Raw genomic sequence first — 70,884 nt, 5'->3', positions numbered from 1 at the left:
CTTTGGTCTGTGCAGCCCAATTACACACATGCCATAGTGTGGTGCATCGATATAGCAGGCAAAGACTATATCCTATCCAAACCTAGTGCGTCTAAGTACATCAAATATTTTTATTATTTTTAGTTAGGGAAATAAGATTACACATTGGTTAACTTCATACTGGCACATGCACGCGTGCATGCACACACACATTGCACTTGTGTGTACAAGTATCGATTTGAGTTGCTGCAGTTTAATTACTTGGTTCACAAGTTGTTGAGCATCCATCCATGCACAACTCAAGTCATGGAAAATTTCTTAAGCCATAGCAATCATATATTCATACCTGAATAAGCTGAATGGGGAGTGTATGTGAGAACCAATGATCTTTCATCGACTTATCCTTGAAATGGATCCATTAGGATAGATCGAAACCGAATCCTCTTTTGGGTGAAGATAGGACTTGAACCTAGATCACTTGTATCCAATCTTTGATAACTTTATTGAATCAGTTGGCACCCTTTTTTTCCTATACAATTGCTATAATAGTGCATGTATCTAGGACAAATGATAAGTAATATAAAACAAAAGCAAATGATGGATCCCTAATGTTGTCACAAGGCTCCGATGAGATGTTGATGTGATTGGAGCCGGATATCGGTTAAGACCTATGACACCGAAGTGTACCTACAAAAAAAATCTATACTCATCGGAGGTGTTCCAATGAGAAGATCCTTCAATGCTTAAGTTAGCTGAAGCTTTGAAAATAGTAGAGAGAAAATATTACAAGAGCAGAGCAAGCACCACTGAATATTTTTGCTTGCTTTGTTGGTTGCTTGTTTCTTATCTAAGGTTCTCCCTCATACCTCTTTTTGTATGGAGGTTAAGACTATAGGCCACAGCCAGAACCTATGAGTTTGTTATGCCTAGTTTTGTAGGCCCGCTAAGCTATGTTCTGATCTTCATCGTAGGAAGAATCTCTCTTACTTTCGAAGTTTGTTAATCATGGATATCAAGCACATGCTTTACCCACACAGCTAGCCAAATTTAGGGCTGGTAAAATATGACCCGATCCGCCAATCCGACCTGTGTTCAATCCACCATAAATAGGTTTGGATTTAGGCTAAACGGATTTGGGTCATAAACGGATCAACCGTTTAACCCGTTTAATAAATGGGTCGGATTTGGATTTTAGATATCTGATCCGTTTAATATTCAGGTCGGGTTGAGTCAGATAATCTATTTAATCTTTTTAACCTGTTTAATCTTTTTCTGACCTATTTAATCTGACTTGTTTAATATGTTTAACCCATTTAGAATCTGTTTAACCTGTTTAAAATCTGTTTAACCTGTTTCTGATTATTTAATCTGATTCGTTTAACCTGTTTAATCCGTTTAATCTAATTTGACCTATTTAATAAACGGATTAAACGGATCAGATCGGATTACCTATTTAATAAACAGGTTTGAATTTTTGACCCATTTAATAAACAGATCGGATTTGAGTTGACGATTTTATGATCCGACCCGTTTATGACCCGATCCGATCCGATTGCCACCTCTAGCTAAATTGGTGGTCTTGGAGTTTACAGCTGGTGTGACCTTACCGCATCATCTTGGGTGCATCTCAAAGAAAAATTGATCTTGATCGGGTCTCTCTCGCAACACCTAATATATAAGAAACTAATATAGTGTAAAACATGGAATGATCAGTCTCCAACTCTTATAGTTCAACTCCGCAATGAATCTTACATGGTGCATGACTCTACTATCATCTATTTAATTATTTTTTTTTTATAGCATGATAATTTAAATATAATAATTTCTTCTAACTAAAAATAATTGCGCTAATTTAGCAAAAAATAAATAACTCAACAATGCGTTAATAAAATTCTTTAAAAATATTTTATGAAGAATTATGTATAGAAACATATAAAGTTTTTATCTTGCAATAATTGCATACACATATCTAATATTGAAGTCATTTACTCATTTAAAACAAATTGATCATTTGCATCTTGGATCTGCACTAAACTATGTATTACTAGAGGGGAGTACCAGAGTCCGCAAGCATGGAGCACCAAGCGGGAGTTTTTAGAATATCAAGGAATTACTGGGAGTTATCTGCAAAGATCTCAAAAACATGCCCCCCTGTATTCTAGAAAGATTCACCATTTGGAAATCCCCTCCATCATTTAAAAAAAAAAAGAAAAGAAAATTTCAATGACAATTAATACCCGCAATGTATTCTCTCACTGCACGCACGCACTCTCTCTCTCTTACACAAGTGCTGACTTTTTTCGTCTCTCTTAACCCGGCCTCTCTCCACTCCTATTTCCCTTTTCTCTTTCCTTTTTTTTAAATTGTAATTTTTATCTCTCTCCTCTCAATCCTCTCCTTTCGGTCGTAAAAAATTCGAACTTTTTCGGCTCTTTGATCTGATCGCCGCCAGAATTCCAGCAGGTCGGCTGCGATCGGTGAGAGCCGTGGAGGAGAGGAAGCAGGCGCCGCTGTTAGAGCTTCAATTCGTCAGATTTTTTTCCCCTTTATTTTAGATTTCGATTCGTGATTTGGGATGGGTTGTTTCCCGTGTTTTGGATCGCCCGAGAAGGAGGAGGAGAAAAAGGGTGAGGTGAAGGGAGGAGGCGATTTCATGAAGGAAACTCCGGCTGCTCATCATGCGGCGAGGGTTAGCTCTGGTAATTAAATTTTATTTTTTGGGGGGCTAAACTTGCCTTAGTTTGTTAGTTCAGTAGGCTATATTTCTTTGGTCTTGATTTTTCATAATTTCTTAACTCTGTTTTGGTTGGATTTAGGTCTGATCTGTGAAATTTTAGTTTCATATCACTATTTTAATGAAGTCAGAATCTTTTTCCCAAATAAGAGAGCATTGATGGCAAAAAAAATATGTTTTAACCATTTTTCAGTATTTTGCTAGATAACGTTGGGATATTTGGAGATCAGAAACATGTCGGTAGAACTGTAATTCTCTGGTTATCTGTATGCGTGGATCTTCTCGAAAAAGACAGATGAATTTTTTGCTAAAAATAATACTGTCAGTTGCTTTACAGCTCGATTACGAAGTGATGATATTGTCTTTTTATGTTTTGAAGATGTTTGGAATTGTAACTCCAAAGCCAATGTTAGAATTGTGAAAAGATGAGCAAATTATACCTACATTTGTGTAATTTTTCATGCTTATATGAGAAGAGTATAATCAATGTAAATGACTATGTTCATCTTGAAAAAGAATATAGTCGAGATATGTGAAACTTAAGAATGGGCTCCATCCTTTTCTTGGATTCTGTAACTAATGCTAGCATATGCATTCTTCAGATAGTTATGATTATGAATTTCTCAAAGCTTGGAGTCCAACATCTGAATGGTATTGCTAATATCTATAGGTTCATTTCTCATTCTGTTCAGTTTTCTTATTCATTAATTCTGAATTATTTGTTGGTGCTAGACAAGTCGAAGTCGAGGAGGGGCTCAGAGTCCAAAAAGGAAGCTTCCATGCTCAAAGAAGGAAATTCTGCGCATATTGCAGCACAAACTTTCACTTTTCGTGAGCTTGCTGCTGTAACTAAGAACTTTAGGCCAGATTGCCTTGTGGGTGAAGGGGGCTTTGGTCGTGTATATAAAGGACGCTTGGAGAATGGACAGGTTAATTTTTTATATATCTGGTTTGATGCATCAGTATTTCGTAAACATTTTTTACCTGCCCACAAAATGGCAATGTTGAGCATGCACACTGAAATCGATGTCTAATTAATGCATTTTTATCTTATTTCTATAGTTAATTTTGATATCATAAATAGACAACCAGAGATGTGTACATCTTCATGGATATGCATGGTTTTGCATCCAGAATTTTTCTGATCAATCTTGGTTTCTAGCTGTTCTCTAAGTTGAGGGAATATTTTATTTTTGGCAGGTTGTTGCTGTGAAACAACTTGACAGGAATGGCCTTCAAGGAAACAGAGAGTTTCTGGTGGAGGTTCTCATGCTCAGTCTATTGCATCACCCTAATCTTGTTAATCTAATTGGTTACTGTGCTGATGGTGATCAACGCCTCCTTGTTTATGAGTTTATGCCATTGGGATCTCTAGAAGATCACTTGCATGGTTAGATTCCATACTTTGTTTATGCTGGTGATTAGTTTGTTTTATTTTAAATGCTTTTCTATTCGTCCTGTTGGCAGTTAATTTGAACTTCCAAATGTACAATAATTGCAGTTACCAAATATAGAAGGTCCACAATGCTTTCCTAGATTCTTAATTGTCCATGTTAAACCAATTTGATTGGCACACTAGTATCTATTATCTATGCAATTCTTTTCACAGGCATTTGCTTGAATATGGAAATGTACAATATGTATGTTTTGGTTCTACTGCTCTTTTTTTGGATTATATTTCAGAAATTGCATTTTTTGAGTAAACTAGGTTAGGTGGGGTCAGGTTTAAATGATATAGTTTCTTCATTTGGCTGTATTATGATGCTTACATTTGCCTGTCTGAAATTGGGGAATATTTTCAATAAGCATGATTCTCTTGTTTCAAAATTTGTAACAGATCCGTATGGTGAATTGATACTATCTCAGCCAATTAACTATTTGTCTTCTTATTGGCAAACTAGGTAACAGTGAGCTACCCACTTAAAAATTAGAAAGTCTTTTGGTCAACTAATTGTTACCTTAATGTCCAACCTTATTCTTAATCATCTTGGTTTTGGAAGTTTTCAAAGTTAACATCTATTCCTTCTACAAGTTAGAGTACGATTATTTACTCCAAAAATACATGATGAGCTCCTAAGCCCCTCATTTTTTGATGTGTGAGGCAAGAATTATTTTTACATTATTGGAATCATTTTTAGAGAATTTTATAGAGTTAAATTCCTTGTATTTGTTCTTATGGCCCATGTTATGAATTTAAAGCTGTATAATATTTAGGAAAGTGAATACTTGCCAAGCTGCAGAGGTTTAGATTTATCAGGAGTTTTTTTTTCTTAAGTCAAGATACATTGAATAAGAACTAAGGCTATCATGAGTAAGATGAGAGTACTTTTAGGAATAAGAAACATTGCTGTTTGATTTCTTAGTTCTAAATAGGATCCATGTAGAGTGACAAGCTTGAAGGATTTATGAGTTGTGTAGCTTGCTTTTGTCACTGTGTGCACTTATTATTCCGCTTTTTTCCTTTTCTCTTGTAATACCTAGCCGCATATTACATGCTACAATGCTCAACAGTTTGTTTTACATTCCTGTGTCAAATTGATTGCAAAGCAAGCCTTTATGAGAAAATTTTCTTTTTTATGGTGGTCTAATACTAGCAACCTTTGCGATTTCTTTTCCTGAAAGTGTTTGCATATCAAGTATAAGTTGAAAACTAATCTTTGCCTAATGAAAGTTTTTATCAGGAAAGAAGCTACTTGATAACTATTTTGAAGTAGAATCCCAGTGAAGCATTATTGGGTATCAAACTTCTTCAAAAGCTTAAGAAAAGGGGAACTGATGTATTTCATCTGTGTTTGATTGATTTATTTAGAATGTCTAGCTTGCATTTCATTTGAGATTCTCCAATGCATCTTAATGACAACTCTTAGTTGTTTGAAATTTTGAATTATCAAATGATAGTGTAGTTCAATTTTGTGGAAAATAAGTCAAAAGAAGTCCTTTGCATTTATACCCATCCATCTTGATCCTACACGTTGTTTGTCATCTCTCTACATGATAGTCCCCACCTTTCAAACTCCAACCTCCTAATGTGGGAAGAGCTGAGTGGATGAGCATAACTTTTAGAGATAAGTTAATTCACTCTTAATTTAGCTGCTTTTTGATCACATAAGGCCAAAAATACACATCTAAGCACACTTATAAAATGGTCTGGCAGTTTTTTCGTCCATGTAAGAACAGATATTTGCAAATTATCTTCTCTCTGTAAAGTGGCTAATGGGACCTTTTGTTTGGTTAATATATGTTCATCTTGCTCGACTGCATCTACTGTAAGTGCAATCTTTATTTGCAAATGTACTCAATACCTTGTGAATTAATTGCTCCTCTTAGTATTCATTTTTATACAAGGGGGCCTGCGCACTAGTCATTCATCTCCAAAAGGTTAGATGCAATAGGTTAGTTAACAATAAGAGACCTAGGTTCAAGTCCAACTTGTGAAGTAGCTATTGAAAATAGATACAGATTTCTCAAATCCATATTTCATGATAACATGGAACCATTATAAAATTGCATCATCTGGGTAAGGACAAGAAAGACAATTTAATAGAAACTTTTTGCAGTCTTGGTAAGGTTTAGACTCCATAGAGTAGGCTAAGCCCTTGCAGTAGTAAACTAACATCTCCTTATTATTTTGAGTATGCAAACATAAGGTTATGGTACATTAATGGTGGGTTCCAAAACAGTTGCTAGATTCCAGCCAAAGCTTCCCATGTTTGCCTCTTGTAGGTGCAATCCAAGTAATTAATCTTTATTTGCCCTATTTAAGAGGGGGAGTTATATGATTATCATCAAGGCTTCAGTGATGTTCATATGCCCCAAGAACAGAGTAAATTCACTCCTATGTATCATTATGTTCCAAAGAGTATATGTGTTAGCATATATTCCTAAGCTAGAAAAGAAATCGGCCATCACTACCATCATCCACTGTTACCTAGACACCTGTTTGCATTTTGGATATGACGCATATGTATGATCTGGATATGCATCAGACAATAAAATATGTATCAAAGATATTTAAGTCCTGTGGAGAGTTAACTTCCAACCCTGATTTTGAGGTAGTGTTCACAAGAATCTCATGATAATTGGAAGTAGGCTTTAATTTTGCTTAAGGCTTGTTTAAAAATGATTGAAACATTTGAAATGGAAGTTTTATAAGATAACATAAAAGCTTACAACGTTTTGAGCTTTGGATACAAGATGGCTTTTGATATAGGATAGCTTTAGGTGGCTAGTGGCTTGATTTTTTTTTCTCCGAGGAGGTTGAAGCCTTGTAGGATATAAACTTGGAAAGAGTTTGAAGATTTTGGATTGAAGGAAGAGGGTTTTGCTACAAGAGTTTTGAGGATAGTTTTGAAGAGAATTTTGGGATACAAGGTTTTGAAGGAATTTTGGAATACAAGATAGAAGAGGTTTTTGGTGGAGCACTCCCTCTCTGTCTTGTATCGAAACCTCTCCAAGACTTTTCCACCTCTGAGGCTTGCCCTCAATGCTGGCTCATCAGGTCTTCTTATAGAAGGCTTGGCGGGCTTTAGCTGGTCTGGAGTTTGGAATGCTGCTTTGAGACTTCGTCCTTGATATTCTTCATATCGAAAAAAGAAGGCTTAGCGGACTTTAGCTGGTCTGGAGTCCGGAGTGCTACTTTTGAAGCTTCATCCTTGATATTCTTCATGTTGGAGAAACTAAAGGCGAAGTCTGTGGGCTTACTCATGGTTTTGCTTTTTCTTTAGGAAAAATAGCTAAGCTTATCTGTTTGCTTGGTTCTTTTGTCATTTTGTAATATCTGCCTACAAATGTAGCTTGAAGGTGGTGAGTAGCTTGAGTCAGTCCAGACATGTTGATGCTGAGATGTTGGTAATTTTGAGTTTATGGAATGGTTCGAGGTTGATGAGAAATTTGGATCGGATACTGGAGCTGGATTTGGTTGTTGTGGCGGTGTTGATCTTCTGCACCCTACTGGTCTTCGTTTGTATACTACTTCAAATCCTGGTGGTACTGAAGGTATTAATGATGAAGTTGCTGAAGTTTGGTCTTGTGGCAGCCTTTCTTCGCCAACTAAATTTCTTTGAGGAGGATCTCAGATACTTGGTAATTGCTAGTTGGTATGATCTTCTGCTTCTTATTGTTCTGTTGTTGGTGTCAAAGTATTGCTTGATGATGAGGAGATATAAACTATTTGTTCTGTATGTTGATTTTGCTGTGGACCTATCATTCGGATATTGAGAGTAACTTGGATCGATCTCGAATGATGACTGTGTTGGTGATGTTGTTGATGATGGTGCCGCCAGGGATGTCGTCGAGGGGCCAAGTGGTGATGTCGATACTGCTGGTGTCGATGATGTCGTCGATGTCTTAGGGAGGCATTTGGAAAGGAATTGCTTGATAGATGGTCTTTGTATTTGCTTTTTATAGACAATGGTGCTTATTTTTTGGGACAAGTGGTTTGCTTTTGGTTGATTGATATAGAGTCAGCTTTTACTTTTGAATGATTGATTAGGGGTCATTTCCTTGCTTCTACTTTGGCAACATTTGTCCTAATGGAATTGATTGCTGTCTGAAGATGCTTTTGATGATTGATGGGGGTCATTTCTTTGCTCCTGCTTTGGCTGAAAGAATGGATTTCTAGAAAGATTGGAGTGGGATCGAAAATTCCCACAACCGTTTTTAGAAAGATTTTAGATTGGCTTGGGATCAGAAATTCCCACAACCGGTTTTAAATTGATTTATTGAAGAAGTTTAGATTTCCTCAACTGGTTTTTGAAACAATTTTAAGATTCCTTAGGGCTAGGTTGCCCTTCCTAGATTGGCTAATTTTTTTGTGGATGGGTTTGGATAACACTCGAATGGAATCTTCCTCTTCTTTTGTAAGATACCAGATGATAAGATAAAGGTAGATAGGAACTGTTTAAAAGAGTTCAAATAGGAAGGGTTCAAGTAAATTCCATTATTTGGTAAATAGAAGAAAAAAGAGCAATTTTTGAAAAAGAACCTTTAGATAAAAATATTTGTGTTGGATAGTTTTTTGGGTTTAGGAGGATATCCCATTTTCCTTCCTTTTCTGGTAGATTTACAGGTAAATTGGTTACTATCCAAATTTTTCCGTCTATCCAATATTTGTCCTTTTGAAATTTTTTGGCTTCTCAAAAAACATCAATATAATTAATTAGTAAATAATCATCTTCATCAAAATTTTTAGTGATTCTAAACAGGTTATCTTCTCTTATGAAGTGATTATAGTTTCTTTTTGGAAACTTGGTCATATAAAAAATTTGAAAGGGATAATTAATTTTTACCATTTGTCTTTCTTCAATTCCACTATAGATTATTATATCTAGTATCTTATTGTCTTTTCTTAGTTGTTGCAACGCAGTTTATACGACTCCAAGAAAAATATTAATTGGATAGTTATAATCAATAGTGGCATATTTGATTGGTCCTTTATATAAGGCTCTAATTATGACTTCAGAAGGACAAACATTGATTCTTGGAATCATGAGTTTGGGCCAGCACCAATCCATTATAAGGTATTTATGAAGGGCATTCAGGATTTTCCTAATTTCGTTGGGTTGGAGAATTTTGTTAAGGATAATATCTTGGAGTTGAGGAGATAAGATATTCTGTGTTTCTTCCCAGCATTTAATCCTTTCTTGTTCAATTGAGTTCTTTTGAATGTCCTGATTTATGGTGTTTATTTGAGGGTTTTGATAAAAAGAAAAGGGATTAATAAATTGGAAAACTATATCTTGTTCTAGAAATTTTGCTTTAATTTCTTCTTTATCCACACAAAATGGTTGAATTATATTAAGGAAAGGAGCCCCTAGGATTACTAATTGGTTCAGATTTTTTACTAGAATGAAAGAGGTATTGATGCAAACTTCGTGATTATAAATCATTGCATCTGTTATTTTGTGTTTAATTTTGAGACTTGAACCACTAGCAGTGGTTAATTTTTCTTTTGTCTTTTCAAAGTATTTTGTAGGTATCAGTTCTTCTTGAATACAATTGAAGTCTGCTCCTGAGTCTAATAAGGCTATTGTGTCAAGTTTGAATTCTTTTCCTATAACTAGGGTAATTTTGACACACCATTTTTGAATTATATTTTGTGTGATTATTCCAATAAATTCTTGGTCTTCTATGTCTTTATTAGCTTTTGAAAGTAATTCGTTGAGTAACTCAATTTGGTCTTTTATTTGATTAATTTCCGTTTTTAGATGATTAATTTCTATTTGAAGTTCTTGGATTGATAAAGGTTTCTTTTCTTCGGGTTCAAATTTTTTTAAGATTTTATTCAAATTGTAGGTTGGTTTTATAGGTTTTGTGGGGTTTTCTTGGATAAGGTTGTTTTGAGTTTAGACAAATATTCTTTCCTTTGTTCGAGTCTATAATTTTATCGATAACTTCTAATAGTAAATGTTGTTCTTTTGTGAGTACACGATTTTTTTTGCTACATTCTTGATCAGATTGAAGATTTTTAGAGTCCGAGGATTCAGAATCTGATTCAAGCAGAAAAATCTTTAGTTGAATTTTTATGGATTTTAGAAGGTTTGATTCATCAATTTCTAGGTTGTTGATTTTTTCTCTTATCTTGCAGTTACTATTGAAATGTCCCATTCTGCCACACTTATAGTAGATAGGTGGTGGTTTGGTTTTAGCCCAGTTGGTCTTGGTTGGTTTGGGTTTAAAAAGAAGTGGTTTATTTCTTTTATTTTTCAAAGGTTTAGGCCATTCCTTAGGATTTTGGGTTGTTCTTTATAACAGGTTTTACAAATTTTTTGAATTTTTTAGATCTTTGGATTTTGAGCAGCTGGAGGTCAAATTGCTGACAAAATGTTCCTAATTCTTTTTTAGAAGTTAATTGTTTCTTTTTTAGTTGTTGTTTAAGTCTTAGGTCATTGCAAAGCAACAATCCTTTCTCATTTATGATGTTGATAAGATCTCCATATGTTAATTTATCATATGGGATTCTACCATTATTTGGGTTTCTAAGTTTAGTTCTAATTTTTTCAGAGAATACTGAAGGGAGGCCTGCAATGAACTTTTCTTTCCAGAAAGATGGATTGCAGTCTTCTGTAGTCATTACCTTGGTTAGGAAAATATCTTTATACCATCTAAAATCTTGTAGTTTTCTGCATCTTAAATTTGATAAAATCTCTGTAGTTCTATCTCTTAATTTTGAAGGGTCTCCTAAGAAATGTTTGGCTATTGCAAAGATAAGGGTTGGAACAGTATCTTGAAGATCTGATCCATCCTCATCTATAGTTTTCTTGACTGCAGTGAGAATTTGTTCACGGTCAATATCATCCAGGTAGTGATCCCACCAACCTTTTAGTTGGCCAATGAAACCAACTACTAATGCTTGGACAATAGCATGATCTGGGGTGTTTTTAGTTTTATAAGCATTTGATACCATTGTCATTTCTTAAAGTGTATTTGGAATACTATATTCAGTTAATCCATCTATATTCCATTCATATATGGTATTGACTGAATATTGATTTTATATTATATGGCCTCTTTCTTCTAGAACCATATCTGGCAAGGTTGGTGTTGGATAATAGGTTTTTTTGGGTTGCCCACCCCAATCTGTGATCTTATCTATGTTTAAACATTGATTTTCTTCTTCACTTAGGGTTTCAGTTTTGAAAGACTCCAAAATTTGCTGAGATAAAGTAGCACCTGATCTTGGCCTAGCAGATTGTTCAGGAGTATCTTCTACTCTCTGAGGGGTTTCTATTGCTTGTAATCTCTTATTTATTTCTTCCATAATATCAATATTTAATTCTTTTGATTGTTTTTTATCTATCTCAAAAGGTTTGAAAATAGGTAAGGAAACTTTGTCTTGGGTTCCAAATTTTTCTTCTTTTATCATTTCCTCTATCCTAATTAACTGATCACCTATAGTTTTAAGATTTTGATTTGTGAAATTATTTTGTTCTATGATATTTTTTATGTCCCTTTCATTTGATATTTCTGGAGAGTTAGTTTTCATTTTGCATGGAGAGACTATTATGTGAGTTCCTTTGATTGGTTTTTTAATTTCATGTAAAGGAGGATGAATTCTCTCTATGACTCGTCCTTTTCATCTTGTCAGGAAACTATGATTTTTGAGTTAAAAGACTCTATAATTTTGGTTCTCCTAACTTCTTTGCCATTTCTTAAGATCATATTGACATCTCTTGAGGTGTCTTTTAGTGACTCATACCAATTGAAGAAAGATGTTTGAGTCCGAGTCATTTCTAAGAATGTGTAGTATTCTGCTTGTAATTTATCTCTTTGTTCTTTAGAGTAAGTTTTAAAAAATTTGCTTCTTTTCTCAGAGTTTTCTTGTGAATAGAAATCCTTTTTCAAGGTTGGTTTGTCTATTTTGAATTCAGAACTAATTACATATAATTTTGGATCTTTCCTATCAGTTATTTGCGAATAGGTTGGAGAGAGTGGTGGAGATTGAGGTTCTCGTATCTAGATTGAGGGATTTTTGGCTCAAAGTTCACAGTGCTCAGTTTTGATGGTGAGGGGCTTGAGCAACTATGCCTTGATAAGTCTATTTGGACTTGAGCAAGCTCTAATCTATAACTTGAACTTCTTTGAATCCCTCTTTGAAATCTAATGGAAACGTCTCCTTCAGAATTGATAATTATTGTCTAATTTACTTTATTCTTTTCTGATGGTTGGTACTATCTTTTTTAGTAACCAGTCATCGGATAATTTGATTTGATCTCAAACTAGGATTTTTGGGACACACATTTCCTTTACTGAGGTCAACCTGAAAGTAGTCGGTTGATCCTAGGGTCCTCTTGTTGACAGCACCTATGTGTTTCAGGGTGTTTAAGGTTTTATAGTATACTCTAATCATGGCCGCTGCTAGGCATGATTCGGATAACATATTAAAATCATCTAGTTTAACTTCTAATTTCAAACTTCTAAGGATGTTTTTATCCTTAGTTTTGATAGTAAGGTCTGCATTACAGTTAAAGTAGATTGAGCCATCAAATAAACTAGATTTAACCATGCCAAGTAAAGCATCTTGGAAATCAATAAACCTACCATCCTTTAGACACAGAAGGATAGAGTTATTGATTCCTTTTCTGATTAAAGGTTTTAATGCAACTTGAACCATATCTATATGAATGAATTCGAATTTGGATTTTTGGGCAGTTTTGACTATTTCCTGAGTTAAGATTGGGATTAACTCATGTTCTTTTTCTATTGGGACAGTTTTTTCTATTATTTTGATTCTAGTATCTGGTAGGAACTAGCTTGTGGTTTTGTAGACAGAACTTCTAGGGACTTTAGGGATTATCCATTGATCCAACCATTTACCAAAAAACTCAATTAAAGCCTTATCCAAGCTTGTACCTTCATCATGGTATCAGAGTCTTGTACCCAAAAGGCTTCCCAAGTTGGTATTAGAGCCTGGGGAGGGAGAAGTAGAATAAGAGTATCTTGCTCAGAATCTTTATCTTGGTTAGAGTGGTGCAACAGAGTTGCCGTAAGTAATGTCTTGCCGTTTATAGCCATGAGGGAAAGGCCGCTTTTGAGGCAGTTGACTAAAGTCCTCGAGGCAACTAACACAAGTCTCTAGCCCAAGATAAGTTTCTTATCAAGGAATTTTGCTTTAATTCCTTCTTTATTCACATAAAATAGTTTAATTATATTAAGGAAAAGAGCCCATAGGATTACTAATTGGTTCAGATTTTTGACTAGAATGAAAGAGGTATTGATGCAAACTTTATGATTACAAATCATTGCATCCGTTATTTTGTGTTTAATTTTGAGACTTGAACCACTAGCCGTGGTTAATTTTTCTTTTGTCTTTTCAAAGTATTTTGTAGGTATCAGTTCTTCTTGAATACAATTGGAGTTTGCTCCTGAGTCTAATAAGGCTATTGTGTCAAGTTTGAATTCTTTTCCAATAACTAGGGTAATTTTGACACCCCATTTTTGAATTGAGAAACAATAATATCTTAGTAGCCGTTATTTAACTTTTGTGCTTTTGCTAGTTTTGGAGGTCCAATAATAATAAGCTTATTTATCATGTGTATCATGAAATAATTAGTTTATTTTACCATTTTATGCAAGTATCTTTAATGAAGAGTTTGTTCACCCATACAGGGTCTAGTTTAGGTGGATTTTTTTTTTGCCCATATATTCTAGGAAACAATTCTATAGCTTCGCCAAATCCTTGACAGAAGTAATTTGTTTGTTTAATGCTTTAAGTTGCAGCTATTTCGTGAAAGAATCATAATTGAGCACCGATGACCACACTCAATGAGACTTTTTAGCTGTACCTAGTTAGACACTTTATGATTACCAATCATTTAATCCTTACTTGGTGTCTTTCATGTTGAATTTTGTTTCACTACTTGGACTTAAAATAGTTCCATCCGCCTAAACTTATTTCTTTGCCATGAGTAATTACCATGCTGACTTTAAACAGAAAAGCAAGATTTTTCCCTTCCGATTTTTAGTACTTGATCCATGTGCTCTTCTAATGGCGATCTGGTGGGCTATGAGGCTACATTTATGAGTAGATCTCTTTGAAGTCTAACAGTCTTGCTAAAAAATAACCGCAATAGTCCATTTTCAATAAGGATGCCACCTTATTTAAGACATTTGGCTCTAAAGTATAAGAGATTAGGTAGCTAGGAGGCAAACATCAATTTGGAGAAGCATGTGATCTTCTCCGAAAATCTGGAGCCTGAAGTGCCTTTCAACCTTTTACCATATTCCACATCTAAGCAATTAGAATGCCACCTTTTTAATGTAATTTAAAATCAAACTTATCTGATTACTTAATTCACCCACTGCCTTATCATCTCTAGATAATGTCTAACTCTTGCTGAATTCTCAAACAAATTTCTATGAGGGCTCCAGCCACCAACCACCACACTGTCAGCATATAGATGGTGGGGAATAGGTGTGACTGGCCCACAATGAGGACATTTAAGAATGACTATAGTAGTCTCCAGTCTTCCTATATGATATAATAGAAAGGTACTCTTCACACATGCTGAAAAGATGCAGTGGCAAAGATCTCCTTGGAGAGTCTCTTGGAGAAGAAAATAGAAGAAAAGTTTCACCATTTATTTGAATGCCCACAGTTACAGTAGGTACATAAGATTAGATGCATGTTCTCCATTATGGGCAAAACCCAATGGCCAATCAGTTGAGCTGATCATAGACCCAAATCATGTCCTGCTGAATGTCTTTGATCATGTTTTCTATCATGAACAGTGATTGCTTTCTTATGATCATCTTATCTTATCATTTTTTTTAGGAAAAATCTGATTAGATCATCTTATTATGCAGAGAAACAATATTCATATTTTAGAAGCTACGAGAAAGTTGAACCATGCAAAAATGAAGATACAAAGTAAATATGGTTGCCATTTTTGGTGGCTCATTAAAGAAAACTGTCAAATAAAGACTGAAAAATCATTTTGAATGTCTTCCTGAGATTGAAGAATCTGTATCAAATTATAAGGCACTGAGTCGGTGTCATGTGTGGTTAGAGTTTCTTATTGTGATATGTAAGGTGGGCATTTACCTTTGAATCTAAAAGTAATTTTATACATTTATGATACATGTTGAGAATTCTGATCCTCCTTAATCTGCAATACCTTTTTTGTCCCTTCTTTTGTTTGGGGTCGAACCTGTACGTCTTGTTGTAGTGTGTATTATATATTCTAATAGAGGATGCTTAGGATGCGGACATTTGTGAATTCCATAGCAATATTAAGAAGGGAATTAGTCTGCATGATGAACAGTGCTTACCGCAAGTGGATGATGCGATCTGGTTTGTTGGTGAAGATTTAGATGTTCTGAATGGAACTTGGAAGAATTTCATAAACGGTTTTATTTGCAGATTCTTTGAAAAATGTCTCTATATTTGTTGAGTATCATCCATCATTTCACTCACTAAATGATTTTTTCTGTATCATGTTATTCCATTTTGGGCAGCGGTAGTTGTTGCATTAGAAAGATATACAGCCATATTGATGGAAACTTTAAGCTACGAAAACCCTTTTTTTAGTTCTTTCCAAACTAAATAATATGGCAACCTGATGTTGAATCAATATTTCAAATCACATATTTGATTTCTATGGGCACATTGTTTATATGAAATCTCTTATATACTCAGTTTTTTTTGTGATAACAAGATAATAACATTGTTAATGAGTGTCATAAATAATATACTACCAAAAATTGATTAGTTTGGTAAAGATTATCACATTTGCTGCAGTCATCGCATATTGATCGTGCTATGTCTAAATGATATCATTACAAATCTTTCTCTCTCTTGACAAATTCCTTATCCTCCATATATCGTGAGGATGAATGTTCGAAAGAGCACGCAATTATAAATCGACTAGTGCTAGCTCACTTCTAAAGATCATTTTCAGAAGGATGCTACCATTCTTTCTGTTTTCTTTTTCTTTTAAAATTAAATAAACTTCTCTAGAGCAGACTGACCATAATCTCTTGTTCTCATGGGTGAATGTTAACTGAAGTGCAGTATATTATCCCTCCATTTGTGTGGTTTGTAAATGCTTAAAGTATTGGCATCTTTATTTTCCTGTCTCCAAATATTAGCATCCCAACTATGAAGTTCCCCTTCAATACTCTGTCTCACCCATATAGGGGTAGTTTTGCTAGTCATCTGTTTAACAGTACTTTTGTTGCTTAACCTCAAATGGTTGAATTTGCCAGCTCTAAGGAATTCAAGGCTCTAAAAACACACTTTAATTAGATATAAAACATTTTGCTGCATTTTCTAAGGAATTGAGAGCATTGTCCAGCTTTATTCTGGAATAGATTGTTCTGGTCAATGAACATGCCACACCCCCCGCCCCCGCCCCCCCCCCCCCGCCCCAAACTTCCTCTATTTTGTGAAATTTGAATTTATCTGGATGACCTATTTCACAAGGAGGCCCAAAGCATTTACAGTTCTAGCTCATTTGGTCATATCATCTTGGAAATCAATGATCCCCAATTTTAAATCCTTAGAAATGTGCTTAATTAGGTTATCTTGTTTCTTTCTAATCTTGAATATCCTTAAGCATATTTCATCCTTGTTTTAAAATATTTCAGTTAACTGATTCTATGTGTGTGTCATTCAGTGATGTACTTTTTGTTGATTTTATTTTTCCAATCTTGAATAATATCTTGTATTGAATTTCTATGTCCCTTTAATTCTTTGACCTACACCTGAGAGACTTCCTACTGTGTCATGGCCACAAAGACCTGCATTTCTTGTGGCCATATAGTTCTTAACAGTTCTGTCGCACTTTGTACCTTATAATGCTACTCTTAGCATCCTCTAGTATGACTATTCATCCACATGAGCATGATGGGTGCTTACCAGCCTTCCTAGATCTCAGTGGAAAATGCAAAATCTGCCCTAGATGCAGTAGAGAGGATTTGAGTTTGAAGCATCTTTTTCTTGGTAACTGGACTTATCCAATGATTAGAAAGAAATATATAAAAATGTCGAACAAAGGTGCTAATTTAAAGATTTTAAGATGATTTGGGTGATATAATCAATAGCAAAACCAAAGTGGACACTTTAAAATGGATCAGCTTACTGACTTATTACTGTTAGGTTGCATATTTTATCATTTGCTATGCATTATGAGTTTGAAAGTTTGATATAAACAATGAAGTACCAGGATGTGAACAGATCAATTGATGTTGGGTTTGGCTCAACCCTAACCAACCATTTTAGATCTGAGCACATTTGTAACTTAATCTGACCCAATAAGGAATTAACCTTGCTAATCCTTCCTGACTAGATCCAAAGCAAGGTTGCATGGCAACCTAACTAAACCCAATCGGAAGGGGCAGGTGACTTTGGGTCTTTGTGATGGACAGACTTAGCAAGATATAGCCCTAGGAAACAAACTCAATGACATTGGAGACTTGAAACAGAGGACATCCTCTACAAGTCAAATAAGATCTTTCAATAACTTATTTCTTAAGCTATCACGACATGAGGTCTACTAGGTCACCATCATCACTTCATTTTTGAGAGGAAAAGTAAGCTAGCCAGAGGGACCAAAATGGTTGGAGTATGTATTAATGCTCCCACAAATGTAATCATTGGATGCAAGTTGCATCCAATTCAACCCATTTCTTGGCCAACTAGGTTGATTCAATTGCTATCTCAACTCATTGGCATCCATACTTGTACAAAATATTGATTATGAACATCATTCACCTTCTAGAACCTAGACCAAAGGCCGCATTATTTTAAATCTTGAAGCTAAGAGTACTTTGAGGTGCATATCTCTTTGATTATTCAATAAGATGACTCATTTTACATTCTTCTGGGTAGATATTCCACCTGACAAGGAGCCTCTGGACTGGAATACGCGGATGAAGATAGCAGCTGGTGCAGCTAAAGGCTTGGAATACCTGCATGATAAGGCAAACCCTCCAGTAATTTACCGAGATTTTAAATCATCAAACATCCTTCTTGGTGAAGGATATCACCCGAAACTTTCAGACTTTGGGCTTGCAAAACTTGGTCCTGTAGGTGACAAGACTCATGTCTCGACACGGGTGATGGGAACTTATGGTTACTGCGCTCCTGAGTATGCTATGACTGGACAGCTTACGGTGAAATCTGATGTCTACAGTTTTGGTGTTGTCTTCCTTGAACTAATTACAGGGCATAAAGCAATTGACAACACTCGGCCTGATGGGGAGCAAAATCTTGTGGCATGGGTAGGCTGCTCTTCCATTTTTATCAGTATATATATATTATTTTTTCTGTAGCATATCAAGTTACTTCTATCACTACATAGCTTGACCTAAATGACTATTAAAAATAACCTTAATATAAGGATTTGTGCAAAATCAAGTACATGGAGATGATTTTTTGAATTCTCTTCTTTAGATCCATAATGTTCAACAGTATTCTTTTTGTGATGTACTAAGAAAGAAAATTAATACATTTTCAAAAAAAGGAACAAAGAAAGACATTTTTCTTTTTGATCATTGTTCTTTGATAGAAATTGTCTTCTTATTTGTACTTATCTGCAGGCTCGCCCGTTATTCAGAGACAGGAGAAAATTCCCAAAAATGGCTGACCCATTGCTCCGAGGCCGTTTCCCAATGAGAGGTCTATACCAGGCTCTGGCTGTTGCGGCAATGTGTTTACAGGAGCAAGCAGCAACTAGACCTCTGATAGGGGATGTCGTGACTGCACTTTCATACCTTGCTTCACAAACTTACGATTCAAAAGCTCCTGTTGCTCAAAGTAATAAAGTTGGTCCATCTACTCCTAGGGCTAGGGATGACCGGAAAAGCCTTAATGGTGGGACCGCCAATCAACATGCTCTCCAATCACCACACAAAAATTCTTCTGAGTTTAGGCAAAGGGATCTTATTGGGGGAGCAGGCCATGGAGCAGATGTTGGCAGAGGCGGTGTTGGTGGTGGCTTTGGACGGAATTGGAGCTTGGAGGAGTTAGAGACACAGGAATCTCAGAGGGACAGCCCGGTTCATGGAGGAGAGGCAGGGGAAAGCCTGAAGAATGCCAATCGAGATCTTGATAGAGAGCGTGCTGTTGCGGAGGCTAAAGTATGGGGTGAGAATTGGAGAGAGAGGAAACAGTCATATGTGCATGGTTGCTTTGATAGCACAAATGAGTAGCTGAGAGGTGGTTTCGGACACAACCCTCTATAAGGAGCATTTGATCTGTATTATTCTTATAGCAGAAAAGGCACTTATAGGTCAACTCTGTGGCTCAGAAGACATCATCCATTAGGTCTTGGTTCCATATTCACTGTGAATAAGATTGATGTTTTCTGTCATCACTGCTGCTCCTTTTGTAATTCTTTGGTTGAGGATCAGATCAGATTCCCTCTCCAGGTATTTCCTGGACAATGTAAAGTGCTTCGTGGGTGGAAGCCTTATCATTTCACTGTGAAAGATGGTAGATCAAAGATTTAAAAACAGTGCATCAAAAATGTAGAATTGCGTTCCAGACCAAATATATGTAGCCTAGCACAGGTATGTTTTAAGTGCGACTTGTTGCACTTAGTATTTAGGCCTTTTGAAGCCTGCAGTACAAGAAACAAGTGTTGTAATTTGTCCATAGATCTGAATTGGAGTTTGCTTTAGTAATACCAATATTACATACAATTGTCATTTTTGTTTCATGATCCTGAGCATCGGTGAACACTGCTCTTGTTTGGTTTCTGTTCTCAGTTAATTTATAGGTTTTGAATATCTGGTTCTGTATTTATTTGGCCCAGGTATAATTTACATATTGAGATGAAATTCAGTTGTTGTGTGGCAGATACTTCTATTTGTTCGATATCCACAGACACAATCCCCATTCAGTGCTTTTCTCTTCTTGATTTGCCTTCTGAAATTACTATAGCCAAATTTGATGTCATGAATTTTGAATCGTGAACCAATTAAGCTGGGCATGCAGGAGCTTTCTGTGTTAAGCCTACTTACTGAGAGGCCAGTTTCAGTTCCCATTCATTTATTGATATGACTAGGTGCATTAATATAGTATATTATTTTAGTGTTTCAGTAGTTACTTGTCTTCAAGGACTTGTACCATAAAAATTTACCTACTTGCACAGTGGATTGATGAGAATCTCATGCCATTTTAATGTGACAGCAGGCTTAATGGTCTCTAATTTGCCGTCTGCTAGACTCACCCGTTACTCAAAATCATTACAGCTGATGAGCTGCGTGGAACATTCAGCATGAGGGATAAACTGACGAGTGCCTGAAAGCAATAGCTGTAGTCAGCTCAATATTCATGCCAATGGATCTCGGAATTAAGGTTAAAGTTCTGTTTTTTGCAAATAAATAATGAATATTCTTCCTGGCAGTATTTGTGTGAATCATTAGTAGGATTGCAAACAAGCTAAGTGGAACCATGTAGACTAATCAAGATTGTTTGCTTGAATTTTGAATGCAACTCCCCAGTATAATGCAAGCTTAATTCATGTTTAAGCTCAGTTTGTGTTTGGTGGGAGCTTTTTCACAACCGTAACCTTGCTTGTCAAATAGTCTAATTCAGCATCCATTTTTATGTTTAGTTTCGCATCATGATCGATTTTATGGTCAGCTAAATATTGCAGACTTTCTTGACTGGCTGGCTGAATTTAAAAGGTTCTTTGATTATATGGAGATTTTTGGGTCGAAGAAAGTTGAAGAGTGGTGCCTCATCTTCGTGTGGAGGCTAGAGTTAGAGCGGACTCTGATGAGGGTGAAATCCTATCTAGAGAATTTCTTTCATTTGTCTTCACAGAATGTGATCTAATTGAAACCAAGTCACGGCAGGTGACTAAATTTATGGGTGGATTGAAGCAAGTCATCTATGATGAGATTTCTATTGAATCTTTTTGGACCATGAATGAAGCAGTTGGACTCCAACCAAAGTAGAAACCAACTTGGAGCGACCACAACCCACAAAGTGCTGTTGGTGCAATCATCCTAGGCATCAATCTAATGAGTGCTATTTTGTTTTTCAAGTTGTTGATAAGCCTGCATAAGCTTTTGGATGAGCCAAGCCTTAGCTATTCTTTTGCAATCCTAGTGGTATGACCTACAAGAACCTTGAGAATGGTGCACATCATCGCTTGGCTTCCTGAGATGAGAAGACTGAGATTTAATTGGAAGTTCCTTCAGATGGATGATTGTTACTGCATTCATCAACCATTCTGAAAAGCAAAATGATGTAAAACTTAATGCAGGCCGATAAAACGATCTAATTATAAGTCATTTCTTCTTGACTTCATCAAGGTAACTGTAATATTTTTTTTTCGTCTCTTAAGAACTAGGATGAGAGGAACCCCACTCAAAAATCAGGTAAGGATACAATTTGAACACAGATAATTGGCACCAACCCCCAATGATTTTACTAACTACAGTTGCCGGCACCCTCAAGCAAAGGAGGCCATCCCGATGCCTGCTTTCCTGCACGATCTGATAACATCCAGTGTAATGTAATGCAACCATATTCTGTCACAGTAAGAATTTGTAAATATTACTCTGAAGCTGTGACCTATATTTGAAGAAGAACAAAGAAATTCATGCAATCAACACGCAGGATTTTGAAGCTTGCGAGTGTTCAAGATTTAATCATTCGTTCGAATGCGACATGCTGATTAACATTCTTCATCAATCAAATATTGTTTGGTACAATTGCATAGGTGAAAAATGTTATTTGGATTAACACATGATGAACACCGGAATGATTGCAGACTTTATGGATCCACATTTGAGTGAAAATATACATCTTTGGAAACAATGACTCCAACTAAAATACATTATACATTATATACAAACACTTCTCCTTGGATCCATTTGTTGGGTCTTTGTAGGCAAGAGAACTCCCCATTTCTACATGTTGATTCACCAGCATATTGAACACCATTAGAACACTAAAAAGAACTGCTACCTTTATCTATTTGAGAACTTGGCTTTAGAATTGATGGAGCAGCTGGATCCTTTGACAACACAATATTTCCAGCAAGGTCTGTTTCGAAGCGTACAATACTGTTGTCCTTCACAGTACCATTATTCATTATGATTCCACAAGAGCCCCACGTATCAGCCTGTAACTCGACACCATAATACAATAGATGATCTGAAATGCTGCTTCCGCTCACAGACCTAAAAGAAGTAAAGAAAACCAAACAAAGCGTAAGAGTGCATGAACACCATCACAAATTAATCAACACATGAACACAACCAGCATTGACCGATACCTGCTACAGGTTGGATCTTCACCAGAACCATCACAAACCTTCTCAATCATGTATACAAGACTACCTAATCCAATATTGTGCAGCCATACCTGGAAATTTTTTATAAATGATTTATGGCCTTCTGAATTATAGAAAAGGAGCTAAAGATTTATAAGCAATTGAGGGATATTTGGATGTGGTTCAAATGGAATCGAATAAGAAGAATCATGGAATAACAACCATCTAAATGACAGTAGGATAACAGTAATGCCTAGTTCTAAGACAGATATTTAGGATTACTTGATGACAGACAAAAGTCACATCATGAGAGTGCTCAGCCCAAAGGTGGAGTGCATTAAAAGAATATGGAGGATACAACTCTCCAAAAGCCTGGCTATATTAATATCTATGGCGTTAAAATTACTGTATGGAGCATCATGTTACCTCTCTGGCAAAGTGATGGTATGTCTTTTGGGGAAAATAATAATAGTATGGAGGTAAATGTGGAACCATGTCATGCCCATTGGTAACCCGAATTGCATGCGGTACATGCTTGTGGAAGTACGACGCAAAAGCCACATTTCCAATACGAGGTTGTCCAAATGTCATAAGTTGAATATTGTGTATTCCATAATAGACCTACAAAGGATGAAAGAATAAATGCATGAACTTTCAAGTCCAAGTTTCAATCATAACACAATGGGGAAAGTAACCGACAAGTCTAAGTCTAAGATGGGATGCTTCAAGCCTTTAAATGAGAAGTTCACATGCCATTGCAGAAATAAGTTTGTACAATGACCTCAAGGCCACAATATCTCTATGAATCTATGAAGCAAAAATCTGCATCTCATAAGACACGGAGACATAAAATGATACCCCTACATATCCATGCTTCACCTATACATTAAGTTAAAAAGCCAGAAACAATCTGGAAGTATGGGTCTAAAATTTAGATGTAAAAGAGAAAAAGGAACAGTTAAAAAAATCGCTAAATGTACCAAGGTGTATAGGAAAACAATGATGAGGAGATATAAAAGCAAAGCAAAACATCAAAGGGGTAAAAAGAAAAACTCACAGCCGAGACAGACTGCAAAGGGACCAGCAAACTAGTTTCGACTGGGTATAATATACATGCAAAACAGATGCACTGAAGTTGAATGGGTAATTGCAGACCCACTAAGGCTAGGGCAAAAATCAAGAATTGAGATTCTGATACAAAAGAAATTCTTTTGCTTTGCAAGGCCTGGCAGTACTTTGAACAAGGAGGGTGAAAATGAATTCACTAGTCTGAGTTTGAAAGAACTTCATACAGCAGCTCATAGAGGTTGGAAGAAAAGCATAAAAATTATCACAATAGAGTTGGTAATATGATCACAGTGATAATTGGCAGGGACATGCCACAAATTCTCCAATGTATTTCATAAAAAGATGAGCTAAAATAGAATCCTAAGATATATGGAGCATCGTTCAGGCTACATGGTAAACTTTTTAAAGAGATTCTCAAAATATAAGTATAAAGACTACTCAAGATCTGAGAATTGTTTTGCTATAAATTTACTGACAACCATATGAATTTGTATGAGAAGCATTGATGATATTTACAGTAAGATCAAGTGCACAGAAGGAAGCCATAGCCCCTCCCATTGAATGCCCTGTAACCATTATGAGAATATCTCCATATAGCTCCCTAGTCCTTTGGACAGCACTTATAATCCCAGGACGTATTGTTGTGTTATGGTAAGCAGAATAAAATCCATGGTGCACCTGTAGTCAAAGCATCAAGCATGTGACTTGCAATAAGTCTCTATTTCAGCACAACTTCAGACGCATAAATAGAGTTACCAACCATTGCATCAGGTGTGTCTGGGTAGTTCAAATCAAGCTGCTTCCAGAACAGGTCTTGGATCCAATTCTGAATGCTGTTAAAAAACAATCCATCCAATAAAACGGCCAGAGCAACTTAGGAAGAAAATGTCATACGCAATAGCAACGTTTTTTTTTTTTTTTTCATACACTACTAGAAACATTACCAAATTAGAAACCTCTGGTAAGGTTCCTAGTTGACGATACCACTAACCAAAATCATCAAGACAGTTTTCCCAAGCATGGTATCAATTTTCCGATGCACAAAAAACATGGTCATATGGGGAATGGACAATACTAAAACCAAACATTAAGTAATTACTTGCCTGAACAACAACTATGAAAATTCTAATGAACTTTTCACATTCAGGTTAAGGAATGAATTGATTAGCATGTTTAACAACAAAGCAAATTCTAATTATAGGCAAATGTTAGGGCTAAGCTCTGGTATCCAGCATGCCTTGTTCACATAAAAGAGAGATATAGAGATGGTGAGGCCACAACCACTGTTGACATGATTGTGGCGGTGGTAGATAGTTTACCAGTATAAGTGTAGATCCAACACAAGGAAAACATAAATGGAACTAGCAACAATGTTGTCATTAATCACTAAACTGATGACAGGATCTTGTACCGCAGAACTGAATTTTCTTACAAAACCAAGTTGCAGCACATGTTCTTATCAATCAACAAAACAGGAATAACCAAATTATTAGTTTATACTCTTTTCCCATAAATAGACAACATCCCTCCCCTCCATTCATCCCTCTAATGAAACAGAAACATGACAATACATTTCCAAAAATTACAGCAATCTGCTTCCCTTTGTTTCTGAAATTTCTGCCAAGGAAACATGGAACATATGCCTCAGATGAACCCATGAACCAAATCTCACTGCTAAGGGGAATATCAAAGGGCTAATTGCATATGAGCAGACCAATTTACAGTTAATGTTCCATATATATTGGATGGAGTTATTTGATTACATATGCTATAATTCAAGTGACAGATAAAAACCATATTGTCAAACAGCATATATAAAATTAAAAGGGTGAACAGGCAAAATATTACTAATACCTGTTCTCTTGAGTTCCTCTGAATGCAATTATGATAGAATTAAGATCATGAGCAACACCAACAAAAGCCTGCATCAATAGTTTATTCATAAGAAGAAATGTAAAATCTTGTGTGCTTGAGTAGCTAGAAAGCATAACATGAGGCTAAATATGGGGCTGATGTAAAGTTACAACACACCTGTAAGCAGTTTTGGATATCAACAATCAGCTCTATCATCTCAAACCCCTGTATCAATATAAGTCAGTATGCACCAGTTAACCCATGTTCAAAAATAATCATCTCGAAAGAGAGACAACCAGACTCAAAGCTTTGCATTATGCTCATTTGACTGGAAGAAATGTAAAAGCATATTCCACATACCGTGGTCATATCATTACACCTTGCGCACGTCCAAGTAAACAGGGCAGTTAGATCTGACATGTATACCTGCAAGATGCACCAACCTGTGCAGGTCAGAAATTCCTAGAAAAAAGAATTTTTTAAAATGAACTTGAATACCAGATTCCTCATAAATATTCATTTAACGATATATGCAACAGGTCATAGTCTGTTCAAGCCAGTTCATTAAGAATAGGGGCAAAATCAAAAATTATTTATTGACTAATAAACCCTTCATTCTAAGCATTGAAAATAATATAACATGAGATTTACTGAATGTAATGTTTTGCAGTATTATAGTTAAAAATCTTTTTAAAACAAAACTTACAGCAGAAGCATACTCCACAAGTATCTTGGCAAGAGTATGGTTATAAATATGAGTGTAATCCTCATGCTTGATCCTAAGTTCTGTCATCGAGAAAGTATAAAGGTCAAACAGGCCATATCGATTCAAAAAAAATATAGCTAAAGAGATGAGACTACCCACATGCTAACTGCAAATATGATAATGTAAAAATGGATTTTACAACCATTGTTGACAAAGACATCCATTAATGCAGCAGCAGGAGAAAAAACAGAGCTTCATAGTTAATTAAGATTCACAATTTCAGCATAATAAAGGTTCTTGTTATAGTTGCTTGAAATGAAAGCCCAATTCTATGTTATGCATAAAATAACCGCAACAAGCCAGGATTATGCAATTTATGAAAACCAGTTTATAGTAAATTGAAAACTAGTTTTAGAAATTATTGAAAAATTTTCTTAAAATAATCTAGTAAGCAACAAAAAGTCAAAAGCAAATCTAAAATTTTGAGCATTTATAGTCATCTGCACGTAAGTATCATGATTTTTTTATGAAAATCGTGAAATGGGGTTTTGAAATCTTTCAGACAATATGAGATTAAACATGAGCAACCCACTCTTAACACAGTATTAAAAAAATGATGGACATTCTAGTGAATAAGTTCTTTTCTTTGTTTCTCATCAGCTTATAATAAACCCAAGATATCTATTTTCGTTTTTCACCTATTCTTCTATATTATTTTTGCATTCTTCACTTTCTTCTTTAGTCCATCATATCCAATCCAAATCAATACAAATACAAAAAGAGTATGCATAACATATCCCTTCCTTTTTTTAAAACATCTTATAACGAATAATAGACCAGAATCCCTTAGAATATAAAAACTAACAACCAATTCAATTTGCTGATGCCAGATAAGATGATATTAACCTATCAACATGGAGGGAGGCTAACAAACCGTCAACAAAGAGATAAATGTATCTCCCAGAAGATACCTAAAACTTTGGGAACGTCTTCACAATCAAAACCAAGCATCATAGCAAGTCAGTTCCCATGAACACTTACAAGAATCATTCCCAGATAAGCATGTCACTACATGAATCTTTCTTTTCACTGAATTTTCTATTTTCAGCTCTCCACCACTCTTAAGAGGCGCTTTGAATAATAAGGTAAAGTAAATAAAAATAGTTCCAAAGTAGAATTTGTATGTGCTACTTTCCAGTAGATCCATTTCATTTGCATCCTAGGAAAAAAAGAAAAAGAGTAGGAGCACCCTCAGAGCAGCAAAACAAATTAACAGTATGCTTAAGATTTATGGCCATCCCGCCGCATGATACTCATCGATGCTCATAATGTGTATGGAAACCACTTCAAAGCAGCATTTTATCGGTCAAAAATAACATATACTACGGTCCTCAAAATTGAATCTTGATCGAGAAAAACATGTGAAATTACCTCTCCCTTCCGAAAATGAAAGTAAGAAGATCAAAGCCACCACCTTTAGCCATCGCCAACGTTCCATTACCTATACAAATTCAATACCCATAAGAAATTAGAACATAGCTAAAAATTTGTATAAATCGCAAGAACTACAACTATAGAATTCACTAAATTTTCAGTCGTAGCATAAGGAATAGGACCAATCCGGGTCAAATTAGTCGAAAGGTAGGGCAAATTTGACGGGGTTTCTTCCCGAAGACAAAAACAGCTCCCTATTCCCCTAAATGATTGAATTAATTGAACGCGAGAAGGGGATAGAGAAGGAGGCGAAAGACCGCCGAAGACTAAAACTAGCGATCTCCCCACAGGGCCACGTCGTTTTTTGGATTTTGAAAAGGAGATGAGAAAGATTAAAAAAAGGGAAAAAAAAAAATGAAAGATTGGGGAGAAATCATGCCCTACACCACGTGCACCGCTGACGCGGTGCACATGGTGTTGAGAGAGTGAGAAAGGGAGGGAGAAAAATTGTGGCAAGAAACGGGAAGGTACCGTACATAAATGAAAAGGAGCAACTGTTTGCTGGAATGCCCGAAATGCCCCGAGTTGTCGGCTAACTGTTTGGTGTCGACCGGCGTTGGGGATGGGCTTGAGAGGGAAAACATGGAGGGTGAACGCCACCGAACAAAAACCGTCCCTGTGAGGCATATTTTATCCGACCGACGGTAGCTCCAAGACGGATAAAGATAACGATAAATTCCGCCGGAGAGACGGCAATTGGACCAGATCGATCATAAACGGATAACACTGGATGTATGTGGGGTCAAAAAAAATATATAAATATATATATATATATATATATATATATATATATATATATATATATATATATAAAATTTGAATTCAATTTATTTATTAAATAAAATAAATTTTTAAATTTAAATTTTATTTATTTAATAAATAAATTATTAGATTTGATCTATTTAATAAACACATCTGATCTATTTATTAAATAAATAAATTATTTAACTAATTTGATTCAATCTATTTAATTTATTTATTAAATAAATAATTTATTTATCAAATTTAATTTAATTCGATCTATCTAATCTATTTTTAAAAAAAAATATTGATCATTTTTTATCCAATACTATTTAAATTTTTATCTATTTAGTTTAATCTTAACAACAAACTTAAATATAAATATCAAAATCAGACATAAAAAATAAATAAATTTAAATTAATAGAGTTGAATAATAGCAACAATCTAATGATTAATATAATATAAAAAATAATAATTTTTTTTATACAAGACCGACAAGATTTAACAAATACAACAGTTTCAAAATGCCTGGCATCAAGAACTAAATAACCATCATACAATGTTACATCAAATCCAAATAAGAAATTAAATACAAAAAAAATTCAAACCATCCTAGATTGAATAAAAATAATACTGTCAAAATGGGCTGATCCGGTCCAGCCCGACTTGGCTCACAAGGGCCTAAAATTTGATAGACCAGATCGGATTAGGCTCAGCCAAAAAATAGGACACAATATAGCTAGCCTCCCAATATAACTGGCCCAGCCCAGCTCTTTAAGGGCCGTAGGCCGAGCTGGGCCAGCACATGAGCCTTGAACCTCAAATGACTGAAGAGTGAAGAGTGAAAAAAAGAAAGGCAGAGAACCCAAGAGGGGGAGAGCCTCGAACGGTCAAGTCTGGAGAGTGGAGAGAGACCAAGAGAGCCTGAGGAGAGGCCGGAGGCGGTGCGGATTTGACTCGAAGAGTGGAGAGATCGAGAGAGCCCGAGGAGGAGAAGGAGCCGCGGTCGGATGTGACTTGGAGGTGGCAGCATCTCGAGCGGTCGAGCTTGGAGAGTGGAGAGAGACCAAGAGAGCTTGAGGGGAGGCAGCACGGATCTAACTCGGAGAGTGGAGAGACCGAGAGAGCCCGAGGAGGAGAAAGAGCTGCAGCTGGATTTGACTTGGAGGTGGTGGTGCCGGCGATGAGGAGGAGGAAAAGGAGGGGGTTCACCTAGAGGTTGGATGGAGGGGCGTCTATCGACGGAAGGGAAGAGGGGCCTGGAGGAGGAGGGGGATCACCTGGAGGTTGGATAGAAGGGCGTTCGTCGGCAGAAGGAAGGAGGGGGTCGGCGTATCTTGATTCGTGATCGGACTCGGAGGCCGGAGGCGGTGGCACCGACAATGAGGAGGAGGAGGGGGGATCTGTAGAGCTAAGAGGTGAAAGGGAAAGGAATTGGCAGAGGCGGTCATCCTGCTGGTCTGCGGCAGCGGCCGACGATGTGGGGTAGTGAAGCTTAGAAGTCAGGGATTAAAAAATAAATAAGATTTTTTTTAAAGATTTTTTTTAAAGTTTTCATGGCCCACCTGGGCTAGTCCAATCTAACCCATATTAGCCCTTGAGCTGATGTGGGGCGGGCCAAACAGGCCCGATTGTTATTTGGGCTATTCATATGGCAGCCCAGCCCACTCTATTTACAGGGTTGGGCTGGGCCGGTCCTGTGGATCAAGCCCATTTTGACAGTCCTAAATAAAAATAACTAGTTAGAAATAATTTTGGGATGATTTCTTAGAAGAAACTCATCTTGGTTCCTGCATGAAAAATTTATATTTTAGCAATATTCAACTGAGTACAAAATATTGATAGAGAAAGAGTCAAAGATACAAACATGTGATATAACTTCAAATACATGGAAGGAGGAAAATGAGGAAAAAATTTTAGATCTTAAGCAACCAACCCCCTTCAGCAATGGCCATTGGAGAAGAAAGCACCAGCCACCAAAATAGAAAAAGGGAGAAAAACCCTGAATCTCGAGCGGTCAAGGCACCGAGCAGCACAAGCCCCCTCAACGATGACCAAGTTGGGGAGGAAAAAGAGAAAGAAAATAGCATAGATCTGGACTCCCTCAATGAGGGCCGAGTGTCGATAAATAGGGCCACCTCCTCTTAAGGACTGACGATGAAGGAGGACTGAAGAAGGAAACCAAAGGAGAAAATTGTGGGAAGGTTTGCTTCGTAGTTCGCCCAACTGCCATTGGGAAGGAAGCCGGAAGCATCGACCATTAAAGGAAGAGTGGAGGATCCTCGGCCGCCATTAGAAAGTAAGAAGAAAGCTGGAAGCACCGGCCACTGAGGGAGAAAATTCAAAAATCCTAGATCTAGAAGTTGAATCGGAGGAGAAAAGAGAGTAAAAAGCCTTTATACTTGAGATGGGACCGAAAGGCGAAAAATCAATGACAACGATCAACTTAAACTATTTAATGTTTTAAGCCATAATATTGCGAGTTTATAAATTATGATCCGACCCGGTCTAACCTGTCCCAACCCATTTATTAAATGAGTTGAACAGGTCCACTATCTGAAACCAAAACCTGAACTAATTATTAAATAGTTAAATGGGTCAAGCCATTTACGACTTGAATCTATTTAATCCAAATCTATTTAAGACAGATCACACGTAAGTCGGACCACTTTTTGCCATTTTTAGTCTTAAATCCAATCAAACTTAAACATAACTCCTCACAAAGGTTGGAAAATTAATTCATATATAAAAAATTTATTTGGATGATTGGATCAAAATTTTTTAAAAATTTATGGATTAAATCAGTACAACCATCAAAAATATTAAATTATAGATCGGACTATAACTATATTTATAAATATTTAAGACTATATTTAAGACTATCCAATAAGCCTTTTTCCTCTCTCTAAGATTTATAGACCAATCCACTCAAAAAATAGTTCTGGATATTTATGAATATAAACTTAGTCTGATCTGTAATTCCATATTTGTTGGTAGTTTTATCGACCAAACTAACAAATTTTATGAGGTTCTGGATCCAATATCACTTAAACGGGTCCTAATTTTGTAGCTTTAGTAAATCCAACCTATCCAATCGTTCAGTTTAACTCTATCCGCTTGCTTTGCCCTGGGACTATCCACCCCACCTTGTTCCGAGGTTAAAAAAGGGCGGGTATAAGTAATCGACCATCCAACCCTTATCTAACCCGTTGTCATTCCCAAGGGCATGAATGAGGCCCAATAAGCTTAAAAGGGCTTGGTATTGGGTGAAATGGGCCAATTGTACATTCCGGCCTGAGAATGCACATGATGATGAGGATGGTCACGTGCTCTATCCACACCGGCAATGTATGGCCCTCGGTCACTTGGAAGCTGGAGTGCTGGCATTGCACTGGACGATTTTTTTTTTTCGACGAAAAAAAATCTACCAGTATAGGAGTAGCAAAATAGGAAAAAAAAAAAAAATCTCTCATGGGACAATGAAGAATAAAACTAAAAATTTCCACAATGTTTAGGAATCTCTCTTTGTAGATGAAAGACCCTAGAACTTTCTCATAAATATTTTTTTATTTATTTCTTACAAATAAAGAAAAAAATATTTTACCAGAACTTGATTTGCTGCAAAAGAACATTTTCTGATGTATATCTTTTCATCGGATATATCAAATCCTTTTAAATTAGCTTAAATTTTTTTTATACCCATTTATTTAATTAAATCTCCATTACATAATTCATAATAACTTTGACTAAGACCCAAACTGAATATCGAACGCCTTTATTCTTTTGATCGACCTTTGAGATATATTGGTTCAAGTAAATATCTAATAGGTTCACGATATATATATATATATATATATCATCAATCCGTCAAATATTGATTCGATGATAAAATATATAACCATTCTTATGTATTTAGCCACACCAATTAGAAGTGGCAATCGGCTTGAATTAGATCGGATATGGTTTGGATTGGATACAGATCGGATAAAAAATTTATCAATCCAAATATAATATATTTATTAAATAAATAAAAAATTTATATTTAAACCTAATTTGTTGATCAAACAAATAAACTGACCTAATCTATATAACTCATTTATTAAACTAATCGAATCAAGTTAAATAGGTTAAATAAACTTTCTAATATATTAAATGGATTTCAACGGATTAAACAAATTAAGTAGGTCGTGTTAAACAAAACATAAATAGATATAGATTTCAAATAAGTTAAATATATCTTAACTATATTAAATAAATTGAAATATGATCCGATCTAATTATTTAGTTGATCAAAATAAGATAAATAGATAAATGATCTAACATAAACTTAACTCATTCGATAGGTAAGTCTATATGGGTTGACCCATTGATGATCCAAAATCTATACATATCAGATCGAAACTTGCAGATCTTTTTTTTTTATCAAGTTGATGGATCAAATTATAAATTGTCACTTCTAATGTCGCTGTGATCGGAGTAACCTTTTATTTACATTTAAAAAAAAAAATCCTCCTGCTTAATTAAAAGTGGATATTATATTAACAGGAAAGACGAAGCAGTGTTTAAGACGCAACCAGATATGTGCAATAAGATTAGATTGATTTGATTGAGATGGGTCTTAGGCTGAAAGCTAGCTCGCCTGGCCAAATCAAAACTTATCTCCTTCTCCGATCATCCTGGGCCAATCCAACTAAAATCTAGACCCATATTTTCTTCTTTTATAACTCAAATTGTGCTTGAATACAACACTTTGAAGCCGAGTCAAATCAAAATTTGTAGCGGCAGGTCCAATTCTCTCTCCCGCGTAACAACGTGAACATGAGATTTGATTGAACGTTCTTGCTTTGGGTTTCCATAGCATTAGCTGGAGGGATCATGTGCTCCTCTGTAGGTTGTATGGAGCAACCATAAATACTCTAATCTAGTGTGGACCAGCATTAATCTTACTTACATCTATCTCCTAAGAAAATTACAGTAAAAAGATTGTCTAAAAAAGCAAGCTTATGATATCTTTTTTGAAAGGTAACATCACTGTTGCTGCTCAGTTTTAAGTTAGGAAACAACAAATACAATCTTTTTTAGCTGACATGCAATTCAATCATATGCATAAAATATAAAATCAAAGATAATACATTAATTGCTAAAATACAACCTTCATGACCATAAATTACAAAAAATAAGTTTGGCTCTTCCATCGTACTTCAATGCTCCAGTGAAATTGACCTTTCAAAATTACTTATATTTGTGAAAATCTCTAATTCAATACCGTATCACAAATTTACAAAGAGTGCTTGACTTATGCTGGTCTTTTTCTTTTTATTGGTGATATTCACCTAGGTTACGTATCTTACCATCCCTTGATCATTACCAAATAAAAATGACCTAAGAGCAGCCATTTCAGACCATGCTTACCAATTGTTCAAACACTCTTATGAACAAGGTAGACCGCTGAACAACGGGCTATCTCACAAAAAGAGACAAATGGCTTTTAATAGGTACCCATGGAAATCTAAGATATACTTAGAAAAAATAAAAATCTTCTATCTTTCAACGTTTAAGTACACAATAAATGCCCACCAAAAGAGATTCATCCTCCCTTACCACACCAAATGGCCAGGGGCAAAACCCCAGCCGGGGAAAAGGATTAAAAAATATTAAAAAACAAAAGAACCGACTTGACGTTAGGCGCGAAAGGTTTCCTCGATCTCTCACACGCACCAAAACTCCACACGTGTGAACCTCCCGGCGCACTATATAAAGCCTCATGTGAGGTTCTTCTCGTTCCACACTCTCTTCTCGTTCTCTCTCTTTCTCTATCTCTCTCTTACGCTCACGCCACCTTTACCCGTCCGAGATTAAACCCTCGTCCCCAAATTCGCCATGGCGAAGCCCTCGAATTCCGAGGGTATATCCGAGGAAACCCCTTCGATCGGGTCGATCTTCTCCGAGGAGGAGCAAAAGAACGAGGCCGACGCGAACCAAGAAGAGGAGGACGACGAGGAGCTCGAAGCCGTCGCCGGGACGGCGAGCCCCGACGACGACGAGTTCGTAGGTGATGGCGATGAGTCGACCGAGGACGATGAGGCCGTCGCGGAGTCAAACGAGGTAAATGGTTTAGACGTGAATAAAAGAAAAATCACGATCTTGCCGATGAGTCCGTGCAGGACTTGGGGCTAGGATTTCTGCTTATCAAATCGTTGATTTAGATTTTGAGATCGTTTTTAATGATTTCTCCTGTTTTCCATTTTTTTTTCCGATAAATGGTTGCACAGCGGAGTAGAAAGATTGATTTTCCCTTCTTTTTCCGGGTGGGTTTGATATAGTTCATTGGATTTCTTGGTGGTCATTATTTAATTTTGTCTCCCTTGCGTGGTTTCTTTGTTGTTTGCTATGAAAGTTTGCTCCTTTGCGTCGTTAGGGTTAGATTTTTACCATCTGTCTCCGGTCGAATTATTGTTATTGCTTTTGGATTGTGGTTGGTTTTGCTAAGGAGTTAGGTTTTACATGGAAATGGCTTTATGCTATGTACATGAACAGTACTTGGCTGATGATCTCGGAGGAAAAAGATAGAAGCCTAGGTTTTTCTCTTTCAGAAGCTAAGCTTCTCCTCTGATTGTTTTTCCTAAGCAGGTCGGCATCATATCGAGTTCTTTGATGTTAGGGAACCCAGGTATCTGTCAGGAGAAGCTTCTGGATGTGTTGAAGTATTTGCTTTGATATTTATGCAGGCTGGGGAACCATCTGTAAGTGCCGAAATTGGAAAGCGTGAAACAGCCAGGCTAAGAGAGATGCAGAGGCTGAAGAAGCAAAAGATTCAAGAAATACTGGCTCAACAAAATGCTGCCATTGATGCTGACATGGTCTGTAGATTCTGTATGAAACTAACTGGGAAGGATCAATGAGACATAATCTATATGCTTTACAATGCATGCCAAAATTTACCTATTTTATATAACTAGAGTCAATTTACAATGCACTGATTGTGAAGCATTGCATGGCATGAAATCCACATCCTTGTTAAGTGGTCAACCCCTTTTATTTGATATATCGTCAATGTATAAATTAGGAAATGGAATGCATTGGCAGATAAAAAGGGAAAATAAATTTAGTTATGAAGGAAATGCTATCTATGCACAGTCCCCTAAAATTGATCATGGGCAATGTGACTTGCATGTGTTTGATATAGGTAATATATTGTGTGCACGCATGTGTGCGCGCGTGTGTGTGAAAGCCTGATTATGAAAAGACCTTGTTAAATGCAATGCTTTTTTTTCCTGTGCACTGCCACCTTCAGTCCATCTCTATGATGACATGATTTAGATTCTAGAGAGAGTTAAAAACATGGGAAGCATATTAGTAGAAAGAGGATGTATGTCGGGAAAAAGTACATACTGAAAAAGGGAATGTTCCCTCTCAATTATTTATTTGTTTGTCGTCCATGAGACCGTGACTCATATCGTGTTTCTATAATTTTCCCCTCTAATGGGTTTCTGCTGCTATGCTTGCTTTGTTGCTTTGGTGTTTTTAAGCTTGTCATTTTGTGCAAACTAACAGTTGATACACTGTCAGAACAATAAAGGTGAGGGACGGCTGAAGTATTTGCTGCAACAGACTGAAATATTTTCTCATTTTGCAAAAGGTGTACAATCTGCATCAGAGAAGAAGCCACGAGGAAGGTAATATTGCTGGCATCACAATTATTTCATTGGGAGGCATTTTTAATAAAGGAGGCACAGTTGGAAGCCAATGACTAAACTTGTCAAATTTCCTCATGAATGTTTTCCATTTGTTGCAATAGTTGCTTGGTGTCTTCTGATTTTAATACTTAATGGATCTCCAAAATTATAAGCATTTAACTAGATATTGAAAACACATTTATCAAACATTTTGATTGATTAATCTAATATCTATTCATAGCTTACAGCCTTTTAATTAATCAATGTTTCTTATTGACTTAAGTGACATAGAAATGATTCTGCTCCAAGCAATATATTTGATTAGAAATGCTACATTGTTAGGTACTTAATGGTGTAGTAGGTCTTGCTAAGTTTCATGAAAGAGGAGAAGATGCAGATTTAACCACTAGCAAGTGTTACCTGTTTAAGTTAGCTGATTCATATTCTTGAAGCCATCACTGGAAAGTAGTTGCGATTTGAGCATTTTCCATTTCCACGCTCATTAGTTCTCATCAATAATATGTAAATAATGTACACCATGAGGCTCATATATTCCAGAAGGAACTCATATGAATTGCAAGTACAAAGCAACAATCGAAGAACTGACCAATAGATATTTTAGAGATATTTGCCTAGAGAGGGTGAACCTTTGTGCAATGGTTAGGTTGCTTTATTGCAACTCGCAGATCATAGGTTCGTAACACGGAAACAATATCTCCACATCCAAGGGTAAAGCTGCATACATCTGAACCTTCCTAGATCCTGCGATGTTAGAACCCTCATGCACTATGCTTTTGTTTTGTACTAATATTTGCTCAAACCTAGGTGCCCTATCTAGTTGTGCCTTATAACCTGAGTTAATTCATGATTGGGACTAGAAAAGCAGAAATGATTGCATTTTCATTCAAGGCCTATCAGGTGGGCTATGTTTAGGCTTGATTCAGACTTTAACTAGTGTGGGCGTATTGTCGCACCAAGCCTCCATCCAAATTTTGAAATTATTTCTAGGTTGGCTTGGGTCATATCCGTCTCATCTAGTAGTTTGATATAAGATAGCTAATGTGAATCTTCAATGCAAATTTGTTCTATGAAAAGCTTGATTTTAGGTTATGGTGTTCTCCATTTGGCCTAATGAAGTTTAAATTAGTTTTCATGTTCCATTTATATTAACTAATGATTGATACATGGTTATAAACTTATAATTTAAAAATAAATTCCTAGGGAAGAAATAATGTAAAGCAAAGTTCTATTTAAACCCCAATTTGGTCCCATTTGACAACAACCCACTGGAACTTGAATATGTTGTGCATTAGTCTTGATTAGCTCTTCCCGATCTGTATACACATATGTAAATAATGTACACCATGAGGCTCATATATTCCAGAAGGAACTCATATGAATTGCAAGTACAAAGCAACAATCGAAGAAATGACCAATAGATATTTTAGAGATATTTGCCTAGAGAGGGTGAACCTTTGTGCAATGGTTAGGTTGCTTTATTGCAACTCGCAGATCATAGGTTCGTAACAGGGAAACAATATCTCCACATCCAAGGGTAAAGCTGCATACATCTGAACCTTCCTAGATCCTGCGATGTTAGAACCCTCATGCACTATGCTTTTGTTTTGTACTAATATTTGCTCAAACCTAGGTGCCCTATCTAGTTGTGCCTTATAACCTGAGTTAATTCATGATTGGGACTAGAAAAGCAGAAATGATTGCATTTTCATTCAAGGCCTATCAGGTGGGCTATGTTTAGGCTTGATTCAGACTTTAACTAGTGTGGGCGTATTGTCGCACCAAGCCTCCATCCAAATTTTGAAATTATTTCTAGGTTGGCTTGGGTCATATCCGTCTCATCTAGTAGTTTGATATAAGATAGCTAATGTGAATCTTCAATGCAAATTTGTTCTATGAAAAGCTTGATTTTAGGTTATGGTGTTCTCCATTTGGCCTAATGAAGTTTAAATTAGTTTTCATGTTCCATTTATATTAACTAATGATTGATACATGGTTATAAACTTATAATTTAAAAATAAATTCCTAGGGAAGAAATAATGTAAAGCAAAGTTCTATTTAAACCCCAATTTGGTCCCATCTGACAACAACCCACTGGAACTTGAATATGTTGTGCATTAGTCTTGATTAGCTCTTCCCGATCTGTATACACATATGTATGTTCCCCTCAATCCGGGAAGTTTCTCTTTCATCTTTCAATTCAAGGCATAATATGGTTCCCTTTAAAGATTTGTTAATGTCACTTGCAAATCTAATTCATCCCCCCTTCGTTTGTTATATCCCTTTGTCTACTTGTCTGTAGCACTTGATTGCCATTTGTAGTTCCTTAAGAAATCAAGTCACTTAGCAAGTGATCCATTATTTCCTGATAATAGAGGTAAGTAATCTCACTTTGAATCTTTTTGGGTAGGCCCACCGGGCTTTTACATAGCGATTCTAATCCCAAAAGAGTCCACGACGAAGTTAGAATATGATCAATTGAATAGATAGATAGTCCGGTGCTTTAAATATATGGTTAGGTGGGAGAGCGGAACTTCCTCTATCGAAAATTAGAGCAGTAACAAGAAAAGGAAGGTATCAATGAGGGAAAACTGGGGCCTCCTATAATTCGAGCAAAGCTGAAAGCACTACTCCCTTCATCGCTCAGGATGCCAACCTTCTTTCTAAAGGTCAACTGCAGATCCGTAAAGTCTTTCTCTCCGTTCTATCCATGATCTTTTGTGCTCGGGATTGCTTCTCCCCTTGTTTTTCTCTCTGCCCTGATAATAGAGACAATTGGAAAGGATCTCATGCCTCCTATAGAGTCACCCTCACTTTAAGAAACCTTAACTAAGAGTGGATGAATGATGTTGTGCTCCCTTCCATCTCTTTTTGGTTCAGACTTTTTTGACTTGATATTACTTGCTAGAATTAGGAGTTGGTGTGAGAGTAGGTATGGGTGCATAGGAGTGGACATTTAAAGAACACTTCAATTAAGGAAGTGCTTAGGAAGGAAGTACAAGTTTGAGTTTCCTTGATATTTCCGAAGCAGGTAAATTACCCTAGGTAGAAGTTTCCTTCTACTAAGACCTGACTAAGGGATCCTAATTATGAAGGAAAAAAAAAAAGGAGATGTTGTGCCCTTCTTCTTATGTGCACCAAACCTTGTTTCATCTATCTATAAATCATGACATTGTTTCATAAGAAGATTTGTCCAATCATGGCCTTCTATTCATTTGTTTTTTAATTTTATTATTTTGTTGATATGCTCCCCACATTTATGGGTTTAGCATAAATTACTTAATTTTAAATCTCTCTTTTAACATTTGTATTTTTTCCATTGATTTTTAGTACTAGATTTTAAATCTCTCTTTTCAATAATTTAAGAACAGGAAATAAGTAAAATGAAAAATCTGATTTTTGTGATGTTTGATGGGTGGAATGGAGTGCACATGTTAAGGATATGAACTTTGTGACTTCTGTAACAATATTTTCATATGGGACAAGATGTTGGCCTATCTTCTATATTGGACATTTGGCAATATGATACATGTGAAATTTCCACTCTTATTATCTTTGCAACTATAAACTAATATCTCCAAGATCGTTCTTCTATGCAGGATCAGTACGTTGGCCGAGATGTTCTGATTTCTCCTTTACAATTTTAAATGAACAATTTTAATGATCAATATCAACATTAATGCCTAGAAGTGGTAGTTGATTAGGTTCAACGAATTATTACAGTATTCAGATATCTTGATTCCAATGATATTGGTTGAGGTCTTAGAACAAATGGAAACCACGGGGCATCTCGAAATTGACCATCCACCAAGACGGCTGAGATCTTAAGTTTTTAATGCCTTGTTTTGTAATTAAAATATGGTAGTTATTAATTTTAAATTATATTTCTTTGCATAATGAGGCATCTCTGTGATAAAAAGTACATTACCTTGTTATGATCCCGGCAATCTGGGATCTTGGGAGGGGCAAACTGGGGATGAACCTAACATTTGACTTTTTTTTTTTGTTCCTTTTGCACAAAGTGGCTTCTCTAGGACTTGAACCTGCGCTATTGCATGTGCTAGACCAAGTCTTTCACCACCGCACCAAGCAATGACCCCTGTGAGGAATCTCTGTGATCATTTGGAAATAGAAAGTTAATTTTTGACCTTGGTGTTTTAGTTTGGATTCCTTTTGGATTTCTGACCTATGTTTTTAAGGAATTATGTGAATATAATGTTGTTCCTTTTCTCAGGCTTTTGTTTGGTGGGGGGGGGGGTCTTGTTGATTTGATTTATGATGTCTACAAAAACATCTTGGTGAAAAAGGATGCCTTTTCATAAGAATCTGTAAAAATAGTTTTCATCTGATGGGCCATGAGAGTTTGCTGTTAAACATCTAAGAGTCCAGCTATGTGATTTTGATGATCAAATTGTTTCAAATGGTTTAATTTTTGCTTGGCTCTTCCTATGCCCCTAAATATTATTTCTGTAAAGAATCACTTAAAATTTATTCTGTTTATTGGATTCTTTTTTTTTTTTTTTCAATTGCTAAAAATCTTTATCATACTGTGTGATGTTTCCGAGGACACTTTTTGGAGTACTTGTAATATGTTACTTTGCACGACATGTTTCTGATGCAATCTTTTTCAGGGGCCGCCATGCATCAAAATTAACTGAGGAGGAAGAGGATGAAGAATGCCTTAAGGAGGAAGAAGGTGGTTTCTCTACTGCAGGAGGGACACGTTTAGTTTCACAACCATCTTGTAAGTTTCCTCTTATAAGGAGTCCTTATTATATGAAAGCCTTGCACATTCGCATGCATGCTCTAACGTGATTATTTTACAATGATGAATGAAATATGCAAATAAGCTATATTCCATCCATTTTTTCATCATCTTCCGTTCTCTTCTTCAATCTCTCTTTTTTCTTTGAATGATTGGATGACATGTGTACCATAAAAATAAAAAGTCTCCAAAAAAGAAAAAAGATTGGACATATGAGAACAATATGACATCTGCCCCTTTTTGACATGCAGCACCTGAGGACTTGAAAATGTTGGAACTCAGAACTGTTCCAATAAAACCTATCAATGGTTCAATATACATTTGATCACCCTGTCAACTGCTGATCTATGGGAAAATAACACATCAATAATAGTAATGCTTGGCATGTGTTTCCATGTTTAGAGTCAAGCATTGAGAAGTTTAGATGATGCAATAAGTAATATAATGGCGGTAGATCAGTATGGTCACACTGAAAAGACAAGTGTTAAGGAGTTGCAATAATGTGTACCATCATTTCCACAATATTGAATACTTAGTTTTCATCACCATGATCTAATTATGTGTGGAAGACATTCAAGCTTCTTTTTCCAGGTTAAATTTAAATAATTTTCTCTTACCAATGTTGGACCTGCCCTTGTATTTTCTGGCTTGTTAGTGGTCAGACTTTTGGACTTGTGTGTTTGATATTGCTTTTTATATCTTTTCTTCTCAGGTATACAAGGGAAAATGAGGGATTACCAACTGGCAGGATTAAATTGGTTGATAAGGTTGTATGAAAATGGAATCAATGGAATCCTAGCTGATGAAATGGTACACATGGAATTACTTTTCATGCTTTTTTTTCTCCCATCCTTTAACTACCCTTCTTGATTTTGTAACAGATTGAGTTAAACACAATTGTGGAAGATGGTTTCTTTCCTTAAATTGTTTGTAATATGGTATATTTGTCGTATAGGGTCTTGGGAAAACTTTGCAAACCATCTCTCTACTGGGTTATTTGCATGAGTTCAGAGGGATTACAGGCCCTCATATGGTGGTTGCACCAAAATCTACCCTTGGCAACTGGATGAAAGAGATTCGACGCTTCTGTCCTGTTTTGCGTGCTATAAAGTTTCTTGGAAACCCAGATGAAAGGGTCTGTCAGAATCTTATACTCTTTCTTCATTGTTTTAAGCGTTGTTATATGGCTGAATTGTATCTGTACTGTAACTTTTTTTTTCATTTTTTTGCTTCTTTTTTTTTTTTTTGCAGAAACATATACGTGAGAATTTATTAGTGGCTGGGAAGTTCGATGTATGTGTAACTAGTTTTGAAATGGCCATCAAAGAAAAAAATGCCCTAAGGTGCTTTAGTTGGCGTTATGTTATTATTGATGAAGCTCATCGGATAAAAAATGAAAACTCTCTTCTATCTAAAACAATGAGACTCTATAATACAAACTATCGCCTCCTTATAACGGGAACACCTCTTCAGGTATTAATTTTCTTCAAATTGCATTTTCTTTGAGTGTTTTCACCTTTATAGGTGCGGGTCCCATTTGCTTTTCCTGCTATATTTGTGCAATTCAATAAGCCAAACTACTTTTTCTTTTGCAAGCACCTTTACCTAATATACTACTTTGGTCTTAAAGTACCGTGCACAAATTGATTTCATGTCTTCCTGACTGAATTTTAGTATGGCAAAATGGGTGTACCATTAAACATCAGTGATTGGGATTTGCATCATATTTTGTTTACATGCATTTTTTTTTGAGATTTTTTTGGCACATTTTCACAAGCAGTCTCTATTGTTCAATTCATAGTTAGTTCAATAAAGCTTTTTGAACAAATGTATTTGTGTTAACTGTTAATTTCTATATCTGCAGAACAATCTTCATGAGCTATGGTCTCTTCTTAATTTTCTACTCCCTGAGATATTTAGTTCAGCTGAAACCTTTGATGAATGGTTTCAAATATCTGGGGAAAATGATCAGCAAGAGGTTGTCCAACAACTTCACAAGGTAAAATGAGAATATATTATTGGTAAACTTGCCTGCTTTTATTGGATTAATGGTGTTAACAAGTAATTCTGTTTCTTTTCATTTTTAAGGTTCTTCGTCCATTTCTCCTCAGAAGGCTCAAATCTGATGTTGAAAAAGGTTTACCTCCAAAAAAGGAAACCATACTCAAAGTAGGAATGTCCCAGATGCAGAAGCAGTATTATCGTGCTCTGCTTCAGAAAGATCTGGAGGTCATTAATGCTGGAGGAGAACGTAAACGTCTTCTAAACATAGCTATGCAGCTGCGTAAATGTTGTAATCATCCATATCTGTTCCAAGGTGCAGAACCTGGCCCACCTTTTATGACAGGAGAACATCTTATCACAAATGCTGGTAGGATAAAATCTGTTGGACACTTGGACCTTTTGACCTTTCAAACCAAGCACAGGCTTCACGACCTTATGATCTCTTTTCAGGAAAAATGGTTCTTCTAGATAAATTGCTGCCCAAGTTAAAAGAGCGTGATTCCAGAGTTCTAATATTTTCACAGGTTCAAACCTCTTCCATATATTTGCTGTTGTATTGCAGACAATTTTACTTTCAGCTTTGTAATGCCTGAATCCAGAAAAGTTTACAAAAGAACATGCAAAATACTCACAAGTTAAGCCATTTTCCCTGGATCATGAACTGGTATTGCTGAGCAACAAACAAGTATCGTACAGAGATCTTTTCCCTTTTTTGGAGTCATTCAATTTATACTCTTCTTGTGTATATGTATAGAATATGCCGATTCTGTGGATTTCATATTTCATAACTGCTTGTTAAATATTTTCTGCTAATAATTTGGTTTTGGTATGTAGATGACTAGACTTCTGGATATCTTGGAGGATTATTTAATGTTTCGCAGATACCAATACTGTCGCATTGATGGTAATACTGGTGGGGAAGAACGTGATGCTTCGATTGAAGCCTTCAATCGGCTGGGGAGTGAAAAGTTCATTTTCTTGCTCTCAACCAGAGCCGGTGGCCTGGGAATTAACCTTGCCACCGCAGATGTTGTTATTCTTTATGACAGTGATTGGTAATTCTCTTTATACATTTATGCTTCATTCTTATATCATGCTTGTTTGGCCTTATTTTTTCTGTCATTGTATTTAGGAACCCTCAAGTTGATTTGCAAGCACAAGATCGTGCCCACAGGATTGGTCAAAAAAAGGAAGTTCAAGTGTTTCGTTTCTGCACAGAGGTCTAACCTTATGGAGTTAATTAAATAAAAAAATTTAGTGTGAAACAATGTATAGAAAAGCTTTTTAACATTTGTCTCATAAAAATGCAGTACACAATAGAAGAAAAAGTGATTGAGAGGGCATATAAGAAACTTGCACTTGATGCTTTAGTGATCCAACAAGGTCGGTTAGCAGAGCAGAAAAGTAAGTAATCTCCTTTTAAAGATTTTGTGGCCTTCTTGTAATGCAGTTTATATATGTATATGTTCAAGAAAGTCTTATATCATGTTTGTTTTTGATTTCTTTAATGCAGCTGTTAATAAAGATGAATTGTTGCAAATGGTGAGATTTGGTGCTGAAATGGTCTTCAGCTCCAAGGATAGCACAATAACAGATGAGGATATTGACCGTATCATAGCTAAAGGAGAGGAGACAACGGCTGAGCTTGATGCTAAAATGAAGAAATTTACGGAAGATGCCATCAAGTTTAAAATGGATGATAGTATGTGGATTCCTTCCATTGATCTTTCAGTTCCTTTGATAAACCAAATGGTTAGCTTCATAATGCTTGTATCTTTTTTGTGCAGCTGCTGACCTTTATGATTTTGATGATGAGAAGGTACACTGATTTGAAATATATTGTGGTTCCATATCAAAGTTGCTTGGTCTCTTTGTTTACAAGCTGCTTCTCTGTTGTATACTTCTTTTTTTTTTTTTTGAATGATTCTTGGAGAGTCTTAACTTGCTTTGGCCGTATATGTATTATGAGTATGAGTTATTGAGTCGATATTCATTTCCCCTTCTGTTTTTCTGAAGGATGACAACAAAACTGACTTCAAGAAACTTGTCACTGAGAACTGGGTTGAATCTTCAAGGAGGGAGAGAAAACGAAAGTAAGGCCATATTATTGGCTGCAGATAGTGTTTTTATTTATTCTTTACAAACCTAATTATTATCCGCCAATTTATGTAGTTACTCAGATGCTGATTACTTTAAGCAAGCATTGCGGCAAGGTGGTTCGGCAAGAGCAAAAGAGCCACGGATTCCTCGCATGCCTCAGTTGTAAGTTTAATTTGGTGTTGGCCCCTTTTCTGCTTATATGTTGTACTGGACTACGAGTGACCACTGAACATTTGGATTGATGCTACCATATTTTACAGACATGATTTTCAATTTTTCAACACAAAGAGATTAAGTGAATTGTATGAAAAAGAAGTGCGGTATCTTATGGTATGTGCCTACTGGACATACTCTTTAATATTCTCTTCTTTTTTCCGGTTTACATTCTTTTTTCTAATCTTGCACTTGTTTGCTTTAACCTTCTACTTTTTTGTATAATTTTTTTGAATGGGCAGTAGTTGAACTGAGTGGTCATTTCTTTTTGAATCCAATCCTGAAAGCATCCCCAACTACAAATACAGATACTTATCATAAAACTGTCGATAGAAGCTGTCCAACAACCTCTCACTAACATGTCCAACAACCCTCTCACTACTGTTTTAGATGGGTATTTTTCTTCTGATTTCCTCAATACCTATCCTGTCATCCTACCAAGCTATGTACAACTGCGAAGGCTGCTGCCTCTTCCTGCTTATATCTCTGTTTACAAGAGGCTATCATAAGGCTTTTTCTGCTATTGTTTAGCTGGTAAAAGGATTTTGATCTAAACCCTCTGTCAAGGACATGGGTGATTTTGTTGTTTGTTTATATTGTTCAGCATACACATCAAAGGAATCAGTCAAAAGACCCATTTGGTGATGGTGATGAGCCTGAAGGTATTGTATTCATTTAGCAGATATTGTCTTGGTTGATTTGTGGTTGGAACTGATAATTTTGAATGATTCTGTAGAGTTGGGTGATCCCTTGACTGCGGAGGAGCAGGAAGAAAGGGAGCGGTTGCTAGAAGAGGTGAGCGAGATCATTGGTCGGTGACATTGATGTGGGCAACAATTTTTTATGATTATAGCTTTTGCAAATTCCAGGGTTTTTCAACATGGACAAGGAGAGACTTCAATACATTTATTCGGGCATGTGAGAAGTATGGCCGCAATGACATAAAGATTATAGCTTCTGAAATGGAGGGAAAAACAGAGGAGGAGGTAGAAAGATATGCCAAAGTCTTCAGAGAGAGATACAAGGAATTGAATGGTATATGATGCTTTATCGAATTGCAGATGACATACTTCTCTCTTTCTATTCAGTATTCACATAATGTGTACTGCAGAAATCGAAATTGGTTTTCTATCTTCACATCCTGATATTATGTGCTTGATTTTGCTTGGTGTCCCATCAGATTATGATAGAATAATCAAGAACATTGAAAGAGGAGAGGCAAGAATCTCTCGCAAGGATGAGATAATGAAGGCAATTGGGAAAAAGTTAGATCGTTACAAGAATCCTTGGTTAGAATTGAAGATTCAGTATGGCCAAAACAAAGGGAAGCTGTACAATGAAGAATGTGACCGCTTCATGGTACCCAATTTTTATGGGTCTCGCATGATCAATTAATGATATCTTTTTGGCCTACTGGCATGTCTTGATACTATATTATTTATCTTTTCAGTTATGCATGGTTCACAAACTTGGATATGGGAATTGGGATGAGCTGAAAGCAGCATTCCGTGCTTCACCCTTATTCCGGTTTGACTGGTTTGTGAAGTCCCGCACTGCTCAAGAGCTTGCCAGGCGCTGTGATACCCTCATCCGCCTGGTGGAGAAAGAAAATCAGGAATATGATGAGCGGGAGAGACAAGCTCGCAGAGATAAAAAACTTGCTAAGGTTGTGCTTTCTAATCTTATTTGTGGCTTCACAGAATTGGATGTGTTGTTATATTCTTTTGACTTTGCAAGTTGTCTGAAACTTTTTTTGCACATCATCATGATGGTGTTCCTATATTAAAATGTTCGAAGACCTGACCACCTCTTTCCACTCATCCTCTGATTTCATAGACATAATTTTATCACATTGATGATTATTACAGCTTATTTAGATATGTATGCAACTGAAAGTTATTGACCTTCCTCCTTGTTTTGTTGTCCCTGCCTTTCAGAATTTGACACCATTCAAGCGGTCCATGTCAAGGTCACCAGCTATGGAAAACCGTGTGCTGGCTTCTTTCAAGAGACGGAAGCAAGCGGGGATGGATGACCCTGCAGTCTCGGTAAGTTCATCTGTTCAATGCACACCACTTTTGCCATGGCAGAAATTTTTTCAGTTGCTGACGTTTGGAATGAGATGGGGAAGCAACCATTAAAAATTATGTGGGAGATGAATTGTATGGGAGTAGATTAGAAAAACTGAAAAGTGGATATTGACAAAAAATTGCTTTTTGGAAGAGTAAATAGAAGCTGACTTATTTTGCTTGTTGCCTGTTGTTTATTTGGGGAAAGAAATTATAATCATGAAACTGAACTATTAACAGATGAGCATATGCTACCCAAATTTTGAGTTGGAGTATTATAAGGTCCATTCTCTACTTTGGAGTACTTTATGGGTGCCCGCCATGTTTGCAATGAGTTCCCGCATCTTGGGGTGATGAAAATGGTTTTGGTATCTGGACCCATGGGGAAACACCAAAAAGAAGGCAAAACCTAATTCCACTCTTTTTTTCATTTTCTTTTTCATGAAGCTTTTATTTGGGCATAGCTATTTGAGAAGTGAGAGTAGAATTTTCAACTTGTTTGAAAGGTCACAACTCCTAGTAGTTTGTCCCAAGTGAAATCATGAACTTTGGAGCCTACTGTTCAACACATTATCCGGTCATGGTCTTGATTAAAACCACTTGGATTTTGTTTGAAAAACTTCTGTTGTCTTCCATTTTTCTGTCATTGAACTTTTGCAACGGACTTGCATGCTGCATCTCTTTGAGCGACTTGTGAACATGGTTCTTAAATAATGATTGAACGTACTGATGTACGATTTGTTTTTTCATGTACTTGTGACAGGGGGGAAGGAAGAGGAGGGGATGATTTTATCTAAGAGTCAGCTGCCTCTTTTTGAAGTTTGGGACCAAAGACATCCTGGAAATATAGGCAAGTATTTTTAGTTGTAGCACATTGCTCAATTTGTCTGAATACATGGGCTTCACATGATCTGCTCTTAATATATAGCAAAAGCTGTTATCCCATCTTCTCCAGACAAATGCTGGCTGTGGTATCTGTAGTTTGCCATTCTAAAGATGACATCTCATAATGTGGTTATACTCAAGGTTAACCCCTTCCATCCATTTTTGTTGTTCAGGAGTGAATTATTTTGAATGTTGGTGAGTCCAAAGTGTATTCTATCATAGCATTTTTCTTGAGCCTCGAAATATGGTTGTTTATAATTTGCTATTTAGGTCAGAAGTTGCACACAAACACCTGGTGGAGAGCTTGACAAACAAATTTTGAAATAAAGTGCATGTCAACCTGTTCCCGAACGAATGTGTATGACATGCAGATTAAGTTAAATATGAGTGGGCTGTCACGCGACTATCCTATTGCTCCTCTCTAACATGCTTTACTTTGACAACAGCATGTACCAGGAAGGTCAGTCCTGTGACATTTTTTTGTGTTAGTGAAGAACAGAGTTCTTTCTGCTCTTTTTATGTTTTATACACCCCACACCCCCCCCCCCCCCCCCCCCCCCCCAACCAAAAGAAGAAGAAGAAGAAAGAAACTGTGATTGTTTTGGTATCTGGTACATTGTCATGCATAGCACAAGATTATGTGATGTTGTGCTAAGGTTCTGGTTAATTATGGAGGCTTGTTCTAGTTTTAAGAGAAGGATTAAGTAAAGCTTGGGTTACTGTGGAAAATGCGATCCCTCAGCCTGCTCATAATTTTGCGACGTTGTGGCTATACTGTCAATGTATCGTCCAGGATATCTCACTTAGGGCCTGTTCAGAAAATTATTGCTCGGGGCGATCCTTAATGGATTACAAAAAAGACATCAGGATCTGATATTGTTATCCTACGGGGATTGGCCCCAGCGACCCCCTTCTGCCTCTGCTTTTAGTCCCTTGATACCCCAAGATGTTCCTTCGGATCTCGTAGGAACTTCCCGAACAGGTTCCTACATGGATTATTCTACCTCCCCAATTTCTGTTTTCATTTGCAGTTTTTTTTCCTGATGAAGTTGGATTTATTATATCAATCTTGTAAATACATCCATAGAAATCAAAAAACAAAATATCTTACAAATCGCAAGTGCAAGATAGTCCCATGTAATTAACCATATATATATTTGTAGGTTTTAATTGGTAGAATCATATTTGTGGGTTTGTTAGCCTTTTAATTTGAAAAGGAAGAAGTTAATTATGTGAGACCAGCTTTCTCTCTTTTTTAAAGTCTGTTGATAGCTAAATTATAAGTATGCATAGGTGTGGTGTAGTTGGTCCTTCACCAGGAGCACCGCAGGAAGACCTTGTTTATGTTTAATGGAGTGAGTAGAATGCTGATAAGTGGTCCAGTTCTTTAGTACAAGCTTAACTTATTACTAGAGCTTAAATAATTGTCTCCCTAATTCTGAAGTTAGGATTTTGATTGCAGTGTATTCACTGAGTGTGGAGAAAGCTCACGTTTACTAATTCGAATGAGCAAAAAAAACAAAAAATGCAATTGAGATATAAAAAGAAAACTGTTGGTCAGGAAGATAAGACTTCCAAAAAAAATAAGGTTCTCGTTTGGATGAGTTTTACCGGGGAATTTTAAAATAATATTTAACTATTAACGTGATAATTAAATTAGATTTTTCAAATTGAAAAATTACTATTGGCAAGAAGGGATGCTTTAGGTTAAGAAATATGTTTACAACTACAGAAAATCTGTGTGAAAAAAATTTGTGTGCATTTTAGGATAATTCTATGCAATTGAATGAAGAGAACTTAAGAATCATAATGCAGAATTCTCCATACTCTATTCCATATAAATGGTTGAACAAAACCTTCCACAATAATCTCAAGTAGAATAGCTAACATATGCTCACAATTGAATCAAGTTTTAGAGCTTAAGTCAAACTCCAATACCAACAAAGGAAGAATGGTTCCTTCTTTAACGGAAAAAAAAAAAAAAAAAGGAAGCTCCGATACCAACAAAGGAAGAAAGGTTCCTTCTTTAATGGAAAAAAAAAAGAAGAAGGGAAGAAGAAAGCAATACCTTCAAAATTTTACATTTCACTTTATGAGAAATTTTTTGTGCATCGCGGGCGGTGTAGAAAATTCGATGTGGAGCGCATCGCTTTATGTGATTGGTCCATTTAGCCATCACTTTTCAACGCATATTTAATATCTATAATTTCATTTTTTCGTTTAAAAATTTTGTATTATGAAAATATCTGTCCTTTATAAAAAATTATGGCATCCCGTGGTATATTATGATTTTCTATACATAGGATGTCATAATATGATTCAGAAAATTATGACATTTTATGGCATATTATGATATTCTGCATCAAATTATTATTTTTTGTATTTAGGATGCCATAATATGGCTCAGGATGTCATAATATGGTCTAAAATATCATAATATAGAAGGAGTATTTTTGTCCAACTACTTTCAACGTACATTTAATGCTTATTCTGTTTTTTTATTTGAAAATTTTGAATGACGAAAATGTCCTTAATCTTTGAAAAAGATTATGACATTTTATAGTATATTATGATATACTGTGTTAAAATTATGACTTTCTGCATGTAAGATGTTATAATATAAACATAAGATATCATAATTTTTTTCAAATAGTAGGGATATTTTCGTCATTTAAAATTTTTAAACGAAAAAGTGAAACTACAGGTATTAAATGCGTATTAAAAAATGGTGGCTATGTGGACCAATTACGTAAAGCAATGCGCTCCACATCGAATTTTCTACACCACCCGCGGTGCACAAAGAATTTCTCTATCTTAAGGTTTTCAATGATAAGTTGGCTAGACAGCCATAGGTACAAAAAATCCTCCAAATTCTCAAAATTGATGAGCCAGATACATCAAAATGAAACATGGGCACTAACTCTTCTAATATTACATTAGTTAATTTTGCAATTTTACTCCTTGACTAGATTGTCTTTCAAAGGAAAATTTTTCCTTTCCCCCATTTTCTATTTACATATTTTCTGTTTCTTTTCCCATTTGAAATTTATCCCTGTGATTCAATTATATCCCTTAGACTTAGAGCTTTTAAAATTAAAAGAAATATGAGGATCTATGGTTTAAATGATATTATGATGAAATGGTCATGAGGTTCAAATATTTTCATCAAAATTTCTCTTTACTTTATTTCCTAAGTCGATAGTTGCTCCTCCATCCTCTGTCAAATTATTAGAGACGCATATAATAACATCATGGAATACTGGTATTTAGCATGTGCAATGCACATGAAAAATGTATGAATAGTTGCAATCTTTTATTATTCATGTAACTCAACAAATATACTCCCACTTCCAATAATGCACTTCTTTTCTTCTAACAGAGGCATGAAATAATATCAATAAGGGTGTATTTATCTAATTAGGAATTTTAAAAAATCATATATAATGGAGAACACAAGGTCCACTGTACAGATTCCCTAGCAAAGAAAATGTTACATACAACTCGAGATGATTTAATATGAAAGGTGTCCAACATATGAAGGCTTCACCAATAGAAGTTGGCACGCAAGTTTATAGGCTGCAATAATTTTTTTCTATAAAGTAGAAGCATCCTTTAGTTAATAACATTTCAAATACTAGATTAGTTACATTTCCGGCTAGTTGGTCGAATGCTATAGATATGTAACTACGATGGAAGTTAACTAGGTTTGATTCGCTTAGCGCAAGATATAGCAATAAGTCTTATCCCATCTATTTAAGTTTAGTTCTATAGATCTACCATATTGTACCTCCAAATAGATAGTAAGGTTTATTGTCAATTTTTAATTACTTATTGAAGGAGCAAAAGCATGATTGATTAATCGATTAGCTTAAGCATGTATATTTGTGAACTATCAAGAAATAATAATAAATTATTTTCATACCAAAAAAATTTCTTTTTATGTTTATGAATTATCAAAAAATAATATGATGCATGTATATAAAGTGAGAGAAGGAGGCTACAATATGCACACCCAATAATAATCACATAAAAGAGACAAAGAAGATAGGATCTTTCCGTAATGTCAATATTAAAAATTATGAAAAAAATGAGATTAGGATGCATCACTATTTTTTTTTTAAAATATAAAAATTTTTAGCAAGTTTGTGCAATTGTTTATTAAATAACGAAGTTAATTTCACTTTTTATGGAAAAAAAGAGAGAGACAAGAATACTTCACTGTTTTCTTTTAAAAAAAAACTAAAAATTTCTTAGCAATTTTATATGATCATTTATTAAATCAGTGGAGTTAATCTCCACTTCTGTATATATTTTTTTAAAGCAAAAAAATTGTTCAGCAGTGTAAATTTGTTTTGAGTTGGCAACTAGGATAATACGTCTAATGAAGTTGATAGCAGTCTTAATCCAAACTTCCCTCGTGAGATTATCATTCATGAGAAATTCTTTGTGGTGTAAAAAATTCGATGCGGAGCATACCATCTTATCCAATTGATCCACATAGTCACCATTTTTCAACGTATGTTTAATGCTTGCAGGTCGGCTTTTTTATTTAAAAAATTGTATGACAAAATATCTCTGCCCTTTGGAAAAAATTAAGACATCTTGTGGTATAATATAATTCAAAATATCATAATATGACATAAAATATCATAATATAAAAGGGATATTTTTGTCCAACATTTCTAATGGTATTTAATGTCTGCAATTTTATTTTTTCGTTTGAAAATTTTGAATGACGAAAATACCTCTATTTTTTAAAAAAATTATGACATCATGTGCATATTGTTACATCATGCATTATATTATGACATCCTGTGGAGAAAAATTATGACTTTCTGGATGCAGATATCATAATATAGACATTAAATTCATATTTTTTTAAAAAAATAGAGATATTTTGTTATACAAAATTTTTAAATGAAAAAATCGATCTGCAGCATTAAATACACATTAGAAAATAATGGCTACGTAGACTAATCGGACAAGATGGTATACTTCATATAAGATTTTCTACATCGCCTCGGTGCACAAAAATTTTGCATCATTCCATTTGTCACGAATCCTTGGGACCCTAGCCACTCCAATGGGCCAAATCCAATAGGGATGGCTCGGCCTCCGATGGTCCAGCCTATGAAATTTTTGGGGCAAGTTTTGTGACCTGAAGTCATAAGTGTAAATACTTTTTGCTACATATAACTGAATATAGTACTATATTTTATTTATTTTTGAATTTTAAATAAAAAAATTATGGAGCTGAATAACTCACTCAGAATATCTTTTAAAGGATTATGTGGCATAATTGGGTCAAATAAATTTTGTGGAATAACCACTCAACTGTTTGTGAATCATTTATTTAATATTTATTTAATTATTCTTTTGTCTGCAAATGCAACTAGGCATTAGTTTAACGTATCAAAACTGGCTGTTACTCTACCACCGTAGGAGATGTAAGAATTGCTACATAGAATAATTTTTTATTTGATAGATAATTATATAAAATAAAAAATATTTTAGTCATTTACATCGATGAAGGATAACATCCTTTGCTTTTTCGAGCGGTTGCTCTGCTTATGTTGCTCCACAATTCCCGAGAAAAAGGATGAAAAATCTTGGCTCAGTAAACAAGAACCATTGTTTCGGAAAAGCTGCTTATTTTCTCTTCCGTTACCTACCACACGGCCTTTCCATGGTGAGCTTGAACCAGCTTTTGCTTTGGGTCTCTCTTCGCTAACTTTATTACTGGCTGTAAGCACCCACACCCTCTTTGAACGAGGGAAGATTGGATTCCCAAGCATGAAACATTTATTTGAAAACCATATCTTGATGCAAATTTATTTGAAAGAAAACCTCCTTGGAGCCTCCTTTGGTTCTCTTCTCATAGGCCAGAGGCTCTTCTGCTTTAGCACTTGCTCGATCGGTGAATATGGATTGTACGAATGAGGTACTTGCAATTTTGCTTTTTATCCAATAATTGATTTCTTCTCTTCAAGAAGGAGAGCTTTTGATGAGTCACCCACCTCTCTCTAGTTCCAAATTCGTCCTATGATAGCATTTGGTGATTCAAATGAAAATATTACAGTGATCTTAGATCACTCATGATCTTCATCTATGGATAATCTAGTTGTCGATGATTTGAGATAGTCTAATCTGATACATAATATTTTAGTGATTAAAGATCTCCGTTTATCCATGAGTGATTGTTTGGTATATCATAGGAATCTTAGATCACTGTCCATATGATATCAAAACTAATCATAGTATATTTTATATATTTTGTGGCTACTAAATAGAATTTTCAAATAAATTCTAGAAAAAAATACATGAATGGCTAACAACAGATTCACTGCAATTTATATGTAGAATTGTTTGGATAGATCATTTATAATTTTGATACAAATATATTTTGTGTATAGAATTCTCTATGGGTAATTTGTGAAGCTCCTAAACTGCTATAATAAATAGCATATCAAGGTTAATCATCCGAAGTAATGGCCTCAATTTGGCTTGCACATCTCTTGGATGACATAACTAACAGTTTATTACAGGCGTTACTTGGGGTATAAAATGCATACAAGAAAATGTAACGGTGGATTGGTTGGCAAATAGAGCCAGCAAAGCTGATTGGGCAGATTGGATTACTAACAATCTAATAAATTTATTATTATTATTATTATTTTAAATCTGTTTGATTAGATTATTTTAAAAAATAAATTTGTATTATATTACTATATTTGATATATGAAAGATGAAAAAAGAGATGATGGATGAATTTATATTTATTTTTTAAAAAAAAATAAATATTATGAAGATTGATATTTAATAAATTTTTGAATGATGGTAATCAATATTTGATAAAAATAATTTAAATATAATTATATATATAATAATTAAATTTATTATGATATTTTTTAAATTTATTTAATTAAAAATTTAATAAAAAATAAAAAATGTAAAAGATATTATGAAAAAATTATATGATTATAGTCATTAAAAAAATTATTGAAGATGTAATATTATCTGTAAAAAAATATTTTATATTAAAAAATATATTTGTAAAATTCATCATATTCTCTGGGTCAAACGGTTTAAATTTTTTAATATTTTTTTTTAAATAATCATTTTATAAGTTAAATATGATAATTTTTTATAATAATTTTTTTAAATAAATGATTCTGCGGAATCATTTGATTATCCGTAATCTGACAATCCCGTGCAAAAAGTCTCAGTAAAAAAATACACGCACGAAACGTGTCATCGGAAGCGATACCATTGCAAGAAACCTGTCCCATTTCCTTCCTTCTCACACTTTTGAGGGGGCATTCTCATCTCGAGGGAAAGATCGGAATGGAGGCAGCGCCAGTGCCGAAGCCCGGGAATTCGAGATCGGGGCTGAGCTCCAACTCCCTCCCTGTGGATCTCGCCCTCAACATCGTATCCTATCTCGAGGTCTTTCCTTTTTTCTTCTTCTCTCTCTTCGACTTCTTTGTTCCCTTCTCTGATGGCTGGATTTGATGTCTCGGATCCATTAATTTTGGGGAAGAGAAGGTCACAGATGTTTGCTCGTTGGGAAGCTGTTCGCAGTTCTGGCGCTGCCTCTGCGCGTCGGATTGCGTCTGGATCGCGCTCTACAAGCGGAGGTGGCCGGCGTTGGGCGCTGGTTCCCAGCCTCGAGCCATTGAGGGAGGAGGAGAAGAGTGTTCCGGTGACGCCAAGGCCTTGTCGTCGCCCGCACAGGTCCGTATGGTGGAATTCGGTTTTTCTTGTCGAGATTTGCGCGAAGATATTGGAATTAGTTGTTTTCCATGTATGGATGTGATCTTTTTTGTTCTTAAATTCGATTAAGTTTGTAATTGGAGAAAAAATTGGACTTTGGAGCAAGTGCCATATCTGAATCATTGGACAAGGATAGAACATCACGCCATAACGTTTTTTTTAATCATGATTCGAAGTGATCAACGGGTCAGACAATGGGAATATAGTGGAGATTTGGAGCTTTAGTGGGATTAAGAGGAAAATATGGAATTTGATAAGAATAGCTGATATCCAAATCAGCCTTTGTTGGTGGGAGTAATAGTGACTGGTGTGCCGTCTGCCTCCCGAGTCATAGGAGGGAGAAGCTGGAATGTATGGAGAATTGGGCATCTCTTCAAGAGATTTGGAGTCGTCTAAATGATATGAGTTCTGTTATTATTATTTTATTAGAATTCTTTTCTCTCCAAATTTACTCTCTCTATAATACATCTCTTCTTGCATATCTCCTGAATTACTTTCGATGCTTGTTCTTGTGCTTCAGGTTCTTGTGCTTCAGGGCATCAGACAATTCTCCTGCATAGAAACGCTTCATTCTACATGCACATCAATTGTGTGGAGGGGACAGAATAATGCAAGCTGTGCATGTTATTACATCAATAGTGCTTGAGACTTAAACATAAGATAGAGTGCATGTTCCTGTTAATCACTACCACTGCATGTGCCAGAAATGCCAAAGCCAAATTTTTTTCTGAAAAATTTATACCAGGAAATGAGCATCAATTATTTCAAAAATTTTCTTGTAAGCAATAACTATGAAGATACCATGGCATTCTTTTTACTAATTTTGGTTTGATCAATTGATTCTGACATACACTTCAGATTAATATATTTCAATAGTTAATTGCCTAGGTCAACTTTATATCTAAATCATCAGCTTGTCAGTTCCATTGCTTTCTAAATAGTTATCCATGCAAGAGGCGTGTGCCGATAGCTTATTGCATAATCTGTTTCTGATATATTTAGACAAGTACTGCAAATTATTTCCTTGGATTGTCCTACCCCTTAAAATTTCTAATATCCATTTTCATGTTGTAGGGGTGGAGGGTTTTGTACATTAACAAGCACAGAAAAATGGCCAGTGCTGTGACCACTGTAATCAAATTTGTGGAACAGAGCTCACTAAATGAATCACTTGAAGTTGGATATTATCTGAAAGCTATAGCTGATCTTGGCTCGATGGAGCTTGGGTTTGAAGATGTCCAACTATTTCTGTTTGCAAGAAAGCAGAATGTGCTGCTGAATCTGATTGGATTGCACTATTCCATATTTTGGCTTGCAGTACCAGTAAGTGATCCTTTGTGTGTGTCTCGCATGGTGTCTGTGTTTTTCTTTCCTATTTCATTCTAAGATATCTTGTGCTTGATCTTTAGATTGAGTGATTGAAATTGTGGAGCTGTACGTGATTTTGTGATGCTTCTGGTATCCTCGTAGATACAATTGCAGCTATTTTTCATTTTCTCGATATTTTAGTGGTACTTCTGAAAAAATGTCTGAGTCCTTGTCTGATGAATCTCAAAGCTTTCACACAGATGTCGTAATGAATCTATGCATATATTATTAGGAACTGTCTAGCATACGGAGCCTTGCATGTAACTGTAGGCTCAATTCAAGGATGCCACTCTTCCCATGCTGCAAGCTTTTCCCTGAACAATGTAACAACCTCTGCTTAATGACCCATAGGGCCATGTTGTTGTTAACTTTTTTAGAAAGAACACTAACTTGCTTCTTATGATTTGCAACCTTAAAAGAATGGAGAATTAACTTAATGCAAAAATATTGGAGGAGCATGGTGATGGAGAATTAACTTGTCCATCAACATATAAAGTTATTGAAGGTTACATAGAACTGTGCGAATTGATCAAGGGTCTTTTTGAGTATCATTGTATGGAAGAAGTGGTTTCTTCCAATCTTTCAATTCATAATGATCCTATGGTTTGTGCACTGTAGGATTGTTATATGCTAGTGAAATTTCAACTGCTCTCAAGTCCAAGTTATACAAACATTTCATGTCCTCTAGTGCAAGGACATGAAGACCTGTTTTCTGGGAGTTGTATCCCTCCATTTTGTTTTAGTGAGAATTTCCTCCAAGCATATATGGCTCATTGAAATGAGATATATCGGTAGAATGCAGCTTGGGGGACTCATCTTGGTGGCAAGGAACTTTGACGATGACATTTTTAGAACACATTTCCCGATTCAGTAAAGTAGGTCTGCCTTCTTGGAAGGTCTTCGTTCATGACTTGCATTCCTGATTCCTTCATGTGACAGAGTGCCGTTGGCCCAGAATTTTATGTTAGATAGCTTTATAAATTGCCCATCTAATGTTTATAAACTATATTCATACATTTTTTATGTCCTGCATGTTTGACGATAGACCTAATTATATAGCCTTAAAAAATTTGACTTGCTGATTTTACTTTAGACTAAATGTTATGGTCATTCTTGTTAACCTATTCTGCCTGACATTGCAGCCCAAGGACGTAGCAGAAGCCCTTCATAGATGCAAAGTATCCGATCGACAAGTGTGTGTGAGTTGGTTCAAGCTAGGCAGGTGGTTCTATGGCTTCCGATTGCCTGATGAGCATCGTTCACGAAAGTTTTCTTTGGGTGATCTTGCCATGGCCAAGGAAGAAGAGGTTCTGGCTGTGCTCAACCGAGGAGCAGTTCATGAAGTACTACGGGTCCAGATAAAATCAAGTGCTGCAAGCACTACATAATCATTTCAGGTTGTTCTATAGGAAACCCAAAGGGATTAAGTCGAAAACATTGAATGTCTGTAATATAAATAATGCAAATATCTGTTCTCTGTATCATTACATGTATGCAATTTAAATAATGTAGATCTCCATATATATATATATATTTCTGAATATTAATGATGCAACTGGTTAGACTTTCAATGTGGCATGTATTTGTACAGTATCTTGCGCATTGTAATTTATCTAAAAATGAAGTTTGCTGTTTCATTGCTGCTTCTGGAAATTCACAGGATTTTAACTAAACCATCAGGGCCAGACAAACTGGTCTCATGCCAAGAAGTAACATCTATTTTTTTTTTTCCTTTTTGAGGTTGGTAGATTAATAATAATTAATTCGTTGGGTGCAGAAATGTTAGCCCAAAGGGATGAAACGAAGGGAGCGCAACCCTCTCTGCCAGAAAGGTGAAATTTTTTGGGCTATGACAGTTTATTCCTGGGCACTGGATTGGATATAGGTGGATGACGGACAGGTCATACACCACTTCCAAGCCTAAGACAACCCTAAAAGGTCTCCATCCAATATAAATAGATGAAGATATGTAACATCTAACACAACCCTGATGACTATATGTCTTTATCCAATATCATGTGTACTTTATTTGAAAGGTCTCATATCTCAAATGTCTATGGGCAAACGAATTCTCATATCTCGATGTCTATGGGCAAACCAATTTTGTCATAATGAGAGACTACCTCAAAAATCAACAACAAGAGCACAAAAATGTTTTTGATATTTTTTTGGGTCTTGTTATGAAAGAATTGATTTATCTTGTTCTTTTGTTGGTCTCCCTCATTTTAGTGCCCATTATTGAAGAGTTAATGAAACTGGTCAATTGTTTGCTTGGCAATTTAACATCTAACCAGCACCACCTATGGCAATAACTTCTACAAGTAACATCAATATTTAGCTGGAGTAATTTTTTAACAAAATAAATTAAAATGAATTATAAAGCACACAACAAATAGCTCTAAAGGCTATAAGATGGGGCGCTATGCATGTCATCCCCAAGGATTAAAATCTAAGACTATTATTATTATTATTATTTGGTAAAATCTAAGACTATTATGAATTAATCAATTACTTCGTACATCGGGTTAAAGTCTTAGGTAATACTATGGTGCACCAATTACATTACTAACAACTTCATTACACAAATGTTGGTAACTGTTGATGCAAATCTTGATGTGTATCCGTGTATTCTCAATACCCTACCACAGAAGCAACAACTAAACGTCTAAACCGTCCATAACCGTCTATTACCATCCTACGGCTGAAATCCTTTTCATTCTCATACCAACGGTGAGATTCCCTTCTCCACCCACCTCAATTCCCTTCCGCCTGTTATAAACCCTCTCTAAACCCCTACCTTGTATCCTTCTTCGGCGCTTCCTCCATTGCGGCTCCTCTGAAACCATTGGCAGAGAGAGAGAGGTAAAGCTCTCTCCTTTCTTCTTTCCGAGAGCTTAGGAAGCGTCGCCGACCAAAACACTAATCCATCTTCTCCTACGAGGCTTAGTTTTTTTCCTTCTATCTTCTTGATTCGCCTTCTTGACACGATTCATAACCCTAAACCCTAAACCCTGAAACCTTCGGTTTAAACCCATGGGAAACGAAACATCCTGGCCTTTTTAATTCATTTTTGTTCAAAAAGCATGCATCTTCAGCGCTAGATATCTGTTTTCTGAATCCCTTGTTCTTCTTTCTTCAGCTTAGAAAAATCTTTGTCGGGACTTTTCCTTAGTTTTTTGGGTGAATGGTGTTTTAGTATGTATTCTAATGGTATACTGGATTGATGTTTTTATTTTTGCTTTCTATTGGTTGATTAGGTGCGGTTGATTGGGATTATTAAGTGATGTTGGTGCTGTTCGAAACTCCAGCGGGCTTTGCCCTATTCAAAGTATTAGATGAAGGGAAGCTTGACAAAGTTGAGGTGATGAGACCATTGTTTTGTTTTCCTTGGGCTGTTCTTCTTATATCTACTGCTTCAATCTATTAATATATTTTTTGTTTTATTAATTCCTTTTCTTAATACAATGCCAGGATCTGTGGAAGGAATTTTCAACTTCAGAATCAGCCAGAAAGGTTACTTCATTCATTTATGCGATCTGAATATTTCACTTCTTGCTTCTTCCTTTTTCCGCTGCAAAACTCTGAGATTAGGAATTTTTTTTTTTTTAATCAATTGACCTTCTTTAACCATCATTGCTATCCTTTCCTTGAGGATATCTTATGGGACTGTGATTGATAATTGATGAATGGAACTCTGTTGTGTCGGTTATCCTTACTAAGAGCCAAGACTTTTATTTATGGGTGCTCATTCATTTATTTTTCTCTTGAGTATTTGTTGAGTGGTTGTTCTGGACCTGTTGTCTCCTTTGCCATGTTATGCCTGGTTCTTCTTTGGGTACCCACTAACCTTTCAGCCTTTTCATGCTTCATCAGGTAGTGAAGCTGAAAGCTTTCAGTAAATTTGAGAACACTTCTGAAGCTTTATCCACAGCAACCTTATTGATTGATGGTAAACCTAGCAAGGGCCTCCGCAAGTTTTTGCGTGCTCACTGTGAAGGTGAAGCATTAGCTGTTGCTGATTCCAAACTTGGAAATGCAATTAAAGAAAAACTGGTAACCTCATTGCCCTATGTGGCCATATTTAAATACAACGGCCACACAATCTCAATATCTCATATTACATAATATAATTGTTAATTATTAATTTTCAGAAAATAGACTGCCTTCACAACAATGCTGTCATGGAGCTAATGAGGGGACTAAGGAGCCAGCTTACAGAACTAATATCTGGGTTAGCGGTGCAAGATTTAGCTCCAATGAGTTTGGGTTTGTCACACAGCCTGTCTAGGTACAAGCTGAAATTCAGCCCTGATAAGGTGAATTCTTTATCACCTGCTCCCTTAATTCGTTACAGAAAAAATAGTCATTTATCATTTAGTCCACTATAGTATTAAATTTTGCCTTCAAATTCACTACTTTATCCATGTTTAAGTAATTTAAACAATGACTATTTGAGAAGACATATGTCTGTTCTTCAATATGAGTGACACCTGAAACACAATGATGCAGAGAAACAAATCCTGGACTTTGAAATTCACTTTATTTGTATATGTGATGTTCTGTATGTCATATTTCATTTATTAATTACTCTTAGCATCATGCTATGACTAAGAACTGATTTCACTCTACAGGTGGATACAATGATTATTCAGGCCATTGGCTTGTTGGATGATCTTGATAAAGAGCTTAACACTTATGCCATGAGAGTTCGTGAATGGTATGGATGGCATTTTCCTGAACTTGCTAAAATTATACCGATAACATTCAGTATGCAAAAGCAGTTAAGCTGATGGGCAATCGTGCAAATGCAGTACAACTTGATTTCTCTGAGGCAAACCTTCATAAACCTACCTCATTATCAGAAAAGAAAAGTGAATCTGATAGATGCTAACTATTTGGTATTATTCTTGTTTCCAACAGATATTGTCAGAGGAGACTGAAGCAGAGCTGAAAGAGGCAGCAGTGATATCCATGGGAACAGAAGTTAGTGATCTTGACTTAGCAAATATCAGAGACCTTTGTGACCAAGTGTTATCTCTTTCAGAGTATAGAGCTCAGCTGTATGATTACCTGAGAAGCAGAATGAATACTATTGCGCCAAATCTGACTGCTCTTGTTGGGGAACTTGTTGGAGCTCGTCTTATTGCTCATGGTGGTAGTTTATTGAATCTAGCAAAGCAACCTGGGAGCACAGTTCAGATTCTTGGTGCAGAGAAGGTATGATTTACATTAAATGCGTTAAGCTTACAGTGGATTTTTTGGTTGCATATTATTGATTAAGAAGATAAGCTTGTTGATGGACATAAGTAACCTGGTCTTTTGTAGTAATTTAGTCATGGCATATCATACTTTTATTGACATGTGATATGGACCTTGCATTTCTTCTATCATTAGTTGTATGCCAGTTTGGTTTCTCTTACTCTTTGATTTTGCACTTCCTTCAATGGTTTGACCATTTGTCAATGCTTTTCTCTTCAGTTAATTTATGCTTAACGTGCCCTTGTTTACTTTGCACAGTATAAAACAAAACCTTCTGCATGAGTGTTTCTATACATGATAGGACTGGATAGGTATGCAAATGATGTAACAAATCTCTTAAATGTTTGTATATGGTGGAACATGACAGTGAAAATATATGTTGTGAAGAATTTATTTTAAGGAGATTCATAGGAGATATCCACAAAGGGTTTGCGAATATATACTACAAAGCAGTGGATTTGTTCCCTGAATTTTTTTTTTTTTGGTTTATCGCTTAGCAAATAAATTAATCTAGTAATAAGGATATGGAATAAGTTTATGCCCTATTCCTGAAAAGGGTTTGGGTGAGACTGTTTTATCATCAGGCAGGATTTAGCTTATTCTACGCTAACTTGTTTACAAATAGGTCAAGTTTGAGTTTGGCTCCTAGACACAATAGGTCACCATTGGTTAGATAAGCCATAAAACCTAGTCTTAACGCCTTGAAGATAATGGTTATAGTGTGGCAGGTCATGAGCTAGTCAAGAAAAGCAACATGAAGTCTCCATCTAGGAAATAAAGCAGAAGAAAAATTAAAGTTACAAAGAGGAGAATAAGACCCTGACCCAAGCAAAGTTTTGTGGCATTCAATTCCATTATTACCCAGAACTCAAGGGAAAAGACATTAGAAGCAAAATTAAGATCGAAAGCCTGCAGGCCCAAAAGCAATTGTGAAACAAACAACAAAAATTCCCCTTGATAGCAAGGTGTTGCATGCCAACAATCTCAGAATAGGGTTTGAGGAAAACGATTCCCTAAAGCATCCATTCCTTAAAAATGCTTAAAGAATTGTTGCTAGGACTTGACTCTAACCCCTGATCAGCAAACTGAGGAGGCATAGCTGGGATGGTGGGGGGTCGAGGTGGGAGGAAGAGAAAGTTATCAGGAGGCGTCATTGTTGAACTGCCGTTGTGGTGAGGGGAGTGGAATGGAAGCTGGAATGGCAATGTGCCATTGAGAAGGGCTTAGGTAGCAATGGCCTACAGGCAGGATTGAGGGAATTGGAGGAGGGGTTTGGGTTTGCAAAGAAAGGGAAAAGGGCTTGTGGAATTGGGTTTAACAGTTTTTATAGGAGACAGGTCTATGGGTTGACTCACATCAAGTTCAGTGGTGTCTGGTAGACCTGGGAGCTGACCTGGATTGGACCAAGGTGATATACAAGTTGGGTCAAGTCGGGGTTGACTGGTATTTACAAAACCAGACCTGACCCATTGTCAGAATGAATCTGGCATCGATCCGGATTTGACCCATGAGTCTTCGAGCCAGGTTTAACCAGGTCAGGTCACAAGCCGTCCTGGCCCATTGCAGCCCTAGTTGAGCTTTTCTGTGCATACTTTTATTGGTTTCAAAATTTTTTGGATATTTTTTTTTCTTTAGAAACCTTTTCCATATCTTTAAATTTTGCCTTGTAATGTTATACCATTATTGATGGTTGAATTTGTACATAGTTTCTTATGCCAATTTATGCTGATAATCCAATGATCATTTTACATTGGATATTTCTCTCACATTAACCTATTATTCTATTATTCTGTTACATACTATTGCTAACATCTAGAAATGTGCCTAGAAATAGTGCAACTTTTCCATTCGTAGTCATGACCCCAATAGAATCCCTGTTTAGTTTTCTAGCATGGCCCTGATCTATCTGTTTGTGTAGTTATTCCCTAATCTCAACTTATCATATGGCGTATTTAGACAGTAAAATTTTTCCCCTCCAGCATATTGTATCTTTCCAAGTCTTCAATTTTTTTTCCCCCTCTAGGCCACTACTTGAAATAAAACAGTTTTTATCATAGACCCCATGGTGACCTGATTCTTCCCTTACCATGTTGTTTTATATGAACAACACCACTTGCTTCAGACTCCAAAAACATTTTATCTGCTTTTTGATACAATCTACCATCTGACAACTCTCATTTTTTCTTATTTATTAGGTTCTATACTTTGGCCGTGTAACTTTAAAGATTTATCTTTCTGACTCTTATCTTCTTAAACAATATAATCTCATACTTCTTCCTTCATGCTCCAATTATTTGTGCTTCCATGGCTGGCAGTCTCTAATATGTGGCCGTTCTTTCCTATCACCATAACTTAGCAATCAGCAACAATCTTAATTTTCTTCTTGTCTCTAATATTCAGGCCCTGTTTAGAGCTCTGAAGACGAAGCATGCTACACCAAAATATGGGCTTATCTTCCATGCATCCTTAATTGGTCAGGCAGCCCCAAAGCTCAAGGGGAAGATTTCTCGTTCCCTTGCTGCAAAAACTGCATTGGCCATCCGATATGATGCCCTTGGCGATGGTCAAGACAACACTATGGGACTGGAAAATCGAGCTAAGGTAACATTTGTGCTAGAATCCTCTACTATGGTATCCCATTCGCCAATTGTCCTGATATTGATGTATTCATACCTTGTGTTTGCGAATAGCTTGAGGCCCGTTTAAGAGTTCTTGAAGGCAGAGAATTGGGCCGTTCTGCTGGCTCAACTAAAGGCAAGCCCAAGATCGAGTTCTACGACAAGGACCGAAAGAAGGGTGCAGGGGCTCTGATTACTCCGGCAAAGGTATGTTAGTCATACTCTCACGTGATTTATTCCCATATATCATATATGATGGTTTTTCTATGACATTCGATAGTCGGTCATTAACCTCATTTGCCTCTCTGTGTTTTTTGATCATTAGCTTTCTACCTCCTCGGCGAAAGTTCTTGCATGGAACTCTTTGTATTATAGTTTATAGGAGAATCATGATTTGGTATTTATAGGATATTCTACAACCTCAAACTTCAAATTATATATATAAACCCCTCAACTTTGACAGTAAGTTAAATATCTCACATTATCAACTTTGATGATGATATGCATCTGGATACTTGATTGTCTTTTTATATGCAAAACCTAATATGAAAAGGAAATCGAATTTATAAATAAACCTCTTTTTTGATTTATGCCTGCATCTTACGACTTCATTTGCTCCATCTTCTGATCAGTCTCTGGCATGTGCTGAACTGTTATGACAAGTTGGAAAACCAAAACTTGCGGCATCAACTTCCTCTAATTGGTCTTTTTTCATGTGCAGACTTACAATCCCTCAACTGATCTAGTCCTCGGCCAGAGCACCGAACCAGCTGCGAAGTCAGCTGATGAACAGGAGCAGGCACAACCTAGAAAGAGGAAGCATGAGGAAGTAGAGGCTGCGGAAGAAGCTACCTTGAAAGAAGGGGGTGTCGATGATGGGGAGAAAAGGAAGAAGAAGAAAAATAAGGCTGATACAGAGAGCACCCCCCAATTACAAATGAATCATCAGACTGCTGCAGCCGAGCCAGAAGAAGACCAGGAGAAAAAGAAAAAGAAGAAGAAGAAGAAATCTGAAGCTCACAATACTACTGTAGGGTTGGAGGATGAAGATCAGGCTGTTGTGCCGGAAGCTGAAAAGGAGCCCGGCAGAAAAGAAAAGAAGAAGAAGAGAAAGCAAATTGAGGCAGAGGAGGAGCCCAGCAACCAAATAAAGGAACAAGAAGCAGCAGAAACAGGAAAGAAGAAAAAGGAAAAGAAGAAGAAAGGCAAGAAGAAGGATGAGTAATGATGTGTATGGTAGAGAATAAGTGACGAAATCTGCAATTTTGCGTAGTTCATTTAGATTTTAAGTCAGATAAGTCTGTAAATATTTAACTATTTTTGTTATGATACTTTGGATTGATTATGTGTGTTTATTTTTTTTAAATTGTTTATATTATCTGGCAAGAACAGCTCCTTTCATGGTTGAAGCCTAATGTTAGATCTCAAGAAGGCATCTGTTGCCATCCAGAAATTTAAAGTGAGATTTAAGAAAATCTAGAGAAAAGTTACCGATTGCAATGCAAATTTATAAACAAGAATCCATCAAGAGCTGAAAGTTGTCGGATTTATGGTAATTTCTCCAGCATGAGAAGTGCAGGGACAAAGAACAAGAAACAGATACCAAACTTTCGACTCTTTATTTCTTACAGAACTTCTCTAGTTTCATGCTTTCAGAATGAATCAGCTTGGCATCCCTTTTTTGGCGCACAGCAGCACCACCATATCTTTGAGAGGGCATAGCAAGAGAATTTTTTGGGAAAAAATGAAAAAGTACATCTAAATTCGGCAAGGAATTAAAATGAGAAATTCCAGCGATTCTCCCGCCAGAGTTGCAGCGGATGCGTCTCCCTCCAATTCCTCAGCAGCGGTATGGATAGATAGCGACCACCGCACGACGGCGAGGTGGGATGCACACGGCCACCAGCGCCAGGGCAATGATAAGAGCTATGAGAAGTCCCATAACATTTATCCCTTCTTCCTCTGGTTCGATGAAGCAAACCTTCCCCATCTCTGCTTGAGAGAGAGAGAGAGAGAGAGAGAGAGAGATGGATGTGTAGGAAGTCGACAAGAGCTTGTGATGGCAATGCTGATAGTTAAGAGAGCGATGGTGGTTTTCGAGGTCTTGAAACTTCCATTTCTTTACCATGAAGCTTCTTGGCAGTCAGTCGTGACGGTAGGTCAAATATCACAATCAACGTTCTTCTTGGTGTCCTCATTCTAATTTAATCGTCAGCTTGTGTACTGGAGAAGACCTCACAGGAGTCGAGGCCCCCACTGGAATTGGATGGGTCTTTAAAACAGGTTGAGGTTTTCCTGAAGCAAGACAACGTGGAGAGCCCACGATTAGTTGGGGAGTTGGCATCCTGAAAGAATAAAAATATGAACAAAGTTTCAAATCCCGTAAGATAAAAATCCCTCGTTCCATCCCGACAGCTACCCACTTATATATCTCGGCGGGTATCCTTCATCTTTCTTCCATTTTTTTTTCTATTTTTTTTATTATTTTTTTATTATTTTTTTCATTTTCTTCATTTTTTTTTTCTTCGTCTTTCTTTTTTTTTTCCTTCTTCTTTCTTTTTCCCTCGATGTTGGAATCCTGAACTCATTTCGATCTCATTTTCTCATAGAAACAAAAAAAAACAGTCAGGATGCTTTTCATCCCATCGGGATATAAAATTTTGACGTGAACGCTGATAAATTTTTTCAGTCATGGATCCAAAAATTTTTTAAGAAATATTTATCATTGTTTTGGTGAAAAATCTACGTTTGTTTGTTGGAAAGGAGGAATCCACGTATCATGGCTTTTTATCTTTCATAGTAATGAAGTGACGTCGGATCCTTCCAGGAGTTTTCGTTATATAGTATCAGGCAAGGCAACGTTTTGGAGCAGAAATTCTGGTGGTCAAATTTGGATCCATTCATGCTTTGAAACTTTCTAAAATACATGTTCTCATTGGTCTAACATTCTGTCAGTAATTTGTTAATTGTTTTCTTCTATAGTTTTAATCTCTCGCTATCTGTTCTACCATCAAAAGCAAATATCTATCAATCTTTAATTTACTCCAATTCAGATTACATGCCGAAGATTAATAATAATTTTAAAATGAAGAAGGAAAGGAAACAATTTGGACTTCTCTTCTTTTTGGACCCTGTTGCAATAAATGAAACACAATGTGGGGCTAAAGTACATCAAATTAAAGGCTAGCAAGCTGTAGACCAATATTGCCAGCTCATGTAGCTAAAAAATAGCTGGGTTGCTTACACCACAATATCTACTGCAAAAATGGTAAAAGACGACGCTATTAAAGTTATTTTACGATGCTTATTAGCATCGTAAATAATGTTTGAAGCGTCGCGAAAGCATCGTCTATGTAAGAGTGGAGACGAAAAATGTCGACGTTTTTTAAAAGCGTCGTTATTTTTTAACGATGCTTTAAAACATCGTAAAAGTCAATTATAACGGCGCTTTTTAGCGTCGTTAATGACAACGCGTCCTCCACTCTATCAAGATGCTTTTTGAAGCGTCGACTGTTAAGTCTTTAGCGATGCTTATAAGCGTCGTTAAATATGTTTTAACACGCTTACAAGCGTCGTTAAACATTTTGGTAACGACGCTTTAAAGCATCGTAAAATTAATTATAACGGTGCTTTTTAGCGTCGTTAATGACTCCGCGTCCTCCACTATACCAAGACGCTTTTCGAAGCGTCGGCTTTTTTGTCTTTAGCAACGCTTATAAGCGTCGTTAAAATTTTTAAGGTTTTAAAAGAAAAAAAATATAAATTTTATATACAAAAAAAAATATACATTTCTGTACAAAATTATATCAATTATTCAAACATAAACCTGTACAATCACCACCATTCACACATGTACAATCACCACCATTCACACCAAAAGCAAACTTAAATAGCAAATTTAACCAAACCAAAAGATATTATTTTATATAAATAAAAATAAAGTACTAATCGTCCATTACAATCAAGAGTAATATAAATAAATATAAGAATACAATAAAAATAAAATAATGTCAACCCGCAGGCGGATGGTCATCGCTGTCTCCACGTGACGTGCCGCTGTCTCGACGGGTGCCTGATGTGCCAGGAGCCTACAAGAAACATATCAAAAGCATGATTTGCATATCTATAAATAAAAATATATAAATTATTAAATTAATACAAAAATATATATTTAATAATATGTGTTTACCTGAGATGGGCCATACATCTCTAATAAAGATGTAAGCCGATCAATCTGTCCCCTTATGGCCTGCATCTCGGCACGGCTCTGTCGCATCTTCTCTATCTCAGCGGCACGACTCTGTTTAATCTCCTGTATCTCCGCCTCGAGTCTGCGAACGCGTGAATCCTAAGCATCTGCTGCAGCATGCTGCGTATATCGACTAACCTCAGATAACTGAGTGGGGGTGACTCCTACTCCATAACCTCTCACTCGGCCGTAGCGCTCTAGTCCCATCAACTCTGTGAACACCTCGGCCTCGATACGGCTCTGCTGCGTAGATGCTGCGGACTCGTCGTCACGCTTCGCAATGAGAGATGTAGCCCTCTCCTGTATTTATTTTGAAAACAAGAGTTATACATTAATAGCTAACAAAATTAAATTAAAATTATTACAAAAAATAGAATATTAATAATACCGTACATATAAATCTCTCGACTCATCTCGAACAAAAGTACCATCCTGATGAGTATGAGTCATCCGGTAAAACTCCACTTGACCGGATTTCCTTTCATGCTCATCCACCTACACAAATAATTTCAATTTTAAGCAAACAGTTATAATAATTTAAAAAAATATATGAGTATCATGATACAGACATGGTCCACGATACATAATGATATTAGTTATATAAATATTTCAACATAAAAATTAAAAATTAATTATGAAAGTTTAAGGAACATACAAACTCCTGTCGGAGTCGTGCATAACTCTTCGACCCCGATGTATGAGGAACAGACTGAGCTGCTCGTGCAGCTCTACCAATAGCAGAATAAGTCTGTAAAATAAAGTAAAGAACTTATTATATGTATAATATATAATAAAATCAATATTTTTATAAAATATTTAGAAAAAAAAGATAATGAGCAGATAATATACCTGTGCCCTCTCGGAGAACCAATAATGAACCAACTCCATCCACTGATGAGGGGGTACATCAGGAGGATAATTCTAGCAACCTCCTCCTCTATCATACCCTGTCTCATATAGTCCTTCTTCAATTGTGCTCTATATTCTTTCCATTTGCGGTTGAGAGACTTCATTACAAAATCATGAGTGGATGGAGGGAGAACAAACTTGCTCTATAAAAAAAAAAGTTAAATGAAATAAATTATATAAGTGATTAACAATTAATATACAGTATGAACATCAATTCATTACCTCTATAACTCGGAGGAGCTCAACTTTGTACGTTGGAAGCATGTCATTCCATTTTGCATAGCCCAACGGACATAGCTGAGGCCTCCGAGCAACAGTCTCCAAAAATGAAGTCAATAAGCAGGCAGCTTTCTTAATTGGTTGACCTAGCTGATTGCACTCCACAATAATTCTCTCACCCTCACGCATCTGCCACACATCTCGTACTACTGTGGGTCCACATCTGGGGCGTACTCTTCCGGATCTGTCTGCAAAAAATACATAAAAGTAACTATATCATAAATATACATAAAATGAAATAAAAATAAAATTACATAAAAGACAATATATACCCTGCACGTGTATCTCATCATCTGGCTGATGAACAGGAGGATCGTGCTGTGCTGATAATGAAGGACAGGGCTCAGAATGCTGTGCAGCTGAACTGACCTCAGGCTGCTGTGCTGAAGAAG

At 36.1% G+C, this 70,884-nt stretch overlaps 5 protein-coding genes across 11 annotated transcripts; 4 read left to right on the top strand and 1 right to left on the bottom strand.

Annotated features, from left to right (window-relative positions):
- The first annotated feature begins 2,227 nt into the window (after window positions 1-2,227).
- On the top strand, window positions 2,228-19,872 carry LOC105057719 (serine/threonine-protein kinase PBL27-like). Of its 2 annotated transcripts, XM_073248480.1 has the most exons (6): window positions 2,228-2,678; window positions 3,316-3,364; window positions 3,446-3,642; window positions 3,914-4,103; window positions 18,042-18,433; window positions 18,752-19,872. In XM_073248480.1, the coding sequence occupies exons 1-6, from the start codon at window positions 2,658-2,660 to the stop codon at window positions 19,361-19,363; spliced, it is 1,461 nt and encodes a 486-aa protein (XP_073104581.1). In that variant the 5' UTR covers window positions 2,228-2,657; the 3' UTR covers window positions 19,364-19,872. The 2 variants fall into 2 exon arrangements, with proteins under 2 accessions (XP_073104581.1, XP_029124052.2); XM_029268219.2 differs by lacking the exon at window positions 3,316-3,364 and having other exon boundaries at window positions 2,230-2,678.
- Window positions 19,873-21,820: 1,948 nt separating this feature from the next.
- Window positions 21,821-28,174, bottom strand: LOC105057718 (probable feruloyl esterase A). Of its 2 annotated transcripts, none has more exons than XM_010940412.4 (11): window positions 28,042-28,174; window positions 27,503-27,572; window positions 26,072-26,151; window positions 25,726-25,791; window positions 25,543-25,590; window positions 25,366-25,433; window positions 24,272-24,344; window positions 24,028-24,189; window positions 22,870-23,064; window positions 22,447-22,535; window positions 21,821-22,351 (listed from the first exon to the last, which is right to left on the bottom strand). In XM_010940412.4, the coding sequence occupies exons 1-11, from the start codon at window positions 28,147-28,149 to the stop codon at window positions 22,120-22,122; spliced, it is 1,191 nt and encodes a 396-aa protein (XP_010938714.2). In that variant the 5' UTR covers window positions 28,150-28,174; the 3' UTR covers window positions 21,821-22,119. The 2 variants fall into 2 exon arrangements, with proteins under 2 accessions (XP_010938714.2, XP_010938716.2); XM_010940414.4 differs by lacking the exon at window positions 28,042-28,174 and adding an exon at window positions 27,688-28,008.
- A 5,924-nt stretch (window positions 28,175-34,098) lies between these two features.
- On the top strand, window positions 34,099-48,280 carry LOC105057748 (probable chromatin-remodeling complex ATPase chain). Of its 4 annotated transcripts, none has more exons than XM_073248632.1 (25): window positions 34,099-34,412; window positions 35,036-35,167; window positions 35,877-35,983; window positions 40,633-40,745; window positions 41,479-41,576; window positions 41,722-41,901; window positions 42,018-42,239; window positions 42,631-42,765; window positions 42,855-43,137; window positions 43,221-43,294; window positions 43,605-43,825; window positions 43,903-43,990; window positions 44,081-44,174; window positions 44,284-44,472; window positions 44,558-44,589; window positions 44,787-44,863; window positions 44,943-45,032; window positions 45,131-45,200; window positions 45,688-45,745; window positions 45,820-45,878; window positions 45,953-46,118; window positions 46,264-46,442; window positions 46,534-46,749; window positions 47,021-47,131; window positions 47,916-48,280. In XM_073248632.1, exons 1-25 carry the CDS (start codon window positions 34,188-34,190, stop codon window positions 47,937-47,939), a joined length of 3,243 nt encoding a protein of 1,080 aa, XP_073104733.1. In that variant the 5' UTR covers window positions 34,099-34,187; the 3' UTR covers window positions 47,940-48,280. The 4 variants fall into 4 exon arrangements, with proteins under 4 accessions (XP_073104733.1, XP_073104732.1, XP_073104735.1 ...); XM_073248631.1 differs by having other exon boundaries at window positions 35,862-35,983; XM_073248634.1 differs by having other exon boundaries at window positions 34,127-34,412; window positions 35,036-35,180.
- A 7,045-nt stretch (window positions 48,281-55,325) lies between these two features.
- Window positions 55,326-59,078, top strand: LOC105057717 (uncharacterized). Of its 2 annotated transcripts, XM_029268222.2 has the most exons (5): window positions 55,326-55,483; window positions 55,583-55,771; window positions 56,885-57,133; window positions 58,321-58,575; window positions 58,956-59,078. In XM_029268222.2, exons 1-4 carry the CDS (start codon window positions 55,382-55,384, stop codon window positions 58,564-58,566), a joined length of 786 nt encoding a protein of 261 aa, XP_029124055.2. In that variant the 5' UTR covers window positions 55,326-55,381; the 3' UTR covers window positions 58,567-58,575; window positions 58,956-59,078. The 2 variants fall into 2 exon arrangements, with proteins under 2 accessions (XP_029124055.2, XP_010938713.2); XM_010940411.4 differs by lacking the exon at window positions 58,956-59,078 and having other exon boundaries at window positions 58,321-58,815.
- LOC105057716 (probable nucleolar protein 5-2) lies at window positions 58,992-66,464 on the top strand. The gene is given in 11 exon segments (XM_073248371.1): window positions 58,992-59,010; window positions 60,436-60,539; window positions 60,650-60,691; window positions 61,052-61,231; window positions 61,330-61,494; window positions 61,810-61,930; window positions 61,933-62,009; window positions 62,099-62,395; window positions 64,838-65,038; window positions 65,128-65,262; window positions 65,777-66,464. Coding segments are annotated over 10 exon segments (1,800 nt in total). The 5' UTR covers window positions 58,992-59,010; window positions 60,436-60,461; the 3' UTR covers window positions 66,281-66,464.
- The last annotated feature ends 4,420 nt before the right edge of the window (window positions 66,465-70,884 follow it).

The sequence above is a fragment of the Elaeis guineensis genome, chromosome 14 (genome assembly GCF_000442705.2).
Source record: "Elaeis guineensis isolate ETL-2024a chromosome 14, EG11, whole genome shotgun sequence".
Classification (NCBI taxonomy): domain Eukaryota; kingdom Viridiplantae; phylum Streptophyta; class Magnoliopsida; order Arecales; family Arecaceae; genus Elaeis; species Elaeis guineensis.
The sequence above is the reverse complement of the archived record's forward strand: the minus strand, read 5'-3'. Positions and strand labels throughout refer to the sequence as shown.

What these genes read in the sequence shown, in the direction of transcription:
- LOC105057718 (XM_010940412.4), bottom strand. Translation starts at nt 28,149, where the DNA reads ATGTTTTCCCTCTCAAGCCCATCCCCAACGCCGGTCGACACCAAACAG. An exon ending in ATATCCAAAACTGCTTACAG is followed by an intron (nt 25,434 to 25,542) that starts GTGTGTTGTAAC and finishes CTATTGATGCAG; the next exon opens with GCTTTTGTTGGTGTTGCTCA. An exon ending in AGAGGAACTCAAGAGAACAG is followed by an intron (nt 24,345 to 25,365) that starts GTATTAGTAATA and finishes GTTTTTTAACAG; the next exon opens with CATTCAGAATTGGATCCAAG.
- LOC105057719 (XM_029268219.2), top strand. Translation starts at nt 2,555, where the DNA reads ATGGGTTGTTTCCCGTGTTTTGGATCGCCCGAGAAGGAGGAGGAGAAA. An exon ending in GACGCTTGGAGAATGGACAG is followed by an intron (nt 3,643 to 3,913) that starts GTTAATTTTTTA and finishes TATTTTTGGCAG; the next exon opens with GTTGTTGCTGTGAAACAACT. An exon ending in TCTAGAAGATCACTTGCATG is followed by an intron (nt 4,104 to 18,041) that starts GTTAGATTCCAT and finishes TCTTCTGGGTAG; the next exon opens with ATATTCCACCTGACAAGGAG.
- LOC105057748 (XM_073248631.1), top strand. Translation starts at nt 34,188, where the DNA reads ATGGCGAAGCCCTCGAATTCCGAGGGTATATCCGAGGAAACCCCTTCG. An exon ending in CTGCCATTGATGCTGACATG is followed by an intron (nt 35,168 to 35,861) that starts GTCTGTAGATTC and finishes GCAAACTAACAG; the next exon opens with TTGATACACTGTCAGAACAA. An exon ending in TTTAGTTTCACAACCATCTT is followed by an intron (nt 40,746 to 41,478) that starts GTAAGTTTCCTC and finishes TTTTCTTCTCAG; the next exon opens with GTATACAAGGGAAAATGAGG.
- LOC105057717 (XM_029268222.2), top strand. Translation starts at nt 55,382, where the DNA reads ATGGAGGCAGCGCCAGTGCCGAAGCCCGGGAATTCGAGATCGGGGCTG. An exon ending in ACATCGTATCCTATCTCGAG is followed by an intron (nt 55,484 to 55,582) that starts GTCTTTCCTTTT and finishes GGGGAAGAGAAG; the next exon opens with GTCACAGATGTTTGCTCGTT. An exon ending in TATTTTGGCTTGCAGTACCA is followed by an intron (nt 57,134 to 58,320) that starts GTAAGTGATCCT and finishes CTGACATTGCAG; the next exon opens with CCCAAGGACGTAGCAGAAGC.